Below are 72089 nucleotides of genomic sequence, written 5' to 3'. Positions count from 1 at the left end.
CACGCGCGCGCCCGGTCGGTGGGTGTCGCACCATTAAAATTTATGAGCCGGTGAATTTTTTATCCTATGCTCCCGCCATGCACTTGGTCTCAAGGAAAAAACGGTTCCATCTAACACACATTGTTCCAAAAGCAAAGCCAAAAGCAGCCAAAACACGCGCGCACTCGCTTACTCTGCTGCTCTCCCGCACTTTCTGGCTCCGAATTCCAGCGCCATTTCGCCATCCCCAGAGCCGAACTTGTAGTTTCTCGCCACATGTCGTCGTCTGATTGAAACCACCGTCGTCGGAAAACTGGAAAATTATTCAGCCGCCCGAGCACATGCTGCTCTCAAAAAAACCACCACCATCACCATCACCAACGCATCTTTCCGGTTAGCTGACGTGAGTGTTGGTGTGTGTGGATAAAGAAAATCATTCTCTCATCACCCTCACTGCTGCCTCACTGCTGCTTCCGACGAGGGACCGGGAGAAAGTGCATAAGCAAAAGTTATGACGTCACTCAGGAAATGTGACCTACTGAACACGCTCCCGCTCCGTTGCAATGATGCCGCCGGTGGAGGCCAAGCATGGAGGAAACATGTGATGACGATGCTCCGAACTCTGCTCTCACGGAGAAAAAGGGAAATTCTCTTTCTCTGATTTTCTTTCCCCGTGTAACGTCAGGTCGGGAAGCTTTCGGCTTACAACCGGAGTAACGACAGGGGTTTTTGTCTGGGATGAAAGTAACGCTGTGTGGGCCTTGTTGGAAAAGCTTGGAAAACCGGTGGTGGTTAAATGAAATTGAAGCTTGCTTCAGATAGAATTGGAACAAAGACAATCGCCTGTATTTCAGTTATTAACTATTAAATTCAAGATCTTTTTTTTATACAAATGTAGCGTTTTCTTCATACTTTTAGGAAAAAATACGGATAAAATTATTCGTCACGGTTTCGAAGATATTCTCGAATATTTCATTCCTGTAACACGGCTCATTAGGCGGCGCACACCTTCTTCGTCTATCGTTTTAGCTACCTTATTCCACCAGGTCGTCATCTGATTGATGTCTTTGACAACCTTTCCCTTTGCCTTGAGTCTCCTCTTCATGATTGCCCAGAATTTCTCAATAGGGCGGAACTGGGGGCAGTTGGGTGGGTTAAGGTTTTTCGGAACAAACTTGACCCCTTTCTCTGCATACCATTCTTGAACGACTTTGCTGTAATGACAGCTTGCCAAATCTTGCCAAAACATTACAGGATGGTCGTGGGATCGAATGAACGACAAAATTCGTTTTTGGGGACACTCTTTTTGGTATAGCTCCGATGTCATTGTCTTATTTGTTTTTTTTTTTTTTTTTTTGTAAAATATCGTTTATTTCGCTTAGGATAACTATTTACAACTCATCTTTGATCAAACTCATAATTTTCATTCTTCTAGATTCAAAACGAACTCTAGCTCTGTTAGGTCGATATCATTCATTTGGTTTAGAATGAAGTTGACGTATTTTGTAACTAATTTGAATATTTCGTATTTCATTGTGGTTTGCTTGTTATTTAGTGTAGGCCGCAGCAGATCAGTGAAAGTTAACCTTCGCCAGCCGCCCAGGATTGTAGTTATTCTTCGCTGCAGATATGACCAAGCTGCAGTCACCCGCGAACACTCACAGAATTTGTGTGTAAGCGTTTCGATGCTTCCTGTACAGTGCAAACAGTTTGGGTTATCCGCTCTTCCGATCACATGCAAGAGTTTGCGATGTGCTGTTTTCTCATTAACCAAGAGATACAGATCGCTGCGTTGGTTCGACGATAGTTGTCTCGTAGAAATGTTTTTCCAAATACGTTCTACCCTTGGAAGTTCCGTTTGTTCCAAGTAAAAACAATGAATTTCACCGCTGGTGGAGTTTTGAACGATTTGACGGGGAAGCACAGGAATTTTCTGATGCAATATTTTGAGACAAGGAAAGTCGGCGGAAATCGGGATGTTTTGGTTTAGAAGGAAGCGATAAAAAGGAAGGAAATCCATTTCCTTCAGATGGCGATTTATAAGAAGCGCGTTGCTCTTGAAGGACGGCAGCTGTAGCTTTAGTCCACCTTGCGTTTTGTCTCGGACTAACTGGTGCATTGGAATACGTCCTGGTGTTCCACGAAATAGAAACGACCCCATTGCTGATGTTATTCGTGCGGAGTGCATGTTTTGTGGTGGGATAATTGACGATAGATACCATACCCTCGTCGTGATGAAGGTATTCAATAGTATCACTTTCTGTTGAAGATTTAGAGTGCGTGTGTTGTGCATCCACATCATTTGTATCACTTTGATAACTAAAGGATCCCAGTTTCGCTTCACCATCTCCCGCACCGAGTTAGCGAAAATAACACCGAGTACCTTTACCGTCTCGGCAGTTTGCAGTCCCGGAACCGACATCGCGTTTCCATTAATGAAACCGACATCCATACCAACTGTTTTTTGACGATTCAATTTTGCTCCAGATACCGTTTCGAAGCAGTTGAACAGTTGAAAACATCGTTCGATCGTTTCTGTTGTTGTGACCAACACGGTGATATCGTCTGCATATCCCACACATACATCTTCTCCACAGACGCGTTCCAGTCGTTCTACGAGGGGGTTGAGGTAGATAACGAAGAGAAGCATCGACATCGGGTCTCCTTGTCGCACAGATCGTTCGATTTGGAATGGTTGTGATAGACGTCCATTCACGAGAAGTCGGGACGTAGCCCAAGTAGCACGTTATGTTGTTTTACTGTATTGTTAAACTGATCGTGCGACTTATCCAGTGAGTTTATGTCACTCTTCTAGAAACTATTGTGTTATGGAAAAAGCGCAATTTTTTTTGTTGTGCAACATATCTATAAATTCTTCAATTGTTATAAGTAACAGCTGTGTAACTTGTCCAATCTTTTATTTTATTTTTCTATGTTCTACATAGAGTGATATTCACTTGAAACAAAATTAAATATGCAACTCATTGAGTTGTATATGTTTAACAAACGTTAATTTAAAGTAAAAAAATAACTTCAGTATCTTCTTAAATACTAACCAAACTAAAGTAACACTAAAAGTTATATGAGCGTATAAAGAATCGATAGTAAAACTAACTGGAAATTATTTTCTTACAGTGTGCTGGAATCGTTAATTTAAACTTGTGGTAAACCATAAGAAAACTAATGAAAAATAAAACCTATTACATGTTGCTATAGTAATTATATTCACTTCTTGATCATGAGTGTGTAACTCTACAGAAAATATTGTTGTCGAACGTGTTTTGTAAGTGCATTTACGAACAGAAGAATACCCTTTGATAAACTTCCCCTTGTTCACATGTTGTTAACGAGATGTCTTTCGCATCTGAAATTATAATTGTGAAACTTTTAAATTATATTTCTCTTTCATACATGTAGTAAACACAGTAAATACTTCATTCAAAAATCAATTGTAAAACTTCTCCAAACATATGTATGGTAATGTATCACATGTAGTGCTTTGGATTTCAGAAATAACCGTGGTAAAACTTATACTTATACTATACATTAAACATTATTCAAACAATAGCTTCTACTTTAAAAAACCAATTGAACAACTTCAACAAAAAATCTTGATTCAACCATGAAACAAATACAATCATAAAACCCGAAAAAAAACTATAGTAGAACTTGTAGCAATTACTACATCGATGTATTTTGTTCACAACAACAAAACGAACCTAATTGCTAATAAATAGGTTTCTCATTTGTATTCAGTAAACTGTCTGCGTGATAAAAATGAATCATTGAAACATTCTACATATAAAAATAAATGGTAATTGGAAAATTTGTGCGACTAATCATTTTGTATATATGGGAATGGAAAGTTTGCTGCGAATAGCGTTTTTACTGTAAAACATGTATTTTTGCGCGTGAATGTAACAAAAGAATGTAGTGTAAAGTGTACATAATTTAATTTCTATTTAATTTTCTCAAGCTTTCTGACTCAGTTTCTTCCAAATTCATATTGAAACAAATTTTAAAAATCTGAAAAAAATTGTCCTAAAAATTTTCCAACATGGCTTTGGGAGCAACAGTGCGTTCAATAAAAAAGGCTGCGATTCTATGTAATCATTTTTGATTTCTAAATGTTTATCCCTAGAACATTCTCGCATTCGTTCAACGTTTACATCTAATTTTATTCAGTAAATATACCGGGAAAATGAATATTACTTCAAAAAAATATCTACCATTTTATTGAGAAAAATATAAAAAGAATACAAAATATGCACTCATTATAGCTCCCCATTATTGTGATACGCACTGTATGGATGAACGTTACTCTATTGGTGTATTGGAGTGTGTTGAGTTGCATAAATAAGTTGCTCTAGCGGTTACATATGTCAACGAAATCAGCTAAGATGAACTTTCCTCTACTGTTGATATTTATCAACTGTGATGCCATGTCTCCTCATAATTTTAGCAAGATTCAAAACGTACAAAAGTTTTCTGTTTTGTTCGTTGTTCGATGCTTATTACATTTGGTTTGTATCAGAATTTTTTTCTGCATTATATGTGCACAATTCATATAAGTCCATGGAAGATTTACCTTAAATTGCTTATTTTTAATTTTTTGCGACATTTCGTGAAAATCTCTAAAACTGCACACACTGTCTAGTGCTTGCTTTAGCTTCATTTACAACTAAACGCAAATTATTCGTTTTTTTTCCTTTTTTGTATGTGTCGCGTCTCTGTACACAAATGAAAAATGTTTTCCGTAGTTCAAACGCGTAAGGGAAGAAAATTTAAACCGCAATTAACTGTTGTGCCAACTACGTGGGTAGGCAATAACTGTGTTTTCTGGCCACCAAATTCGCTTGTCTCTTTATCGAGAGATGCTTCATCCAGGCCAGGCCAGACATGGAATGCTGGCAAAGCAAAAATTTTGGCAAGTGAAGAAACGTATGAGGCGGCCGAATCGATGATGACTGAATTAGAAAAACTCACTGATTCGGAGGAAGCGGAAGTAATGGAAACCCGCTATGCTTTACCCAAAAAGAAAGATAAATTTTCAACAAAATGTTATCAACTAATTGATGAGGTATATTCATATATAATTACAAATTTATTTAATGCAAGTGACATTGTTTTCTAGATATCTGAGTGTGATATTAAAAACTGTACTGTGTCGTCGGAAATTCCAAAGTTAGACCCCACATATACTCTAGTCGCCAACACATTAGATTCAATGCAATCGATATCATCTGCTCCAATGGTTACTTCTTCGAGCACTGTTGTTGCCAATCTCACTGGAACGATCCCGGTAACGGAAGCTAATATTGAAGGTGGAGTACTGAGTAATGGCCATCAAATGCCTTGCAAAACTGACGATGAAATGTGCACGTATATACAGCTGGATGATGGAAGATCCCATGAACGAATTGGCAAAAATTCATACCCGGCTTAATGCTATACACGAAGAACTGAGTGCCGTTAAAGGCCTCATCGGAAAAATGTTTGAATTTACGGCTAATATCGAAAAATTTCTAAACAAAATCAATCCATCCGCAGCAATAGAAAACATTCAGCCGGAAGATTCAGAACAATGTCGGAAATGGCTTATAATTGCATCGGTACAAGATTTGTTATTACTCGAAAACATACTTCAAGATGTCAATATTGAAACTTGTTTGCTTCGACATTGTAAAAGTGTATTTGAGCTAACTGGAAAACGAGAAGGGGTTGCTTTCTTTAAAACTTTTGTACGTAAAGTGATTTCTCCAGAAGTTCTGCAACCTTACTCGTGGCAAGGAAAGTCACGGAAGAAGAAGAAAACTGACATAACTATTGAATACCAAAACGAGAGCTTCCGTGATCAATTTCCGAATTTCATACGATTTGTGTACAATGTTGTTCACTTAGCTGACTTTCAGTTTACTCAGGAAAGAAATGAAAAATCGTTTGCTTCTTTTTTGCGCATGAAGAATGTCGAGTTACAAAGATTTGGATTTAATAACAAAGAGCGCAGAACTTCATATGTTAGAAAGCGTAAAAGCGCTGCACAAAAAATTTCAGAACAAATTCCATATATAAGAAATACAACACACGAGATATCGCACGAAGACGAACAATATGATAGCTCCGAAAATGAATCTGACTCATGTTAAGTACGCGATTTGAATTTTGAGTAGTTATTTTGTATCTTAGTGGAAAGTTTGAACTCTCATGTATTATTACATCATCTCACGTTCAATGAATAATGAACTTGTTATGTCGACAGTGAATAATAAATAGTTTTTATTACATGAAACCATCATCTTGATAGCTTTTTTTTGTGTCACTCCCTTTCGGTATACGAGGCGCTTTTGAAATAATATAAAGGTTGTACAATTTTTGGGCAAATGCTGCAAATACCTTTGTACCTAAGAGAACTTCTTGATCGGATTTCAAATATAAAGGTTTCTTATTGAGCACTGGATCTAGCAAACTATTCACAGTCGATTCACACGATTCTGACAAGCAAAAACTGTAGTGAAGGATTGAAGTGGTATGTGGCTTCTCGTCTCTTTAGAGCTAAAAATATTTAAATAAATGGCGATGAAACAGTGTATATTCTACATTTGTTTATTCAGCGATTTTTGTTAACAAAAGAATGACATAAAATACAACGAGTGCAACTTCACTGGTTACACAGTCAATAAACTTTTATCTTATTGTATGAATTAATGGGAGAAATACACATTTAGGAAGCTTTACATCTCTTATCTCTACTATTACCATTTTTCAATATAGTTCCTGTACAGCATATAATTCTGCATCATTCAATATCAAATCAGAAGCGTAAATTTGAAGAGCAGATGACTTGATAGGTTTTGCAAAATAATCGAATTGATTTTTAAAGAGTTTCCGTATGAAGAAATTTTCTCAGTTACTACGTTGCACAAAACATACTTCAATTTAACTACTTCATGTTTTCTTGATAAAATCCAACAATCGGCTTTGGAGGTAACATCGATACTGAAATTTTTGAATTTCAAAGCTGCATATGCATGAAATTTTGTTCCATTGAAATCTACCTCTTCCATTTTTTTTTTTCAATAAAGGAACTCTATTTTCTTTCGTTAGATTTTCAAATATTTCGTTATGTATATTTTGTTGTTTTTCAACGATTCTTTTAGCAATTTGATTAAGTGGCAGGTTACCGCTTCTAATCATTCTTTTGATACTATAAAGTTTAGATTCGAAAGGGTACGCATCAAATCCTCGCAACCGAGTGGTCCAAATCTTTCTACATCGTCTATCAAATGTACTAAGCTGTGCATGTTGCTACAAAACATTTGCTGACCATATAATATCTTTACTCCTTCGAGAAAATCGGTAAATAAACTTCTAGCTATTTTATAGTTTTGTTCACTTTGATTCCGACGAACGCAGATTTGAATAGCACAAAAGAAATGTAAGAAATGTTCGTATATCTGCTTAGATGAAAAATACTTATTCACGACTACAATGCTGACATACAACAAGAACGTTCTATATTCTGTGCCTTTCCAGCGTGCAACATGTTCCAACCCACGTATGGGACGACAAATTTCCATAGGCATTTTGCATGATATCATGAAACGACTGTTGCGCTTGGAATGCGGACCATTTGGCCTTATTATTGTTAAGTGATCCCGTTTTCCACCCAGTTAAAAATCGTTTTGTAATACCAAGATCTATTAGGTGGAGAGCGTCACCAATCGGGAAATCTAGTATCATATCTATTCCTTTTATGTTTTCCAAAATACTTCTCATTTTATGATGATATTCATCTTTTTTTGCACGAAAATCTTCATCGGTTCTTAAAGGAGCGTCCAACTCAGGAAATATCATCTTTCCAAATTGATGTGAGTATTCTCCCTCAGTGGTGCATTTCAAGCATGATGCGTAGCCGTTATGCCCAATAACACCTAGATGGAGAATAGTTTAAGTAAATTAGAACTGTGGCATTGTGATTGGGATGGTATGTCATCTAAGTGACCAAGTGTAGGATGTGAGATATAGTGATAAAATATAATTCCTTACCTCTTAACATTGCGCGAGCTGGCGTATCGCAAATGAAGCATCTCAAGTGTACCTCTATTTTACGACTGTGTATGTGGATTCCTTGTTTAAGTACAACGTTCAATTCTTCAACAAATAGAAGTAGGAACGAATTAACATTTTTTGGTTTACCTGGAAATATTTATATTAGTTTTAAGCCATGCATTAATATGTATTTTTATACTTGAACCAGTGAATATTCCGATAATCTGTGGAGATACCGTTTCTAACTCATGAACATTCACTAGAATTGGCCATAAAGATGCCGTGGAACTTTTACTAATTGGAAGCCCGTCAATATTAACATTTAAAGAAATCTTGTTTATAGTTTGGTTTATTTTGGACGTTAACACATCTTTGAGTACCTTTCGTAGTCCGTAGTGCCAATAACTGCCACCCATCTCATCATCAACAGAAATAAATATTTGATAAGGTATTTTTTCACAAGGGCTCTAGCATCAGTCGGAAGTACATTATCCGGTACATTGGATTTGAGGATTTTCAGTAGAGAATTTAGAGCTGTGTGTTTAATCTGGTGGTCAATAGCCCATGATTTAAGTTCTTCTTTCAAATTATACATGTTGCTTTTACATCGTTTGAAAACGTTTTCATCCACGCATTTATTATTATTATGAAAATTTTCGTGTTGATCATTCGAAAACCAATTATGAAGTGTAAATAAATTATACTGTTCCTGTGTTCTTGTAATGGTAGGAATATTATTTTGAACAGCTGTTAACTCGATATTCGTCTGCGCTTGACTCTTCACACCAAGACTCATCGCCCGACTCATCAAATTTTTTTTCTTTTTACGGAAAGCACCATTCCGCTTAATTTGTTCCCACAACTGATTTTTTAATCCTTTAACCATTCCGAAATTCACCTTTTCTATGCATTCATTTAAAAATCGTTAAACTGCAGTTACAACATATCCAGGTTCCTGATAAGTTGTACAATCGTTACAATTGCTCTTATTTTATATTAATATGGGAATATTTTTTCAAAACCTAAATAAATGCTAGTGCAACATGGTACAGTTGTGGATTTGCTGCACAATCGTTTTAGAAGCTTCTGAAGTTGTTCTCCTATAATTTTTTCGGTACTATTGTGAAACTCAACAGTGATCTGTTGCACGACTGATTTTAATTCGTTTAAAAAATATTTTCTAATTTATGTAACATGAATAACAATTCGGTAACAATTGTACAACAATTTTAATTTTCAACAAGTTACATTTGCTACTTGGGAGACGTGGTTTGCACTCGAGAGAGCCAACTAGCGAATCATAAATTTTCTTGCAAATTTGTCGGCAAAAACAAATTTTAATTTAACTAGAACGAGCCGTTGCCAAGTAAAATATTTGACCTGAGATTTACCCGAAGTCAGCCTTGACATAGGTTTCATCGTTCATCAGAAGACACCCGTCGAACTTGATCAGCACCTGGTCATATAGTTTTCGAGCACGAATTTTGACCACACTATTCTGTTTTATGGTCCGATTTGGCTGTTTGCTAGCTCGATACGACTTAATTCCTTCCCGGAGTCAAGTTCTCCTCACGGTTCTATGGGCAGCACCGAATTTTCTGGCCAAATCACGGTCCGACAGATTAGGATTCCTCTTAATCGTCTTCAAAATATTACCACGCAGTTTCCGGTCGACAGTTTCACTCCGACGATTAGCTTGAGGCTTCCGAATCATCGTCAATGTTTCCTTATAGCGTTTGATAACGCGCCATAATACGGTATTTCTGGGCAATTTCAGCTGTTTAGCTAACCTAGATGCAGACCACAATGGATTTACCAAATAACTGTGCACAATTTTTTTCCCTTCTTTCGGCTTCCATGTTGATTGTTTACAAAGTACAGTCGATTTGCGAAATGTCAAAAATCATACGTGAAGCTGACAATATTCCCGACACGTGGGCGCCAAGCACTTTCAAATCCGTCCACCAGCAGCGCCACAATATGAGCAAAAGATTGTTCCAATTCTAAATGAAGCAAGCTTTATGTGATTGCAGATTGATACAACCGAGAAAAATTTGGCAGATTTTCTCTTGTTTTTTTGAGAAAACTGATTGACACTAACCAATATCGAAAAATTCTCGTAGCAAAAACGAAAATTTCCGTGTGGTCGTTTTTATTGTCTTCCAACTGGAACCAATTTTTCGTTTTGTTTGTTATCTAGATCGTCTTGAAAGACATGATGCAGTGAAGTCGACAATAAGATGTTGAAATACTAATAAATAATATATTTCTGTATCAATATTTCACAAAACAACTTCATGGTTCACATTGCTTCCGATATGAGATCTGTATCCTAGCCGATTAGTTCTAAGGTGGTGGAATATATAACTAATTGAATTATTCATTGCTTAATTTTAAATCCTTAATGTTGCTGGTAGATAATCTGAATCAAAGTCAGTTTGAGTAATCAGTTCACTACAGATGTGACATTGATTTTCTAGAACTAGACCAATTGTGGAAGGGTTTCTCATAGGAGATAAATTAGTTGGACTATTTAGAAATAAAACTGGCTAAAAAGCAGCCGAAAGTTAATCTTGTAGAACTCGTACTTTCTGGAAATTATTTCACGAGACATGCTTAGCATTTGGAATCCAAATAAAAGAGGCGGGTGTGTAAAGTAAGAGACATAAGCGGATAACGAGAATAATAAACTTTTTTAAGCATTTTTTTTTCGCGTATGACAAAGGCTTCAAAAAAGTATTATACTAATGATTTTCACAAAATCAGTCAAAAAAAAATAATACTGACAATTATCAAATCGATTTCAAAAATTTGAAATCCATTTACAAAAACTATCAGTGCTAGATAAGAGAAAGTTTTTGTTCGAAAAACTTTTTTCCCTTCAAAAACGCTCATCTTACAATATATGGATGGTTGACAGGGGAAACAAACAAACGATGTTCGGACAAAATTTCATTCAAATTAAGAACGGCATTTTTTGTAATTTGACTTCAGATTTTTAAGATCGATTTTTTTTCGGTGTAAAATTCGATTAGTATTTTTTTGCAGTATTTGAAGGGATGGATGTTTTGAAGGGAAAAAAGTTTTTCTATCAAAAGCGTTGGATATTTTTCGTCGAACAAAACTGGCGTTGCAATGGATTTTTTGTCGAACAAAATTTTGTACTTCGAAAAATCCATTGCATTCCAATTAAATTTTTCATCGTACATTGGTTTAAATCAGATTTTCGGTTCAAATGATGCCTATTTCATAATACTGTTGATGTACATGTCCTGTATACTTCAATATTTTTTTCTGTGCTTATCCCCGTTTCAGACTTCGGTTCCAATATCCGAAGAAATTCGGTTCCCTTCTATAAAACGTGGTAGTAACCCGATCAGATGGTAATAACAAAATTATAACAACTGAAGTAATTTATTTCAGGAATATTTTGTAACAAATTTTGAAACATTTTTGGCTGGTAAGCTGTTAAAATAACAAAAAAGACTCTAGCGGGAACAAAATCGTAGCAGATTTTGAAATGTTTGTATCACACTTATTATTGAATTTGATATAACTACAGAGGTCTGAAAGCAGAAATTTATTACAATAGTTGTAATAAATTAACAGATCGGCTGAAAAGTTCGTATCGTTTCTATGAGAGGGCGCCACCAAAATTAAATCCATACCATTTTCAGTTAGTACCAACCTTCAAAAGATACGTGTATAAATTTGACAGCTGTCTGATTATTCATTTGTGAGATATTGCATTTTGAGTGAAGCTACTTTTGTTATTGTGAAAAAAATGGAAAAAAAGGAATTTCGTGTGTTGATAAAACACTACTTTTTGATGAAAAAAAGTGCCGCCGATACCAAAAAATGGCTTGATGAGTGTTATCCACCAGTGTTATTCACCGAAGACGATGAACGCAGTGGACGTCCAAAAGAGGCTGTTACCGATGAAAACGTGAAAAAAATCCACAAAATGATTTTCAATGACCGTAAAGTGAAGTTGATCGAGATAGCTCACACTTTAAAGATATCAAAGGAACGTGTTGGACATATTATTCACGAATATTTGGATATGAGAAAGCTTTGTGCAAAATGGGTGCCGCGTGAGCTCACAATCGATCAAAAACAACAACGAAAAACCATGCTGAAATTGAACGAATTGGGCTTCGAATTGCTCCCTCATCCACCGTATTCTCCAGATTTGGCCCCCAGTGACTTTTTCCTGTTCTCAGACCTCAAGAGAATGCTCGCTGGTAAAAATTTATAAGCAATGAAGAGGTAATCGCTGAAACTGAGGCCTATTTTGAGGCAAATGACAAATCGTACTACAAAAATGGTATCGAAAAGTTGGAAGATCGCTATAATCGCTGTATCGCCTCTGATGGCAATTATGTTGAATAATAAAAACGAATTTTGGCAAAAAAATGTGTGTTTCTATTAAACGATACGAACTTTTCAGCCGAACTGTTATAGTCTGGGTTTGTCCCGTAGCGAGTCCGGTTTTAGCTCCACGCTTCCAGAAATATTGAACTTTGGGTTGATCTTTTCTGTGCGACCTCCTGTGAAAAGTAATGCATATTATTCCAAATCACAAACTAGGAACTGTAGCTGAAGGTTGAATCTACACAAAACATAGTTAAAGGTTAAAGCATAGTTATAACGGATGTATTTTTTTTTTAATTCCTAAAGTGCCCGGTTTATCCCCGGTCTTCCCTGTTTTATGAAATCTCTGTTCTTAAGATATTTAAGTCAATTATAAAATGAATAATTTCCAACAAACGGCTTATGACCAAAATTTGATGCGGTTCCTAAGTGTTCCCCTCTCAAAAATTTTCAAATTTCAATGTGTATCACACAACTTATAGTAAAGTAGTTGGTCAAAACAGTTATTTCGAGTGATAGTGCAGCTTTGGCAATTGTGTGTTGATTGACGAAAAGTGTTATTTATTAAAATATGATAAATCGACCGTAGAGGTATTTAGCAATAATTATGCTTTCGGCTCTTGCGGTCTGTGGAATAAGAATAAGAACGGCTGTCATATTCGTTTCGACCACTGGATATGGTCTTTTTCAAGGGAAATATCTTATCGTTCCTCGTTCCTTCCTTGAAAAAGACCATAACCAGTGGTCGAAACGTCGGGCAGTATATAACAGCCGTTCTTATTCCCACAGACCGCAAAAGCCGAAGATATAATTATTGTTATTTAATGAACAATGCTTAAAAACCAGAACACAATTAATTGAATGTATGAATTGATGCGAACCTCCCGAGAGCCGGCTATCCGGAGTTTGACGTTTTTCGGAAGGAATTTCGTATTCTATTAGGAAGCACATATTAATACAAAACGTAATAAAATTACAACGTATTCTCGGTAGCCGGCTACCCAGAGCAACTAACATATAATAATATTATTCGAAAATTGTATACATGTTTCCATACGTATGAAAATTTATAAAAATGTTCTGATTTGTACTATGCTGTATTTGTAACCGAAATCCGTACCTGACAAATCTTAGTCGGGTTCGGGTACAGAAAAAGATATGTTTGTTGGGTTTGGGTTCGGCACGGGTGCCGTTTTTTCATTTTTATCGGGTTCGGGTTGAAAAAAATTGGTCGGGCTTGAAAAATATGCTCTAATATACATGTACATCTAATATTATTTAATGCATTAAGTATATCAATATTACAATAAATTTCTCGAGACACTTCCATTCAGTTTGCTATTTCTGAGCAATCTGGATTATTTTCTACCCATTCTTGATTCGTACCCTTATATTTTCCCAGGTTCGTTGAAAATGGGCCAAATAAGCCACTTTATTTTTACCGCAAAACATGCATTAGATCAAACAGTCGTCAGTTTACGCATATGTCGGTCTCAGAAGACGTAAATTGACACGATTTTTTTTTTCGTGAATACGACTTACTATGCCTTTTCTAAATTTATCTTGCACTAAAATAGGTTAATAATCGGAATTTTGAGGCACAACATAATTTAAATTATGGTAAAAGTCAGCACCAAAATTTTTCGATCGCATGAATTTTAGAACGAATCACCGCACATAGCGTATCGTGTAAAACCGACACGTAGAAGTACGGAATATTTATATTCCAATTATGCATCATTTTATATGAGAACTGAAGAATTTTCAAACAACATCTTTTTTTATATGGAATTACAACTGTTTGTAAGATGTTCACTAGAAATATCTGGTTTGTGTAGTATATTAGTGAATAATATGTTACCATTTCTCAATAGCTTTTGAAGGAATCATGGATACATTTTGTCCACACTTGGCGAGTAAATATCGATAATTTATAGTTCTCGAATTCGTAAAATCCAAGATGAAGCCTTTCGATTTGTGGATATTTGTGGTTCGCTATACAATTTGTATTTCCGAGACGCGTTTGGCAAGTAACCCAAGTAGCAATTGAAACTTGTTATAATTGGCATGTTTCACAATTGCTTCAGATCGGTTATTTTTGTTAGATATGTTAGACAATTGATTCAACACGTTTTTGTAAGAAATGTAAAATTCATTCATATTACTGCTTGTGAAACCAATTCAAAAATCTGAATGGATTAAGTTCCACATCCGGATTTTCAACTGACTGTACGACAAGATCATTTGAGCAGTTTCAATTCCGGTTTCCACTTAGCAAATAGTACTGTTGTGAAACATATTAAACAAAAAACTTGTTGCCCATCTTACAAGAAAAGTGCGCTTTTCCAATCGCATTATCGTTGCGAGAAGAGTTAATAAAGACTGTCCCAGAAAGTATGGACGCAACCAAAAACCGCTGCCATTTTGCAATGGTTCAGAATCTGTCAATTTTTATGGCTGCGTCCTGTTTACACTCTTCTCTAACCACTTGTGCAGTTGTTTATTCGTTTTCATTAGATTGTTTCGAAATGCGTGGACTTTCAGCAGAACAACGTCGAAAAATTGTGTACAAATGGTGCACAGAACGCGAACTGTCACTGAGAAAGATAGCAAAAATGGAAGGAGTAAGTGAACAAGCCGTGCGAAATGCAATCTGAAAGTTCGGTGAGGATAACACATTTGAGAATAAACCGAAAATGGGTCGAAAAAATGGTCCTGCTAACCCTCCGTTGGATAAATGTCAAATGTTCTTCGTGCTAAAGAGCGTTTGAATCTTCGAACCGATAAGATTCAGAAACAACCAAAACGTAGTCCTAAACAAGAAGCATCGATCAGGCCGAGGGCTCGAAAGCTGTACAATACGATTCTTCCTGGAAATTTGAACTGCATAATCATGGACGACGAAACCTACGTGAAACTCGATTACAAATCCTTGCCGGGACCACAATATTATACGGTGCGAGAAGGGCAAGTGTTGAACCCGTCCGAGACATCGATTGAAGTCGTAAAATTTCGTAAGAAAGCCATGGTCTGGCAAGCAATTTGTAGCTGCGGTAAGATTTCGAAACCTTTCATCACCACTGGTTCAATGAACAGCGGAATGTTTACAAAAACGACTTCTACCCATGATTTGAAGCCACAAGGTTCCTGTTGTCTTCTGGACAGATCTTGCTTCTCGCCACTACTCTAAATCAACGGTAGAATGGTATATTGTCAAAAATGTCACTTTCGTCCCAAAAGACAGGAATCCACCAAATTGCCCACAACATCGTCTAATATTATCAGTATATCGAATAAAATTTGAATATCTAACACTTGTGAATTCTTTACAGCGAAATCAAAGTGCGTCCATACTTTCTGAGACAGTCTTTATACATGTTTGTAAATTCTTAAAAAATATGCTAGTTTCCATAGACGATTCGAGTAGTAAAATTTGGCTATTATTAATTAGGAAATTCATAAGCTGCTCTTTTTAAATTTTATTTTGAATTTCGAGTTTCCAAATTAAAACAGCCAAACCGGATCAGATTCTACAAAATTTAGTTTATTGTGTCCTCTTATTTATAACTAGCTGAAATACCCGGCGTTGCTCGGAAATGTTTCGTGATAGCGGAAGCGTCGTGATAGCAATACTATCTACTACGACCTTGAAATTCTTGCCACTCTCTTGTTTTACAAAAAATGGGAGATGAGCATTTATTTTCAAAACCCCTTGCTTCTAGTCAAAATGTCGATTCTCTTCAAATTATATAAATTTCGTCATTGACCCTGTCCGCCCATGTTAAGGGCACTTGCTACACACTCTCCCCCCTGAAAATTTTCTAATGATCATCTCTGAAGAGCAAGAAGTATCTGTGGCAAATTTGATAGCAATCCGTTCAGTAGTTTCGGAGTTATGTCGTCCCCCATAAAATCATATCTAAGGTATAGAAAATGTTTGCATGGTCTTCAAAAATTATCGATTCTTGTCAAATTTTATGAATTGTTTCTTGAAATCACCCTACCCCCCCTCCTCATTCTGTCAATGACACTTGCTACGCTTCCTCCCCTATAAAAAAATACCTTTATGTCTATTTCTGAAGAGCAAGAAATACCTGTGCCAAGTTTTATAGCAATTCGTTCAGTAGTTCCGGAGTTATGCCGTTACAAACATTACACTCCCCTTTTTGCAGGCACTTACTACACCCTCCCCCACGAATATCCTAAGTTGTGCAAAAAGTATCTATGGTCTTCAAAAAGTACCGATTCTCGTCAAATTAGATAATTATTTAAATTAATTGTTAAGGACACTTGCTACGCTGCCTCCCCCCATAAAACACGCTTATGACCATCTCTGAAAAGCAAGAAGTACATATGCCAAGTTTGATAGCAATCCATTCAGTGATTGCGGAGTTTTGCATTACAAACATTGCACCCCCCTTTTTAAAGGCACTTGCTACATCCACCCCCATATAATCATATTTAATATATGCAAAATGTTTCTACGGTCTTAAAAAAGTATCGATTCTCGTAAAATTAGATAAATTTTTTCATTTCCCCCCGTTAAGACCACTTACTACGCCCCCTCCCCTATTAAAATACCCTTATGACCTTTTCAGAAGAGCAAGAAGTATCTGTGCCAAGTTTGGTGATCCTTCCAGTAGTTTCGGAGTTATGCCGTTTTAAACATTACACCCCCGTTTTTAAAGGCACTTGCTACATCCACCCCCCGTATAGTCATATCTTAGATATGCAAAATGTTTCTATGGTCTCTAAAACGTATCGATTCTTGGCAAGTTATATGAATTTTTACATAACCCCCCCCCCCCTTTGTTTATGACACTTGCTACGCTCCCTTCCCTATAAAAATACTCCTTAAATCATCTCTGAAATATAAGAAGTACCTGTGCCAAGTTTGGTGGCAAACCGTTCAGTAGTTCCGAAGTTATGGTGTTACAAACGTACAAACTTACATCAATTTTTATATACACTGAAGTCTTTTTTTATGCGAATTTACGTACCGCATAACTCTGAAAATTCGCATAAAAAAACCGCATAACTCTGAAAATTCGCATGAAAAAACCGCATAACTATGAAACTTCGCATAAAAAAAACCGCATAACTCTGAAAAATCGCATAAAAAAAAGTCGCATAAAAAACCGCATAAAAAGACCTCAATCGATATAGATTTATAACATACATTGATATATGTTCCATATACAGCAATTTATCAAATATGTTTTGACACCTTCCAAAAAGTACCCCTGAAAACACAAAAATAAGAATATTTTGCGTTATAAATGTAACATATTTGACTTCATATCGTTTTTTTTTTTCATGTTATAAGTAGGTAGTCGCTATCATTTTACTTACAGAATCTTGGAAAATGCAATTATTCCACATTATTGGTAATAGAAATCGCTGAAATTGAAGAAAAAATTTCCGAGCTGTGGAAAAGTTTGTCTGTTTTATACGTTTTCACGTCATCCAATTATGTCCCTGACATTAGCCATCCATCTTTTCGGTCTAGCTCGACAGTAGTTCTACGTCAATCTCGCAGTTATGTTTCTGAGACTACTTACTTCAGGTTTTTTAAATCAAAGATTTTTTAAATTGATCGCTCCGAAAAAAAAAATTGTTTCTCTCTCTTTTGTGATGGCAAAAAACGAAAGAAACCTAATTTATTATTGAAAAAAAAATTGAAACCATAGTCAACATTATTGAATTTATAATTATAAATTACTACTATTGAACTGTCAAATAGGCAATTACTGGGTCAGAAATTTATCAATTTTGCGGCATTGCGACTGCCAGCGTCATGATCTAGTATTGTATATCTATTATACACCCAAACCTCCGTTTACGAACACTTTTTATACGTAACCTCTTTTTACGTACCTCTTTTTACGAACCAAATCCCAAATAACGTAAACTTTTTTTACGAACCAAATCCCAAATAACGTAAACTTTTTTTACGAACCTACTTCGTAAAAAGAGGTTTTGTCATTCATCGAAAGTGATTTCCGACTCCATGGAAACTACTACAATATTGGTATTTTTGGAACGGGTTTAAAGAGTAGATTCCGGAAAATGATGTTTGAGGTATTTTGGAAATCCAAGATGGCGACTTCCGGTTGATTGATATTCCTTGAAAACCCATACAATATGGGTATTTTCGGAACGGAATTGATGAGTAGATGTCAGAAAACGATGTTTGAGGTAGTTTTGAAATTCAAGATGGCGACTTCCGGTTTGTTGATATTCCTTGAAAACCCATACAATATGGGTATTTTCGGAACGGTATAGTATTTGAAAGGAATAAAGAGTTAAAGGAAAATGGCAAAAACTTTCAAAAGATAATAATCAACCGGAAGTCACTGTTTTGTATTTCAAGACCACCTCAAATATAATTTTCCGAAGTCTACTTGTAAATCTCTTTCCGAAAGTACCCATATTGTAAGGGGTTTCAAGGAATATCAACAAATCGGAAGTTACCATCTTGGATTCAAGAACCACCTCAAACATCGTGTTCTGACAACTAATCATCAATCCCGTTCCGAAAATACCCATATTGTAAGGGTTTTCAAGGAATATCAAGAAACCGGAAGACACCATATTGGATGTCAGAACCACCTCAAACATCGTTTTCTGATATCTACTCATCAATCCCGTTCCGAAAATATCCATATTGCAAGAGTTTTCAAGGAATATCAACAAACCGGAAGTCGCCATCTTGAATTTCAAAACTACCTCAAACATCGTTTTCTGATACCTACTCATTAACCCCGTTCCGAAAATACCCATATTGCAAGGGTTTTCAAGAAATATCAACAAACCGGAAGTCGCCATCTTGAATTTCAAAACTACCTCAAACATCGTTTTCTGATATCTACTCATCAATTCCGTTCCGAAAATACCCATATTGCAAGGGTTTTCAAGGAATATCAACAAACCGGAAGTCGCCATCTTGAATTTCAAAACTACCTCAAACATCGTTTTCTGACATCTACTCATCAATCCCGTTCCGAAAATATCCATATTGCAAGAGTTTTCAAGGAATATCAACAAACCGGAAGTCGCCATCTTGAATTTCAAAACTACCTCAAACATCGTTTTCTGATACCTACTCATTAACCCCGTTCCGAAAATACCCATATTGCAAGGGTTTTCAAGAAATATCAACAAACCGGAAGTCGCCATCTTGAATTTCAAAACTACCTCAAACATCGTTTTCTGATACCTACTCATTAACCCCGTTCCGAAAATACCCATATTGCAAGGGTTTTCAAGGAATATCAACAAACCGGAAGTCGCCATCTTGAATTTCAAAACTACCTCAAACATCGTTTTCTGATACCTACTCATTAACCCCGTTCCGAAAATACCCATATTGCAAGGGTTTTCAAGAAATATCAACAAACCGGAAGTCGCCATCTTGAATTTCAAAACTACCTCAAACATCGTTTTCTGATATCTACTCATCAATTCCGTTCCGAAAATACCCATATTGCAATGGTTTTCAAGGAATATCAACAAACCGGAAGTCGCCATCTTGAATTTCAAAACTACCTCAAACATCGTTTTCTGATACCTACTCATCAATTCCGTTCCGAAAATATCCATATTGCAAGGGTTTTCAAGGAATATCAACAAACCGGAAGTCGCCATCTTGGATTTCAGAACCACTTCAAACATCGTTTTCTGATACCTACTCATTAACCCCGTTCCGAAAATACCCATATTGCAAGGGTTTTCAAGAAATATCAACAAACCGGAAGTCGCCATCTTGAATTTCAAAACTACCTCAAACATCGTTTTCTGATATCTACTCATCAATTCCGTTCCGAAAATACCCATATTGCAAGGGTTTTCAAGGAATATCAACAAACCGGAAGTCGCCATCTTGAATTTCAAAACTACCTCAAACATCGTTTTCTGATACCTACTCATTAACCCCGTTCCGAAAATACCCATATTGCAAGGGTTTTCAAGAAATATCAACAAACCGGAAGTCGCCATCTTGAATTTCAAAACTACCTCAAACATCGTTTTCTGATATCTACTCATCAATTCCGTTCCGAAAATACCCATATTGCAAGGGTTTTCAAGGAATATCAACAAACCGGAAGTCGCCATCTTGAATTTCAAAACTACCTCAAACATCGTTTTCTGATACCTACTCATTAACCCCGTTCCGAAAATACCCATATTGCAAGGGTTCTCAAGAAATATCAACAAACCGGAAGTCGCCATCTTGAATTTCAAAACTACCTCAAACATCGTTTTCTGACATCTACTCATCAATTCCGTTCCGAAAATATCCATATTGCAAGGGTTTTCAAGGAATATCAACAAACCGGAAGTCGCCATCTTGGATTTCAGAACCACTTCAAACATCGTTTTCCGACATCTACTCATCAATTCCGTTCCGAAGATACCCATATTGTTAGGGGTTTTAGGCAATCTCAATAAACCGGAAGTCGCCATCTTGAATTTCAAAACTACCTCAAACATCGTTTTCTGACATCTACTCATCAATTCCGTTCCGAAAATATCCATATTGCAAGGGTTTTCAAGGAATATCAACAAACCGGAAGTCGCCATCTTGGATTTCAGAACCACTTCAAACATCGTTTTCCGACATCTACTCATCAATTCCGTTCCGAAGATACCCATATTGTTAGGGGTTTTAGGCAATCTCAATAAACCGGAAGCCGCCATCTTGGACTTTGAAACGAACCCAAACATCATTTTCTTGCACTTACTCTTCACATCCGTTCCGAAAATAAACATATGATGCGCGGTTTCCACAATAATCACACAAAACTTTTTTTACGAAGTACATTCCAAATAACGTAAACTTTTTTTACGAACCAAATCCCAAATAAAGTAAACTTTTTTTACGAACCAAATCCCAAATAACGTAAACTTTTTTTACGAACTACCTCTTTTTACGAACCCCCGTTTAGTTCGTAAATGGAGGTTTCGGTGTATTCAACTGCACAATGCGCATGTCCCTCTTGTGTTCTTGGGAAAACAGTGTTCACCGTGAGATGTCGTTCCGTATAATAGAAGCTTCCGTATGTGAAAAGTGTCGAGAAGTGTTACGTCCTCTGAACTGGTATAAAATGTTAAAGCTCGATAGTCACGGCTTTTGTCGAATTAACGGTTGAATCCATTTGACATTTATACAGGAAAACCCGCTTAAATATTGTTCAGTGAAAATACCGGAAAGAAACCGGAAGTACAAAAATTTTGATTTACTTATTCATTTCGAAAATCTGTCTTTAGCTTTTTGATCATTCCCCTTCAAAAATCGATGAAAATCTTAGTAAATTCTTTTCCCTGGATTTTCTATGCTGAAGATAAGAAACTAAGCGGAAAATTCATTCAGGGAAGTATTAAATTTATCAAATAAAACAAGTCTTCTATAATGTTTTGCTACGATTTCTATATTTTTCTTCAGTTTTCCGGAGAAATAATGTCGCAAAATGTACAGAAATAGTGTCGGGTAGTATGCAATCGATACTATGTGAAAGTGTAAACTTATTAGCTGACCCTATTCAATTACGAAAATCGAAAGATAAAAATAGTCCTCTACTGATATGTGAGAGTGGGTGTTTTCTTTTTTTTTGTTTGTTTTTTTTTCTTGGTTTGTTAGACTCATCAAATAAGTATAATAATCATTAGGAAGCAGAGATTGTAAAAGTCCCATCCAGCTGGGACCGGTAGCTCGTTATACATGAATGTGTGTGTGTGTTCAAATGGGTGCCGTAGCCAAAGCAGCCGGCCCGTACTCGTAATAGCGCGAGGAACGATCGACGGCGCCCGGATCCTGCGGACCGAGACCGTAGTGGTGCGGTAGGACGTCGTGGTAAGTGTGCTGCTCCGTGGAACCGTAATACTGCTGCTGCACCGACGGTTCCAGTTTGGAATAGTACTGACCACTGTTTTGGTTTTCACAAATGTCATTGTTGTTGTTGTTATTGTTTGTATTTTGAATGTGCATTTTCATGCTACGTGAATCATTAATCACTTTCGCTGACGATTCCGGTTCTGGTTGTCGCGGAGTGTTGCACAGGTTTGCTTCGGAAGTTTCTTTCATCATCGGAACGGCGTCGTTGCGAAGATTGCTGTATGCGTATCCGCCGTTGGCGTCGCTGTTGCTGCAGCCTGTTGGTGTCGAAGTTTTCTATGGAAAAAAATTAATAGGGGGGCTGTAATATCCACTAAAACTGTGCATGGTGAAATATAATCCAATCGAACAATCTAAACTGTTAATTGGAAAAAAATAATCGGCAATTTTTCGCCGGAAGGAAGAAAGTTACAAGTGCTGCTGGTTTGTGTTTGCTGCAATGATTTCGATGGCACCCCTTCCGGCTTACTTCTGCCACGAATGATTTGATGAATTGCCAAATTGCATGACGCAATTGCCTTGACGATGAACGTAAATATAAACAACAATAACAACGACTGAGTGGAAATGTAAGGGTTAAAAAAAACAGAACGATCGAAGGAAGCCAATACACCTGGCCTTTTTTTTCGGTTGCATACGACCAGGAGCTAATCTAATTTAAAACTTTCGGTGAGTTCTCACAGTTCGCGAGGTTGAGTTGAGTTCATTGGAACTTACAGTAAGAGTTTAGAGGGCTAGAGAAAAACCATTTTATTTTCTTAGGATGTTTTTATCTGAATGTTACAACGTGGTCAAATCATAAAATGTTCTGTCAACCGACACTTTCTCAATCACAAGAAAGTAGCAAACATTATCATAATCGTTTTATTGCTGAAATTCCTTTCCGCCTGTGTTTATCGATACCAGCGAAGAAGGAAGGAGGGAGAGGGAGAGAACATAAACAATAGCCGGACCGGGGGAACGCAAAAGGGTCAGTGTCATAGAGTCACCGAAAATATTATAATTCTGGACGATTCGTGCGTCCCTTCTTGACTAACAAAAAAAAAATTCCCATCCCCATCCAAACAAAACACTAACCAGGCCGAGCTCAGCGAATAGAGAAAGAAAAAAAAGGGGGAAACCTGCCCGGTCACACACACAGACAATTTACGAGCGATCATATCTCGATGAGTTTTGTTATTTTATGCTTTTTATGACTTTATTGAATTTGATTTGCCGTTACGCCGTTGGAATAAGGATTTTTTTTAGTCGCTTCGTTTCAGCTGGACTACTGGCAACCAAGTGGCGACGGAAGGGGAGGGGGGCCCTTTTCCTAGACCGAGTAGTTTTGGGTCGACCAAAACAAGATTAGAAGCGATTACCGTTTTTGTTGTCGGACCAAATTTTTATCCCGTCAAATTGAGCCAACAAAACAATAAACATAAACCGATACCAGGAAGATATTTCCGTCAATCAACCGAAGCTTACGTACCCGATCGACGTGACCCAGCTGCGTTTCGATGGCGTTGATGTCGGTTTTGAGTCGTAGCATTTGAGATTCGACACGAGCATTTTCTCGTTGAAGTTCAGAAATTTCCGCTTCCAGTGAAAGCAAATCCTCACCGGATGGTTCTGCAGATCCTGAAGAGGGTACCGTTTGATCTCCGCCGACTGCCGCTTTGCGATCGTTTTGAAACGTATCACGATGGCCGTAGTTGTCGGGATCCGTCGCGGAATTATTACTGGCTTCACTGCCCCTGGACTCGTTGGTAGAAACGATCTCATCGATTCCTGAATAAAAAAAAACGACGATCAAATATTTTTTATAATAACCCAACCAAACACTGCACTTACCGTCGTAATTCTTTCCAATTCTGTCCGCACCATCATCGGAAAATCGAATCTTTTTCGATGCTGTCAACGAGAAACGAGAGTTTCAGTGAAGCAGGGGTCTTTCAAACTCATTTACCCAATTACCTTCACAACCATCGGTTGAGTATCCTGAATCGCTACTGAACTTTATTCCTCCCATGTTGGGTCCTCCGCTGTCGATAATCCTCATTCGATTTCGGCTGGCGATGGGACAACCGGATGCACTGAAAAATTAATGAAACAATTAATGATATACAGCAACCAAAATACCGTCAACCTAGTTAGAAACTATACCTGCGATGCGAAAGGAATTTTCCCGTGGAATGACCGGATCCATCGCAACCTGGAATTGGACACCTGAAAATAAAAAGAAAACAAAAATCGTACATTGTTAGTCGAAAATGCGTAGAATCGTGAAACCGTCAAATTGTCAATCATCAATCGGAAATCAAATTTACGAAACTAAAAATCAAATTTTAGAATTTGGAAATGAACCAGCGTAAAATTGTGATCTTAAGATCCAAAATACTTTAATTTTAATATATGAAAATCCTGAAAATTCCAAATTCTTAAAATTCTTCCATCATAAAACTATCAATCCACAAATCAAAAAACCCTGGAATTTAAAAATCCTAAAAACCCTAAGACTCTAAAATATTAAAACCCTGGTATCCAGATATCCTATAATCTTAAAGTTCCAAAATCCGGAAATCGTAAGAAATTAAGTCCTGAAATTGTAAAATCCTAGAACCCAGAAATCCTCAAATCTTACAATCCTAGAATCCCAATATTCTAAAATTCTAAAATCTCAAAATCATAAAATCCTATGGTCTCAAAAACCTCGAATATAAAAAGTCCTAAATTCCTGAGTTATTAAATTCCTGGAATCGTATAATTCTATAATCCCAATATCCTAGTGTCGTAAAATTTCAAGATCTTAAAATTCCAAAATCATAAAATCCCAAAATCTTAAAATCTCAAAATCCTACAATTCTTATATCTCAAAATCCAGAAGTCGTAAAACAGTAAAATTTTTGAGATCCCAAAATCACTAAAGTCTAAAATTCAAGGTTCCAAAATCCGAAAATTTCAAAATCATGGAAAGCGAAAATCCTAATATCCACGAATCTAGAAATTCCAAATCCGAAGATCTTGAAATACTAGAATCCTTAAATCGTTAAATACTAGAATCATAGAATCCCAAAATTCTAAAATTCCAAAACCTTCATGTCCTAAAACTTTAGAATCTTAAAATATGAAAATCCAAAATCTTTAAATCCTCAGATCTTAAAATCTTACAATCCAAAAATTCTGAAATCCTAAAATCGTATGAACCCAAAATCCTAAAATATTACAATACTAAGATCCTAGAATCGTAATACCATAGAATCCTCAAATCCTTAAGTCATGATATCATGAAATCGTAGAATTCTATATTTCTTACGTCCTAAAATCCAAAACTATAATTTCCGAAGATCACAAAAACCTTGAATTTAAAAATCCTACAGCCTAAAGATCTTGAAATTTTGAAATCCTAAAGAATTCCAAAATCTTAAAACCCTTGATTCCCAAAATCGTAAAATCCGTGAAGCCTAAAAATCCTAGATCTTAAAATTTTAGAATAATAAAATCCTGAAATCTTAAATTCCTAATAATCTAAAATCATAAGATCTTAAAATGCTGAAATTATGAAATCTTTTTATTTTTGAATTCTAAAGTCTTTAAATCCTATGACCCCAAAATTCTAAAATTCTGAAATGCAAAAAAAACGACAAAAATCTCTGAACCCTAAAACGATGAAGTTCTAAAATCATAAAATCTAAAAATTCTTCAAACCCAAAATCTGGAAATCCTAGAACCTTGAAATCCTAAAATATAAAAATCCTAAAATTGTATGATACATAAATCCCTAAATCCTAGAATATTAAAATACTAAGATCATAGAATCCTAATATCCTAAAATCCTAAGATAAAAAATCATAAAATCCTAAGATCTCAAATAACTTGATTATTAGAATCCTTAAGGCCAAGATCTTGAAATCCTATAATCCCAAAATCCCGGAATCATAAAATTTCAAAATTCTTAAATTTCAAAATCTTAAAATCCTAAAACCTTGATATCCTAAAATCTAATATATCAAAAGTCCTCAAAACCTTAAAATCGTAAAATTATTAAATCCTAAGATCTTAAAATTCTAGATAACTAAAATCTTAAGGTCCTAAAATCTTAGAATCATAAAATCCTGAAATCTTAAATTCCTAATAACCTAAAATCATGAGATCTTAAAATCCTGAAATTATGAAATCTTTTAATTCTTGAATTCTGAAGTCTTTTAATCCTAAGACCCCAAAATCTTGAAATCATAGAACCTTGAGATCCCAAAATATCAAAATCCTAATATTGTATGATACTTAAATCCCTAAATCCTAGAATATTTAAATACTAAGATCATAGAATCATAGTATCTTAAAATCCTAAGATCAAAAGTCATAAAATCCTAAGATCATAAAATCCTAAGATTCTATAATCCCGAAATCATAAAATTCCAAAATTCTTAAATTTCAAAATCTCGAAATCCTTAAACCTTGATATCCTAAAATCTAATAATTCAAAAGTCCTCAAAACCCTAAAATCCTGAGATCTTAAAACCTGGAATTCAAAAATCGTCTAATCTTAAAATCTTAAAATTATTAAATCCTAAGATCTTAAAATTCTAGATAACTAAAATCTTAAGGTCTTAAAATCGTAGAATTTTAGAATCCTGAAATCCTAAATCATGAAATGCTAAAACCGTATAATCCTGAATTTCTAAAGTCTTAAAATCCTAAAATCCAGCATCCTAAGAATTTACAAACCTTGAATATTGAGAGCCTAAAGTCCCAAGATCCCAGAATACTGAAATTCTAAAATCTTAAAATCCTAAAATTTCGACAACCCGTTATCTTCAAATTTTAAAACTTTGAAATTCATTATATTCTAAGATCTTAAAATAGTAGAATATTTTAATCCTAAAATCTTAAAATCCTGAAAACATAAAATCATTGAATCCTAAAATCGTATAATTCCAAAGTCCTGTAAAGTCTTAAAATGTTGACATCCAAAATCCTAAAATCCCAATGTACTAAAATTTTTAAATAAAAAAATCCTGAAATTGTATAATAGTAAAATTCCAAAGTCCTAAAATCCCAAGGTATTTAAATTATAAAATCCTAAAGTCATAAAATCTTTATATATCTTAAAATTCTAAAATCTTAAAAGACTGAAAACTTTACATCCTGAAAGCATGAAAACTTAAAGTTGCTAGTTTTTAGAAAATTAACATCATAAATCAGACAACAGTAATAAATCAGAAACACATTAGAAAAGTTGAACAAGCCAAATAAAACAATCAGAATACTATAAAACACCTGTAAATAGAAGTTCTTAAAACCCAAGAAAACAATACATCAAAAGCTTAAAAAATACAAAAATTCATTATATAAAAAACTTTTTATGTTACCCTGAGAATTTTAGAACACTCAGAAAATTTTAAAATTATTAAAAATTGTCGAAATTCCGAAAATCAAAATTAAATAAAATTAGAAACATTAGAAAAAAACAAGAGGTATAAAAAGAATAAGGAAAATTAAAATAAAAAAATCAGAAATCTCAAAAATTTAAGACAATATCGAAAAATTCAGATATCAGGAACTCGGAAAATAAATTAAGAAAATTGATTAAGGAACTTAATAAATATAAGACATAGGAAATTGAAATAAGCGATAATAAGTAGGCAGAAGGAAGTATGAAATAGGAATGAATTCTATAAATAGATGATCTTTAAAACTATGGAAACCAAATATCCAAAAATTTTGGAAAAATAATAATCCCAAATATAAAAAATTACGAAGCTCAAAAAATTATGGAAAATAAGAAATCCAAAAAGCTCAGAGAACTCGATAAATCCGCAAAATTTTAACTATTGAAAAAAATTTCGAAAGGAGAAAGAAGAAGGATGCGTAATGTTGGAACTAGGAAGATGAAAGGTAAGTTAGGATCAAGAAGTAGGAAGTATGAAACTTGAAGCATAAATAGAAAGTAGGAAATAGTAGAAAAATTTTAATAACAGAACTATAAAACTAGACTAACAAAGTATCAAAATCGTTGAAAAAAGTTAAACCTACATAAAACTCGGCAACTCACAAAAATTCTGAAAAATAAAAAATCGGTAAAATTTTGAGACAAGATTGTATGAGAAATTTCGAAAATCAGATATTATGTAAAAATAAAAGAGAAATTACGATTATAAAAGAATTAATATTTAGAGGACTGAGAAAATTCAGCAAACTCAAAAACTTCGGACGAAAATCGAAAAATTGCGGTCTCTAAGAAAATCGAAAAAGAAGAAATTTAATAAAATTGGGTTAATAATTTACTAAATATGAAACACGAACCAGGACATTGGGAAATGTGAATAGGTAATGTGAGGTAAGGAGAAGGAAGTAGATAGAAAGAAGAAATACTAAAAGTTCTACTTATTGAAATTCGGAAACTCAGAGAAATTTGTTAATCTTAGATGAAAGTTTCGAAAGAATTAGAAAATTAAAAAAAATAAGATTATTAAGAGCATTATGAAAATTAACATTATGGAAAATAAGTAAACTCAAATTTTAGAAAAAATCGAAAAATTCAGATACCAATCAGGGAATCAGGGAATCGGAAATGAAAAGTTAAGAAAATTAGTAATGGAATTTAATAAATATGAAACAGGAACTAGGACATAGGACATTGTAAATAGAGGATGGAAATGGCAAGTAGAAGGTAAGAAAAATGAATAAAAAAAACTAACAAAACAAAATATCAAAAACTTTACAAAATTTATTTAGTTCTAGATATAAAAAGTTCAAATTTTTTTTTATTTTCTGGAAAATAAAAGTTACGAAAAATTTGGATATTCTAATAAAAGTTTCAAACATCGAGAATCAGAATTGTCAAGAATTAGAAAAAAATAAGAATATCAAGAATATTAGGAAAATGAATACTAAGAGAATTACAAAAAACAGAAATAATAAATTAGAGAAAATGGTTAAAGAATTTAATAAATATGAAACAGTAATTAGGACATAGGAAATTGAAATAGGCAATAGGAAAAAGGAAGTATGATGTTGGTAGTAGCATGTAGGAAGTAAAAAGCGGAAAGTAGAGAGCAAGAAGTAGGAGGTAGAAAGTGGGTAGTAGCAAGTAGAGAGTAAAAAATAGAAAGTAGGAAATAAGAGGCAGGAAGTATAAAATAAAAAATAAGAAATTGAAAGTAAAAAGTAGAATGTGGGAAGTAAAAAAGAGAAAGTAGAAAGTAGAATTTAGAAAGTAGGATGTAGCAAGTACAAAGTAGATAATGGACAGTAAAAAGTAGAATGTAGAAAGTGGGAGGTGGAAAGCAGGAAGTGAAATATAAAAAGTAGGAATTAGGAAAAAATAGGAACTAGGAAATAAAGAAACAGGAAATGAAAAATCGGAAATAGAAGAAATGAAACACGCAATTCAAATTAGGAAATCAATAGATAGCAAAAATGTAAAAGAACGAAAGAAAAAAAGCGAATTGAAAAATTCAGCAAGTTCAGAAAACTAAGGAAATACATGCAGTTCAGACAATTTCGAAAATTCAGTGAATTCATCGAGTTCTGAATATTCAGAAAATTTAGATTATTCAGAAGATTTAAAACTATAAAAATCTGACAATTAAGAAAATTTAGAAAATTCAGATAATTGAAAATAGGTGGAAAATTGTACATAGGAAACCGCACCCCGATGAACAACCACAGTTAGGTTAAAACCGATAAGGTCAGAAAAACAGTACACAACAAAAGAGTTAATGAGCAAAAAAGTGCAACCGCAATCCGCATGATACAATCCTGGAACCGACGAATATTTGACAAAGAAAAACAGCGTGCTAAAGCGATAAAAAAAATTACTCATAAACTCATAGGGAAAGTAATATATAAAAATTGAAGAGACAAGAAAACGATGGAAAAACAAAAATATTATTGAATGGTGAAAGAGTAGTAAAAAGAAACACGATATAGAAAAAATCAACACAAAATAGTGCAATAGTGGTTCGCAAAGTAAATGTCTGTAAATATATGAAGGAATATAAGATGAAGTCGCTGCGACGTAATAAAAGGTAGACACTCCTCTCAGTGCACAAAATTCCACAAAGTTGAAATCGCGGTCAAATAAACGATAAGTAATAATAACAATAATCCAAAAACTGTCCCTAGTGTATGAAATCAAAACGAGCCAAAATATTAAACCAAATATTACTCAAAAGTAGACAAATTAAAAATATAAACGAATGTAATCGAATGCTTCTAGTGTTATTAGTGTTAGTAGCTTCCGGTGATTGAACACTTAGTTTTTGTTCCAAATGAAAGAATTTCCTTCGGAAAACATGTGGTTCTGAAAGGACGGTGCCACATGTCAAACTGTACGCAGAACCGTGCATCGATTGAGAGGACAACCTGGTGAGCAATCAATTTCACATCTTGGAACAGTCAATCGGTTGCCAAAATTGTGTGATTTGACCACGAATAGCTCGAGGAAGCTATGTTAAGCTATCTAGACTCTAAGGAAAAACCAAATACGAATACCGTTGTCTGTTTAGTTGAACCAGAGTAAGGCTCAGTTTAAATAGAAAACAAAATTCAAATACTAATGGTAAATGAAAAAAAAAATTGAACTCAAAAATAATTGTAGTGAAAATTAATAACAAAATCTGTAAAATCGATCAAACTTCGTGGAATTGGAATATTAAGATAACCGAAGTAACAAGCAACCACAACTTACCGCAACGGTTCCGCCTCCGAACCGTCCCTCGGTTTATTCTTCGGCTTGGTCGCTCGTGGACACCCGGACAGACTGCGGTGGGACGAATAGTTTCCGGTGGCATGTCCCGATCCGTCACAACCGGCGGTGGGACATTTCAGTTCCTGTGAATTGACATGTTGGAATGCCCTACCGAAGCCCGTCAACCTACAAGTGCAATCATCAATCCTTAGAATGCGGGGAGACCGGTTCGGTTTCGTTCCGTTTTGACTTACCCATCGCTTAGCAGACGATCCTGGGACGGAATATGGCTCGGTGGTGGCATCGAGTAGTGCCCGGTGGTACCGTAGGCCCCACCCGACGAATAGAGATGGTGACTGGGAGGAGGCGGTGGTGCCGACGGTGCTCCGTAGGGAGTGCAACTCTGATACGGTCCCGGTGGACCGTATCCCGGGTAACCGGAATTGGCCGCATACTCCATGGATGTCATTCCATAGCCGGCCGCTGCTGGGTGGGGACTTGGATAGCCTGCCACAAAAAAAAGTGAAATGTGTTGCATAATTAGAAATCTTTCCGTTCAAGTAAGTTTCCCAAACACACACACACACCCCAGAGCATACGGAAAATTCCTAGGATGTTTGTGTCCCCGAAACCAGTGACTGGTGACATAAAAGGCTCGCACGGCACTTACTGATTAGCAACCCGAGCCGCCCGCCGAGGAGAGAAAAATTCTTTTGTCGACCCATTTTGTTGTCTCCCGGGGAGCGGAGAATGTTTTATAAACGAGCAAAAATATGCATTCTTTTTCATCTTGACCGGCTCGTTTTGGAAAACATTAGAATAATCAAAGGCGACGGGAAGGGACGGGTCGGGACGGGACTGGGGGTTTTCCACCTGGATAGTAATAATCACCCTTTGATGGACATTCTCTCTATTCAAATTATGATTTTTCGCTTTGATGCCTTTTGATGTGACGCCCACACCCAACCCCCCTGGCGAGGCAATCATTTTAATGTTACCGTCGACGCGTTGGAGGGGGGACGGGTGGAACAAGTTAAAGTTAAAAATGCTTACCACTATGATCTCGATATCCATCGGAGATGTAGTGGGACGAAGCACTGTCCGGGGTGGAATCCCGACTGTAGGCCATATTTACCGAGGGTGGTGCCATAAAACTGAAACCCAGTGCCTGCCGGGTTGGTCCACTGAAGTCCATCGGTTCGTTTTGGGGCGATTTCGGAACCGGAGATCCGTTCGTATTTCGCTGGTTGTTTTGAGGACTGACGGTGCTGGAAGAGGAAAACAATTGCGAGTTATTCGCTGTCATCAAACTCCAAACCGTATCGAACCTGTTCGGTAATCGACTAACGCTCAAATCCAGCGTCTGCCTCTGGGGACTGGCGATCTTCGATGCGATGGCGGATCGTTCTTCCTGGGAACGGGAAGTCTGTCGACTTCCGGTGGACGTTACGTTGCCATTAGATAAATCCATTACCGGAGCACGTTCGCCGGACTGCGGTGATCTACTGCCCGTGAAAATATCCTTCGTATCCGGAATGGTTTTGACACTCAAATTGATTGCTGAAAATCTCGAACCCACCGGTGGTCCCGGTGGTTGAGTTGGTTGCATTTTCAGTGCCGTACCACTGGTATTGTTGTTGTTGTTGTTGTTGTTGCTGTTCGGATGATACAGCGGTCTTGGACATATCGGCCCAGCCGAACTGTTGTTCTCGTCCGGTTCCAGTTTCAGTACCGGTGCCGTAACCGTAGGTTCCACCGCAAGGCCAATATTCGTCGATGGTTGACCTTGCGCCTGTGGAAACCCCACCGCCGGTGGTGAACCGTAGTCCGGCATCAGGGTTGACGGTTCGACCGGACCGCACGCCGTCGGTCCGTACCGTGGATCGTACCGTTCGAATGCACCCGCATCTCCGTACGGTCGGCTTGCGTAACCTCCGAAGTCATAGCCAACGGCGGAGCTACCGACGTGGCTGTTCGTATACTGTTGATGTTGCTGGTGACTGTAGCGGTAATCCGCCTGGCGGTCATAACCCATACTACTGTCAAGCATGTTATCGTTTGCCGATGGCTCACTGGGATCGGGATCAGGTTTTTCCGTTTTGATTACCACCAACTTCGGTGCTTCGGTGTGTTCCTTCGACGTTTTACCCGTCAACGGTGATGATGGGTCGTCGTCGGCGGTTCGCTCGTGGAAAGATTTTTCCCGGCGTTTTTCTGCGGTTTTCAAGTTCTGTGGTTCGTCAGTCGTGTTCTGCTCCACAGGTGAGTACGTTTCCGGTCGTCGATTGTTGTCCGGAGGCGACAAACTGCGGCTCTGCCGGGTTTGACCGATAAACGATGATCTGTATTCGTTCAGCTGTTGATAGTTTAGCACTGGAGAAGAAAGGATAGAGAGATTCTTACTGTTAGAATATTTCAAAGTTATTAGACAACGTTTAAGTAGGCTATCAGTGCTCTAGCGAATGATCTTTTGAATAAATTCGTTGAAAAAAGTTTAGTGGAACAAATTGTTGGAAACAGTAAAAAAATCTCGGTGGGACTGTTTTGAGTAAGATTAGAAATGTTCTAATAGTAATTAATACCAATCGATTTCTTTATTTACCCAATTAAAATGGAAACGATAGAAAGAGAATCCAGCAAAAATAATAAAATTGAAGGTCCTGAAAAGAACCACTTATTATAAACCCCGACCATGCAAGGTGAACGAAGTGAACGGCACACATATCCCAAATAAGTCGCAGTTTTTCACCAACTGAAGAATGTAATAACTAACAAACAGCATGGCTTTTTCAAAGGCTGCTCAACTACAACAAATCTCCTAAAATATGTGACATTCACATCGACTTTAGTAAATCTTTCGACCGTGCGCACACACCATTACTTCTATACAAACTACAAAACTACGGCATAGAACATAGCCTTCTGGAATGGCTCAAATCATACTTAACGAATCGTTCGTTTCCTAAACATAAACTCAGAACCAATTAATGTAACATCTGGTGTACCTCAGGGCTCTCACCTAGGGCCTCTTCTTCTCATTTTACATATAAACGACGTTTCCTTCATACTCAATAATCTAAAAATAACGCTGTAATATTCCAGAACGAAATTAATCTATTCCACATTTGGTGCTGCAAAAGTCTACTCCAACTCAATGTAAAAAAGCAATTCAATAACTTTCGGTAGGAAAACACGAAACTCATTCTGTAGACATATTTTTAGGAAATCAAATAGTAGAAAATTGTACGAGATCTTGGACTCAAGCTAACATTTGTGGAACACTACAATACAATAATTAATTAAGCAAATAGTATGCTGAGCTCTATCAAGCGCTTCAGTCATAACTTTCGAAGCCCATATACTATAAAATTGTTATATAGTACATAAAGACTGTCCCAAAAGGTATGGACGCAACCAAAAACCGCTGCCATTTCGCAATGGTTCAGAATTTGTCAATTTTTATGGCTGCGTCCTATTGTTTACACTCTTGTCTAACCACTTGTGCAGTTGTTTATTCGTTTTCATTAGTTTGTTTCGAAATGCGTGGACTTTCAGCAGAACAACGTAGAAAAATTGTGTACAAATGGTGCACAGAACGCGGACTGTCACTGAGAAAGATAGCAAAAATGGAAGAAGTGAGTGAAAAAGCCGTGCGAAATGCAATCAAGAAGTTCGGTGAGGGTTATCCTTTGAGGATAAACCGAAAACGAGTCGAAAAACAGGTCCTGCTAACCCTCAGTTGGATAAACGTATACTGAAGGCATTCGAGCAAAAGAATGAGGTTTCAGTTCGGGATGTGGCCAAAAAAGTGGACACTTCGAAGTCAAATGTTCTTCGTGCTAAAGAACGTTTGAATCTTCGAACCTAAAAGAAGCAGAAACAACCAAAACGTAGTCCGAAACAAGAAGAAGCATCGATCAGGCCGAGGATTCGAAAGCTGTACAATACGATTCTTGCTGGAAATTTGAACTGCATAATCATGGACGACGAAACCTACGTGAAACTCGATTACAAATCCTTGCCGGGACCACAATATTATACGGTGCTAGAAGGGCAAGTGTTATACCAGTTCCAGACATCGATTGAAGTCGAAAAATTTGGTAAGAAAGCTATGGTCTGGCAAGCAATTTGTATCTGCGATAAGATTTCGAAACCCTTCATCACCACTGCTTCAATGAACAGCGAAATATACATCTAAGAATGTTTACAAAAACGACTTCTACCCATGATTCGAAGCCACAAGGATCCTGTTGTTTTCTGGTTAGATCTTGCTTCTTGCCACTACTCGAAATCAACGGTAGAATGGTATACTACCAAAAATGTCACTTTCGTCCCAAAAGACACGAATCTACCAAATTGCCCACAACTCCGACCAATTGAGGAATTTTGGGCATTAACTAAGCCACATCTTAGGAAACATGTCTCGGCAGCCGAAACCATTCAACAGTTCGAAAAAGATTGGAAAAAAGTGTCAAAACTTGTCGCCAAGAAGTCTGTACGGAATTTAATGAGGAACGTTCGCAGGAAGGTGCGCCAGCAAGTCTACCATGGTTAAGTAGCAAATGTTGAGAATAATATTCTGTTGTTGTAGTCTAATATTATCAGTATATCGAATAAAATTTGAATATCTAACACTTGTGAATTATTTACAGCGAAATCAAAGTGCGTCCATACTTTCTGGGACAGTCTTTATGTCAGACACAATTTGGAACTTTGCAGCCTAGTATGGAATCCATATAATATTATTGACGAACAACACATTGGATCGATCAAAAAACAATTTCTTTTATATCCACTTTGTGAAATAAACTGGACCGCATTTCCTCTGCCATCATATGAAGCGCGCTCATCAATACACAAACACTTAAAGAACGCCGCGGTTTTGTAATGCTTTATTTTATCAGCGGCCTTTTTCATTGGACGCATTCAATCAGCTCCATTATTATCGCGATTGAGTTTGTATATAGCTAGCCGTCAATTACGAATCAGGAAATTATTTTTAGAAAGACATACAAAAACAAATTATGGCAAATACAGTCCAGTCAATCAATAATGCGAACATCTTGACCTTACTATCTCAAAAAATCAAATAAAATCTCAGCTTTGTCGTAGAAATCAAGCGTAGTATGTAAGTGAACATTGTAAACCATTTATGTGTAGTTTAACAGATCGGCTGAAAAGTTCGTATCATTTCTATGAGAGGGCGCCACTAGAATTAAATCCATACCATTTTCAGTTAGTACCAACCTTCAAAAGATACGTGTATAAATTTGACAGTTGTCTGATTATTAGTTTGTGAGATATTGCATTTTGAGTGAAGCTACTTTTGTTATTGTGAAAAAAAAAAATGGAAAAAAGGGAATTTCGTGTGTTGATGAAACACTACTTTTTGATGAAAAAAAGTGCCACCGATACCAAAAAATGGCTTGATGAGTGTTATCCAGACTCTGCACCGGGCGAAGCAACAATTCGTAAGTGGTTTGCAAAATTTCGTACTGGTCATATGAGCACCGAAGACGATGAACGCAGTGGACGTCCAAAAGAGGCTGTTACCGATGAAAACGTGAAGAAAATCCACAAAATGATTTTCAATGACCGTAAAGTGAAATTGATCGAGATAGCTGACACCCTAAAGATATCAAAGGAACGTGTTGGACATATTATTCACGAATATTTGGATATGAGAAAGCTTTGTGCAAAATGGGTGCCGCGTGAGCTCACAATCGATCAAAAACAACAACGAATTGATGATTCTGAGCAGTGTTTGGAGCTGTTATATCGAAATAAAACCGATTTTTTTCGTCGATATATAACAATGGACGAAACATGGCTCCATCACTTCACTCCGGAGTCCAATCGATAGTCAGCTGAGTGGACTGCACGCGATGAACTGAGCCCAAAGCGTGGAAAGACTCAACAATCGGCCGGTAAGGTTATGGCGTCTGTATTTTGGGATTCGCATGGTATAATTTTCATCGACTACCTTGAAAAGGGAAAAAAGCCATCAACAGTGACTATTATATAGCGTTATTAGAGCGTTTGAAGGACGAAATTTAGAAAAAAACGGCCTCATTTGAAGAAGAAAAAAGTTTTGCTTCATCAAGACAATGCACCGTGTCACAAGTCGATGAAAACCATGCTGAAATTGAACGAATTGGGCTTCGAATTGCTCCCTCATCCACCGTATTCTCCAGATTTGGCCCCCAGTGACTTTTTCCTGTTCTCAGACCTCAAGAGAATGCTCGCTGGTAAAAAATTTAGAAGCAATGAAGAGGTAATCGCTGAAACTGAGGCCTATTTTGAGGCAAAGGACAAATCGTACTACAAAAATGGTATCGAAAAGTTGGAAGATCGCTATAATCGCTGTATCGCCTCTGGTGGCAAATGTGTTGAATAATAAAAACGAATTTTGGCAAAAAATGTGTGTTTCTATTAAACGATACGAACTTTTCAGCCGAAATGTTAGTGGAGAAGCCAAGTGAATGAAAAACTTAACAGAAAAGATGATTTTTTTTGGAAAAAAGACGCTCTGAGACAGGACTCGAACCTGCGTTCTTATGCATTCCGTGCATACGCGCTAACATTTCGCCACCCTGAACCTTGTGATAGACACAGTTCTAAAGCACGGTTCGATATGATAGAACGTACATTTAAGCTGAAAAAAATGACTTAACTTTACATGCTTTTGTGAATATAAGTGAATCGTGACGCTCCTTCTATGTGCATCTATATAAAGATGTAAATTTTTCTAAGTGTGTAGTTCAAGTGAATATTATAACAATAGGGAAAATGAATGACCCCAAGCAGAACAATTGAATCGATGTGTGTTCGAAAAGTATCATAAAAGCTTCCTTTCTTCTTCCGAGTTGATAAGACAATCCATGGCAATAGATGTTGGTATATTTTGAGGTATGAGAAATGGGAAAAAAGCAAGGAAAATTTCTGATTGTAACTAGATGGCGCCAAATGCCTCAAAGTAAAAGCAAGAAATGATAATAAGAAAGAGAGACTATTTTCCAGCCGAAAAGATAACTATATGGTCTTTAAATTGCGACGCCATTGTGGGGGGTGCAATGCACTTTTTGCCCCACTTTCCCCTAAAGTTTAAATAGAACCTTATTCTGCTACTCAACTGCTGTGCGGACCGGACCACCTACCTGCCGAGTGCAGCTTCTGTCGGAATAGCAATCCATTCTGGTACTTGATTTCACGACCAGCGGCCTTACTGGCGGCTGCTTTCGGGCAGCCGGATAAACTACGATGTGAGTTGCGACCGGCGCTGACGTGACCCCGACCGTTACACCCGGGCGTTGGGCATTTAAGGATGGTCTCGTGGAGGGCAAGTACTGGAAATTAAGAAAGAGAGAGAAAAAGCATCGAATATCAACACTGGAACAGACAACGGGACGACGTAAGGCAAAACAACTTACACTCAGAGGAAACTTTGTCTCTTCTTGGGCATCCAGATAGACTGTGAAGTAGAATGTAAATTTTATTGATTAAATTCGGTTCCAATAATTGTAATTATTATACGACATTTTTTCAAATTTCAAATTAGCACAAGTTCAAAATTACCTTCTGTGGTGAGAGTAAAGTCCGGTAACGTGTCCTAAGCCCACACAGCCTGGAGTGGGACACTTGCTGGATTCTACAAGCGAAATGAAATAAATGGAAGGTTCTATAATACTGTTGTAAACCTCTCGGAATGAAGAATGTTCGTTTTTAAATAATTTTGATTGTGCATCAAATAGACAACTAAAATATTAAACAGCTCACGATTGATGTCCTCTATTCAAAAGTGTCAATCTGTTGTTCTAAAAATTCAATTGCAATACTCAATTACGAAACCACAGTATCTGATCATAAATTCCATCGATCGATCATTATTTATATTGTTCCCAATATTGCTTTTACTAAATTCTGAACCAAAAACTTCAACTCATTTCACTTAATTTTGCCTTTGGCTTGTATACAGAACAGCAAGAAAATACCTTAGCTTAACGTAAAAACTGGAAACTCAAAACTAGTACCCGTCTATTCGAACTCATTTGCGCACGAAAGCCCAGGTTATTCCATTTTTTTTTCAATAGACAGCGAAATGCCGATGCCAGGAATCAACTAATTAAAATCCTTTTTTCGAAATCACGTGTCTGGGCAAACAACGCTCGGCTGGCGACGATGACATCAGCGGGGCCGAATGTAGTTTGCATTTTCCACGGTTCGGTTACACTGTTAGGTACAGTGTAGGAAAAGTTGCACCGGTTTTTAGTCGCACACACACACACACACACAAGCGCAACCCCCGCGGAAACCCAAACGATGAGACATTGAAGTGGGCTTTCTACGGTTCTACGAGTACCAATAGAAAATTCTCGTTTCAGGCTGCCGACTATCATCCCGGTTGGATCTGACTGAAAAGTTTCATTGGAAAGTTGTTTTCTGGATTGCAATATATTGTAATTAATTACCACCAACAGGTTGAGACAGTTTTGCACTGTTGACACTCCACACTCGGTAAACTGATGTAGGATTATGTATTATCTCACAGGTTTACTTTTTGTGCTTTCATAGTTTTGTAACGGTTATTATTGAATGTTTAATGCACAAGTTAATTCTTGCTACAACACCCGAAAAAGATCAGCTAGGATTTAAGTAACTGGAACAAAACTTATAGAAACAGTATTGCTTTGTTGTAAAATTTATGAGTTATTAGAAAAATTGTTTGACCCACCAGTTTTCTTCAATCAGTACTTTTTTAGTTATTCCAAGTTATATTTTTTAAACTAATTAGGCTGCATGCATACCAAGTAAAGGGTGATTTTTGCTGGTATCTTTTTGGCAATACTGTTTTTGACAGATCACGCATGAATCGTGTCTTGTGTCATTGTCAAACTTGTTCAATCATGAACGCACGCTGGCAAAGTTGACATACGATCCACATTTAATCGAAAAATTGTATTCCGCGGCGAAGCTCATTTCTAGTTGAATTGATAAGTCAACAAGTAAAATCAAATCCTATACCTCTTAAAAAATCACCCTTTCTATAAGATTATATCTCCCGATCCGGGAATGTATCACATTAAATAAACCTAAGGTTATTCGAAATTCGTTGATTATCTTCGAACAGTTTGAGTCACTGAGAAAAGTGCAGTTAGTCGAATACGTCACTTTGGCCATTATATCTCCGGAACCGAAAGTAACAGTCATTTGATCTTCAAATTGATCGTTGGCCGAATAATAGTTTACAAACAAGCCAAAGATTGTTGAAATCGGTTCAGCCATCTTAAAGAAAATTGAGCGTAAAAAACAACTCGATTAACAAAAATTTAAATTTTACAGGTGACCTAATCATTATACGATGCAATGCATAAAGACTTAATTTGCCACACTACGAAAAATTTCATTTGCAATACGTTCATGTTAGATTAGCATGAATTTTAGGCTAGCAAGTGCGATAGTATCTACTTTAAAGAACCTTTTACTAGCCTAGCAGATGTGTGCTTCTGTGGCTCAGTTGATTAACGGCCGTACCTTGTGATCCAATGAATCTCGGTTCAAGTCGCGGCGGCCGTTAGTATTTTTTTCTTTATTTCAATGAATTTCATGTCTTGGGATTTTCCAATCCCACGCAATATTACATGTTCTTGAACGTAAATTTGCGCGAACTACGACACTTCATTTATGTGATCTATTAAGATGTAAAATTACAGGGTTTTTTTTCTCGAAGAGTGTATGTTAACCGATGTTATCAGTCAGTGTGTTGCTAAAGAATTAGCCAAGATAGTCTTCGAAGACACTTGTGATTTTTATACCCATTTCGATCCGATCGATGTGAACATTGTCATACAAGGCCCAAATTGTAACTCCGTATTCCACAATACTGCGTACCTGTACAATGTAGACATTTTAGAGAAATACACATCTTTAATGTCTTGAGTGTTGTATTTGACAAGTACCAAAACTCCCCAAGCTTTCGCAGCAACGCAAACAATCTGGATGCCGTTTTCGTTCTATTTCAGGTTACGGAAGTAGCGGTCCAAAATTGCTAAATGAAACTCACATCGATTCATTGATATTTTGGAGCAAAGTGTACCAGAAGTTCGACACCATGGCCTGTCCTACCCATTGAGCCTTCCTAAGCCACTTTGGAACACTAGTTCCGGCTTCAGTACATTGTCGGATAATCATTTTGTTCTATGGCGTGTAATAATGGGTCGAGGTCTCGTTTACAGTTACCAACCTACACCATATCTGTATGAGCACAGACAAACATGCTTCCGAAGTGCGCTCGCATTCGACTTGTTAGTCCGGAGTATGCATCCGCGGCATTCAGTGGATATATTTTTCGGGGTAAGTGCGCTCAGTACTAATCCTTTCGGCATCTGTTAGCTCACGTATTTTCTCTTCCAAGACACCATTTTATGGTGTTTTTGACATGTGAAACTAGACTCATAATATATCGTCGTTTAGCCTTCCAAAAATGTTTTTGTTGTCGTTTGCTTAGTTAGAACGAAACTATCAAAAACTGTTTCTTCCAAACGAACAGCTGTCAATGTTTGTGTATTTGTTATTCCTTATTAGAGACTTCTATAGTGTAAATTTCATGTAAAACTATAACGCTGTTCCTGAGATATGATTGCTCAGAATGGAACAAACTGTCAAACTGGGGTGCACGATAGCTAAAGAATAGATGGTCATTCAAAAAAAACCTGTTTTAATCTACCTAGTGGTGTAATGATGCCTTTCTCATATTAGTCATACTATAATAAGTGGCATTGTATGGTAAGCAACAAATATGACCTACAAGTTGGAAGTTCGTCGCTTTAGATTGCAATATAAAATTTTGAACGCATAAACCGGTAGCTCTGGAACCGCAAGTCGGATGCAGAGCAAGGTCAGGAATTTCATGTGGGACCATAGGACCTTCTACTTGAACCTAAGTTCGTGGTAATCGGTCAAACATACAAATATGAGTTCCATTTTCGCAAATTCGAACACTATTTTCGGTGCTTTCGAAATCGAAAATCGGGAACCAGGATAACCGGAGTTAATTTGAAAGGTCGTCTACTAACAATGATTAGCGATTGGAATCGTTTCGAACCCAGTTTTGAAACCTGTTTTTTTTTTGCTTCGCCGCATTAAGTCTTCACCCTGTAATTCCGAAAGTTGAATGAATTCAAAATTCAGAAATTGTTTGTGGAATCTTAAGATCTTTTATTTGTTTCTAAAGTTGAGAAAATCGGTTCAGCCATCTCCGAGAAAAGATATTCTGCATACTCAACGAATTTATTCGAATTCAAATTTGTGCTAATCGTAAAATCGCTAAGATTTTTCTCAACCGCTGTTTATCAATATCACACACCAGTAGCAGATATTCGTAGCCGCACCGTAATTCTGGTTTATTCAACGCGGTTGAAAACTTTTGGTCATGTGTTTACGGTGCTGGTGGACTCGGTTGTGTTTTCAGGCACAAGCTTCGGTTTTCGTTTTCTTTATGGCGAGTATGGAATTGAACAAAGTACGCTGTGTGCATCGTTCGTAAAGGCGTTTTATGCGCACCGGTTTTGTATCGTAATCTTAGATGATGTTTTTAAAGGTTTGACACGCCCTGTAATTGCGGAACCGCTTTAGCTTTAATTTAAATCAAGATTTGTGAAAATCGATTCAATCATCCCTAAGAAATCATAGTGAGTTCTACGTTTGGAGTTTTTGTTCACTACTTTCTTCCTGCGCTACCGGAACACGAAACGGAAGACCAGTAGTGTCGAATTTTGTTTATAAACAATTTTTGACAATCGTTTGTGGAAAAAGGCTCTTGAAATTGAAAACTTATCGTGCTTTAGTTCCGGAATCGGAAGTCGGATACTGATTAAATATTCTAGAAATTTCTAAAAAACTATAAGACCTTTCATTTGAATCGTAGTTTGTGGAAATCGCTTAAGCCGTTCTAGGAAAAATTGAGTGCACATTTTTTTTTCTACATTTTCACGTATTATCCTGTAACTCCGGAACCGGAAATCAGATCCAAATGAAATTCAATAGCAGGCTATGGGATCGTAAGACCTTTGATGGCTGTAGTTTTATACACACTGCCGTGTATTTTCGGAACCGGAAGCCGAATCTGGATAAGATTCTACACATAACACTTTTCATTTAAATTTGAGTTGGCGAAGATCGGTCTGGCCGTTTCGGAGAAATTGAAGTAATTTCCGGTGTGGAGCACACGAGGAATTTCCCGGTACTTCCGAAATTAGGAAAAATTTGTTTCATGTATTTTATAATTTTTATAATTAACTATCAGCCTGTAATTCCGAAACCGCAAGTCGGATCCAAATAAAATTCAATAGAAACGTGTGGGACTCTAAAACCTTTAATTTGAATCTGAACTGAAGAAAATCTGTTAAACATTTCCTGAGAAATTCGAGTGCAATTATTCTAAATTTTATTTGCACATTTTACACCGTTTTTTTCGAACCGGGAATTCGATCCGGGTACAATCTATGCGTTGTTACTGAATTTTATCCTTTCATTTGAATCTAAGTTTATGAATATGGACATTTTGCATACTTGACGAACTCGGTTCGAAAATCTCCGGGCCTCGGTTCAAAATTAGGTTTTTACAGTGCAAAATATGAGAAAGACATAAAGGTAAGTATTTTTCTAAATTTGATTCAAAATTGTTTCATTTTGTAGGTTATGTTAGTTACTGGCCAAACGAACCGATCTCAGCTATGCCCGGTTCTTGGCTGACGGTTCAAGAAGTACCGGAAATAGTCGAAAGCTCAAAAACGGAACTCTCTTCATTTTCTCAAAAACAGCTAAGTTGATCATCATCGGCGAGAGGTGTTTCGCTAAGTTCATGTAGAATAATATTTTTGTTCCAGAATTAGCACCTAAGGGTCTGCAATGCACACCGTTTAGCTCTGCGAAAATAACATGTCCCACTTTAAGTAACAAATGATCAATTTGAACAACGCATTAATCGAAAACCGGCTAGATTTGGCTCAAAGATATTTGACAGAGTTAGAATTGGGAAAACCGTTCATCTCAAAGAACCACTCATAGTTATATCAAAAGAACTAGCTCTTTTGAACCGTGTCGTCAAATAGTGAGATAACTAAGTTCCTATCTCATGCCTCCCCGAGCGTCTATGACATTTGGTCAATAGAACGGCGTCGACTGGGTGCTATCGCCTTCTGCGTTAGTAGCAGAATGAGAGGGTGCGAAATGGCTTGTAGTTTGAAGCCCATAATTAAATGCAATATTCATCATAGTATCTTGCAACATGTGGTTTTGTTGTTTGTTGCATTATTTGTTATACATTGAATTGAGTAATTTGTTGTAATTGTAATTATTATTATAACCATTATTATTATTGTATTATATTATATTCTATTATATTGTATTATGTTTATTGAATTATATCGTATTATATTTTTTTATATTGTATTATATTGTATTATGCTTAATTAAATCGTCAAAAGGGAGGGGGAGGGAGTGCATCAGGCTATCTTACAAGTGAATGACTGGATGATGGAGTGGATTGCCAACCTGAGTTACGTGGGAGAAGCTTTGTGTTTCTCCCTGAAGGTCTGAAATGAGTAAGACGCACCCTTCTAACAAACAAATAATCAGGCGGGTATAAGCTAGTACAGCGAAAGAACCATGAGAACCATCATGTTTATTTTGTTTATTGAATAATCGTGAATGCATTCTGGCATGTATTTTCACTAATAATGTAATTCTTTAAACATCCCAAATGCATGCAACTTTTACCATATTACTAAAACGCACGACTGTTCTAAAATACGCAGGTAATGTGTACACTGTCTTAACAATTTCGGTTTTTACCATCTTTATTGAAAAGAACAGAGAACTATCATTCTTCAAATGAGAACTCTATTTCACTCATTCTTCCCGAAGACCTAGTTCTTTTGAACCGTTCGCGAGCGAATTGCCCATCTCTAGTCAGAATCATTCTGCAGCATGGGGACGCTTTTTCACACTGAACAGAAGTGGTCCAAGAAACAATTTCGTCGCTTGTTTGGGAGCTTCAACCACACCCGCCATATTGATCAGATCTGGCACCCGCAGATTATCATTTTTTTAATTTTCATCGTTAGAACACGAACACTGGCTGAGCAACATTTCCAAACTTCCGAGAATGTACAAAAATGGCATGATGCAAAAATCAAATTGTATCCATGTAGACAATACTTTCAATAAAAAGTATATCGCCATCGTTCTCGAATAGTCGTTATAGTCTTTTTTTAAATAAAAAAAAACAGTTCAAAGTTGCACACATAGTATCAGTAGTACGAGTTGAAGTTAGTCGCAGAATTCTTGTTGCAAAAGATTATGAACGGGTTTGAAACCTGTCGTTTGTCGATTTAAGGGCAGGTGGATTCGCACTGTTTTTTTTTAATTGATGTAAAGTCAAGTAGCCTGAAATGAAATGCGTTGCATATATGATTTCTAATCAAGTTAATGTACTTCCATGCATTTTAATTACTTCTGACAAATAATGTCAGCTAGCTCAAACCAAATTACCTTGAACATAATTCTGTAAGCACTAAAATATTTTAAATAAAATGTGTTAAAAACACGGTTCAGTGCCGAACCATCCTCCATTTTTTTTCCCTAACCCATCAAAAGCCGGAGGGAGTCCAAATTAGCTCATCTTCATATAGTTAAAATACACACATAACAGAAATCCTAAACAAATATTTTTTCTGACAGAGCGAATCCTTTTCCCTCGCCAAAGGATAACAACGACGACGGAACCCCGGCACGCCGGGGTAACATTCCTGTTAACTTCCTATTTGATGGTCTTGTAAATGAATTTACCATCTATAGTCGTCGTCATCGTCGTCGTCATCCCCATCCCCGCCGTCACATGGCCGAGAGTGTTGAAAGGCGTCCATCAGCGTGCAACTATTTTAACCTGCCGGTTGTGATTTTACCTCTCCGCCGAAGAAGAAGAAGAAGGGTAGGCGAAGTAGGATGGAAGGGATGTAGTAAAATAAACCCTTCGCTATATGCATGCTGCTTTTTCAACTGCCCGGGATGAAACTTTGACCAGGTTCCTTACACTATATGTACTGGCTTACTGTAGCAGGGCAGGGGCCGGAACCCGAAGGAAGAATTCTAATCCGGAGCCGGCACATATCGTAACACATGTTGGTGAAGAACCTTCGGAAACATGTTTCTTTTTCGCTTCTCCCTTCTAAGTGGAATGGTTCCAACATGATAATTTTTGCTACAGTGACTGCTAACTAGAGATGAGAAGAGGATATTCTGGGCACGTCTTCGCAACTTTAGTTTCGAGTTTCCTAAAAATCCGAGGATTTTGGGGATTCCCTGTTCGGTGCTCCCGCGTGGGATCACTGGGAAAGGTCGACGGTTTAATTCGACTCGATATTGTTTTGAATGGTGCTACGTTACTATTGATTGAGAAGGATGCAAACCCAACAACTCACCTTTCAATCCGGCAGGAAAAGAGCTTGCCACTGAAGCACCGGAAGACGTCGACGATGGAGCGGTTCCGTGCCGTAGCAGAGTGGCCGCTCGGTTCAAATTGACTGCTGCTGCTGCTGGTTCAGTTCCCACTGTTGTCCTGTTGGTGGTCGTCGAAGAACTTACTGCTCCGTCACTTCCGCCGGGGCTCAGCTTTCTGCTGTGGCTTGTTTGACGGAACTGCGGCGTTTGATGGTGCTGCTGTTGATGATGTTGATGCTGCTGGTGGTGGTTTTGATTGTGATGCTGCTGCTGCTGCTGAGAATGATGTTGATGATGATGATGTTGACTGCTTCGTTGATGCTCGGAACTTCGGCTGCTGGTACTGCTGCTGACGGTCGAAACGGAGACTACGGCAGAGTCTCCTCGCATAACACTTCGGTCGGACTGTCTCAACTTGTACGACACCGGCGATGAATCCATGCGAGACCGCAGATCTACGGGCCCGGCCGGATGTGGTTCGTCGTCTCGGATGTGCACCGCTGACCGGTGGTGCATATCAGACGATTGCGTAGGCGAAGGGAACTACCGGTACTACATTTCAGAAGTCTGAAAAGAAAAACCGAATTTTTGGTCATATCTTAAACAATCTTTTGCTAGCTTCCCAAGTCCAGAAATCTCTTTTATCCAAAAATTGATCCCATTTCAACCACATCAAACCCGGCGGCCGACCCTTGTATCAGCACCCCATTAAACCTCTACCGAATTATAATGACATCCATACGCCGACTGGTTAACGAAAGATTGAACGCACTCTGATTCCATTAGAAGGCTAGCTACCGAGCAAAAGTCCTGCCATTTTTTGTGGTCTTGGGCCAACCGACCCAACCCCTAGCTAGCTAGATCCTCCGATGCGGGCTGATTCCTGACCATACCCAAAACCGTGTGTTGTATCAGTCCCATCCCATCCCATCCCACTCCCCCCTTTCTACCTGTTACCATATGAACACAAAACACACGCACCCGCATCCGCAGAGAAGCTGCCAGGGGGGTGTCTTTTTACGCATAAAACAGTAAAACACCCAAAACACGGACACATCCACACACTCGGGAGATTCTCATCCCTGTTTTGATTTGCCATCTCGAAAGGGTCTTGTTTCGAATCAGAGCCCTTTTCTACTTTTCGGTAAATTTTCGCTACCAACACAACACAAGTGTGCAGTGGCCGAAGAGGGATCCGAAGAAATTATACGCATTATTATGATAATAATCAAATTTGAAAGGGTTGAACAAAAGAAACCGATGCCGTTCGTCGGTTGTGTGTGTGAGAGAGGGAGAGTGTGTATGTGTTCTACGCTGGATACCAGTTTATTTCATCGTAATTAAAAGAATGATAGCCGCATTCGATTTAAAATCAACACAACATAAATGCATTTTTGTTTTGTTGTAAAATTCTACGAAATTCCATGAAGAATCCAGACGAATCCAACTTGTCATAGTTCTTAAATTATTCAAAAGGAAATCGTTTGGGAAAGAATTTTCAGAATTTTAAATTCAGTTTTGCAATGACTGACTGGAAACATATTTTGAAGAAGCCAAATGAATGAAAAACTCACAGAAAATTTGTCTTTTTTTGAAAAAAAAAAATCTCTCAGCGGCAGGGCTTGAACCTGCGTTCTTATGCAATCCGTGCATACGCGTTTACCATTTCCGCCATCCTGAGCTGTGGTAGACACAGCTCTACAACAGCACCGAGTTGGTAGACGTACATCTAAGGACGCAGGTTTTCCGTAAGTTTCTCATTCATTTGGCTTCTTCAATATACTACATGGAATGATAAGTCCCGGGCCTCTTACAAAAAAAAACGTGCATAGTTTCCAGTCGTGTATAGTTTCGCTAAGAACAAGCCTCTAAATGACTAAATACCAAATTTCTCGACAATATATCCACTAGTGTTTAAATAACAGCTGATCGTGTCAGACGAATTCTAGTTTTCATCAAGCTTTGGAAAAAGACGAGTTTCGTGTCCTGATAAAATAGCAACAGATTGGTCCACCATATCCCCCGTATTCTCCAGATCTGGCCCCCAGCGACTATTATCTATTTCCAAGCCAGAAAAGGTTTCTCCAGGGAAAGAAATTTTCGTCGAATGCTGAGGTCATTGCGAAAACGGAAGCCTATTTTGAAGGCATTGATAATTTTTTTGTTCAAGGCCATCCTCCAAGTACCAGGAAATTTTCGATGGAAACTTTGAAAAATTTGCCAAAACCAAAAACATACAGACCTTTGAAAATCTTTTATCTATCTGCAGGGTGGAAATGGCTGGTAAATTCGGAGGTTTTTCCGAGTGTCACCTAAAATAGCTCTGAAAAATGAGTGTTTTAGTGATCTTTCACAATTCTTTGGGAAAATAATGCGATGATATGATGATTTTTTTTTGTGGAATAAACCTTTTTCTGGCTGCAAGGATTACATTCAGACACATTTTTGGAAAAGCTTTCCATGCTTTTCATGGAAAATCAACGAATTTTATAAAACCGATTCCGTTGTATTTTGACGATTTGGAAGTACTAAAGAAAATTCAAATTATTTCGCAAAGCAAAGTCTTGGCATTACATTCCTTTTGTGGAATTTGGCCTTTCTGTTTCAACAGACTTCGCAGCCGATTCATATAGCGTACAGAATCATTGCATGGCTAGTACTATGGATCCTACTGACGCTAAGAATCCTCCTAAGGCGGGGTTCGAACATACGACAATTGGCTTGTAAGATCAGCGTCCAATGCATTGAACCGTCAACCCGGGCATGCTAGCGATCAGTTTATAAACGGAATAATGTTAGTTTTGTAACGTTTTCTAAGTTTCCCACACAATAGAATCAATTTTGCAATGAGCTGAAGAAAATCCGCTTCAGTTTGAGTGTGTGTAATAATTGTGAAAGATCACAAAACACTCATTTTTCCGAGCTATTTTTGATAACACTCGGTAAATCCTTCGATTTTTTCAGCCATTTCTGCCCTGTAGATAAAGAAAAGTTTTTGTTTTTGGTTTTGGCAAATTTTTCAAAATTTCCATCGAAAATTTCGCAAACCACCCACGCGCATGGTACTTGGACGATGGTCCTCAAGGCCATCAAAATGTTGGAGGACCGATGATGGGTCAAGTGTATCGCTCTTCATTTAGAGCGTATACTGAAAAATAAAATAAAGTATTCACGGTAAAAAAATGACTTTTTTTGTGTTTGGCCCGGAACATGATTCAAGCACATTCGGATTCCATGAACCAATGAAAACAGCTGGTAATAGTTTAATACATGCTGGGATTAATAACAATTATTATGACAGTAATAGTAAAAAATCATTCACAAAGCATATTTCGAGATACTGTTCTGAAAATATTACTCCATTTACTTGAATTTCATACACAGAAGTAACAGGACACAGGATTTCGCTAGTCTGGCGAACCAAACATGTGCAGAGTTCACAAATAAGTGTTAAGATTCAGGGTGCTCGTGACTAGCAAAATTTTATGCACCTGTTGGGTTTAATCAAAACAGTTCGTGGAATTGATTTCTTCAAACAATTTCCAAACAATTTTTTTAAGTAAATTGCTAGAAAATACTTTTAGAAATGATATTTAATTAATCCCGAGTGTACACGCGACCTAGAAGTTGGTAATAAAAAGGGAGAGACGGTGAACGCCGAGACACGATTAGACGGAAATAAAAATTTTATTCGGGTTTTTCTCGAAACCTCGTTTTTTTAACTGAGTGTCACTCGTATTCCAGTAAAATGCCGTTTGGCATTCTACTCGTTAAATGTCTCCCTTTGGTCGGAACTACAACCAAAACTATTCATTGTTATTCCAAAAAAGTTATGAACAATTAAAAGTGCAAATGAAGAGTCTAAAATCGCAAAAAGGTCGCTATTTTGTTTTTTTTTTCTCAGCAGAAATTGTTCATTCTAGTACCGACCATAGCCAATTCGATAAAGAATATGCCACTGTTTTACTTGTTACTATTCGATAACAGGTTTCCACGAAATGATCGATTTGAGTACATACAGAATAATATAGTTTAGTTATTTACGGGTTATTTAGGATTGGTACCGCATGGGTACCGGTTTTGTGCTAAGTGCACATAACTATTTTGAATTTTTACGTTTCGCCTTCGACTGATCAGTGCGTCAGCATTTTATGTTGAACTGCTAATGCTACCTAACGGTCAAACAAAAACCTCTGAGCAAACGTAATACTACCAATTTTTTTCAGTACGTAACTCTAGAGCTGTGATTCCCAAAGTGAACTCTACAGTCACGTACCCAGAGGGAAGGCCCGAGGGGCCCGGGCCACTCCCGAAATCAAAAACAGATGTATAACATAATTATTTAGAAGGTCTCAGACATATGTTACAGAAATTACAAGACAGTAAACGTAAAGAAATGTAATACAATAACAGTTCCAGTGGAAAAGTTTAAAGTGTCTGTTAAAAACACCCGTAAAGGGCACTCCGAGAATTAGGTACATCAGCAATCTTCAGTAACATTATTTTTTTATTTTTGAGCCCCTGCCGAAACGAAATCCTGGGTACGAACCTGTCTACAGCCCACCAGTGGGCACTAGCTCAATTTATTGTTGTTATACTAATTAATTTATTGTAAACTCTAAATTGTCAACAGGTGAGCAATGAGAAAGGTTCAGAGCAAATGTATAGAATTATTGAAAATATTTTAAATGTTATATCAAAAATTTAATTTCACATTGCAAGTTCAGTTCATACAAAAGCAAAACTATTCACTCATGCTACTTTTCCAGTAAATGTGAATATCCTGGCCTTTCGTTCGAGTCCTTCTGTCATGTTTCGTAAAACTTGCTCGTCAGAGATCGCCAGTTTGCCTTGAAATACATCTCACTGACAACAGTTTGTTGCGTATTCTCGAACTGGCGACAGTCTTGCTAGATTTTCAGCTCGATTCACGGTTATAGACGACATTTCTTGGATGGCCAAGTTAGGAGTCCGCTAGTAACAGATTCCGACGTTTTTGGGACATCCCGCTATCGATTCCCTTCCCATCTGCACTTACTGGTTGTTAATACTACAAATTATGAAATTTCGACAACTTTACGAGTAGTGTGGATTTTCGCGATGCACAAGCAAAATTTTGTCGGTTCTCGCTTCGAATCCGTTTTCACTACCGAGATGCAAATATCAAAATCAAACAGTAGGCACGATGCTTTGTTGAAGTCGAGTGCGACCTAGCATACTCAAACAATTTGTACTCTAATTTCAATAAAGTCAGCTTGCAACTGCAACGCGATCAATTAAATTAGAACAAAAACTTTGAAGATTCGCATACAAACTTTGGAAGTTTAAATGCAATATGAGATGCCGAAAGTTTACACATTCTGCATACCTCACTCAACGACAAATTAAAGACGGTGATCTTCAGGAATCGGCGCTCATTTGAATTTCGTCATAGAACCAAATACTAACCAAATTCATAAACACAATTTCACTTTTCAGTATAGTTTTGCAAGCGACTTATGGAAACGCAATGGAATCACTTTAACTAGAATTAAGCTACTACACGGAACTCCTAAGTTAAGTGGAAAGTACTCAAAATTTTGTAGATTTGCGGCTCCGTGTAAAAAACAACATTTCTTTGTACACCAAAACATTGACAAGCGCATTAATTTAAAACCAGCTAATACGTAGTGTTTGCATCCCAAGGTTGAATACGTGACAGCCAGTGGCGTAGCTTGAAAAATGGGCACCCGGAACAAAATTGCACTAGTCGCCCGTTTAGAGGTTTAGTGAGTCAAAAAATCAACCCAATGTCTGGATGGATCGATTTGATGAGCAAAAAAAAAATCATCCTTAGCGGTTCAAGGAAGGTCTTGTACACACGTTTCGGTAGCATAATATCCTTACAAACTGGTATGTTATCATACTTCTCATTGTATGCATAGTCTCTAACGAAAATGGTAAGTATACATAACGATTGCTTTTGTTCAGTTGAATCGAATGCACTTGCTATAGAACGAATTTTGAATTTTGAAAGTTTCAAACTACTTAAAATTGTATTTCTTTACTCGATATCGATATTGCCCAATTGTTCATAACTCTTTCTGATATCGCTGCCATAAGATGAATAAGATGTGAACGTGAATTGATATTAATTGATTCTCTGGCATTCTTGATTGAGATGACGCTCATTAGGAATAATTGTTGACTAAAAATTGGTCACAAACAGGCAAAAGAAATAACTTGTCTGGTGAGTGAGCCCACCAGACAAGATATTTCTTTTGCCTGTTTGTGACCAATTTAGCATACACCTTTTATCGGTAGCCACAAAGTTACTTCCCTCTTCGTTACAGGTCAGGAGTCGCATTTTTCCTATTTCCAAGAAATAAAAGTGATAAACTGTTAATGATGATTGTTAAATAGAACTTTAATTTTCGCCTGGACACTTGACGATGAGTTTTATTTTTCTATTTAAAGAAACCGACCCTCCACTGTAGACTTAATATATCTACTCGACACTTCACTAAGACTGTTGGCTTCCAACTTCTTATTGTTGAATCTCGTTTCTCGATTTTCGTCTCTTGATTTTTGAATGTTGATTCCTGACTTTCGACGCTCATAAATTATCCCTTAACTCTCGAATTCTTACACTTGACGCACAAATATAATGACTCAATGATGTTGGTAGATGCTGAAGCTTTAAATATGACTCCGCAGATCTGACAGATTACAGTTCGAAATCTATTGGTTACATCTTCATTTTTAAACTACCGGATATTTGCTTCCAGAACCAAAAACCTATTTTCATTACATGTTGCAATAGTATCCATGTTTGTTTGGTTCACTCTCTAATATTATCTTTTCGACTTTTTGTTTAAGGATTGTTTCTAGAAATTAAACGGTTGCTGTCAAGACGACAGAAACAGAACGCAGCATAGCAGAGTGAACAAAAACACGATTTGCAAAGAGCAAACTTAACAAACCAAAACCAGTGGTGAGTTCGCAACCAAGGTCAATCGTTGTTCACTTCAAATGGTGCCGCATTCAGCCTTTGTTACTAGAAATAGAGACTGTCCCAGAAAGTATGGACGCAACCAAAAACCTCTGCCATTTCGCAATGGCTCAGAATCTGTCGATTTTTATGGCTGCGTCCTGTTGTTTACACTCTTCTCTAACCACTTGTGCAGTTGTTTATTCGTTTTCATTAGTTTGTTTCGAAATGCGTGGACTTTCAGCAGAACAACGTCGAAAAATTGGGTACAAATGGTGCACAGAACGCGGACTGTCACTGGTAAAGATAGCAAAAATGGAAGGAGTAAGTGAAAAAGCCGTGCGAAATGCAATCAGGATGTTCGGTGAAGATAACACCTTTGAGGATAAACCGAAAACGGGTCGAAAAAAAGGTCCTGCTAACCCTCAGTTGGATAAACGTATACTGAAGGCGTTCGAGCAAAAGAAGGAGGTTTCAGCTCGGGATGTGGCAAAAAAGTCGGCACTTCGAAGTCAAATGTTCTTTGTTTGAATCTTCGAACCTATAAGAAGCAGAAACAACCAAAACGTAGTCCGACACAAGAAGCATCGATCAGGCCAAGGGTTCGAAAGCTGTACAATACGATTCTTGCTGGAAATTTGAACTGCATAATCATGGACGACGAAACCTACGTGAAACTCAATTACAAATCCTTGCCGGGACCACAATATTATACGGTGCAAGCAGGGCAAGTGTTAAACCAGTCGATTGAAGTCGAAAAATTTGGTAAGAAAGCTATGGTCTGGCAAGCAATTTGTAGCTGCGGTAAGATTTCGAAACCCTTCATTACCACTGCTTCAATGAACAGCGAAATATTCATCAAGGAATGTTTACAAAAACGACTTCTACCCATGATTCGAAGCCACAAGGATCCTGTTGTCTTCTGGCCAGATCTTGCTTCTTGCCACTACTCGAAATCAACGGTAGAATGGTATACTACCAAAAATGTCACTTTCGTCCCAAAAGACATGAAACCACCAAATTGCTCACAACTTCGACCAATTGAGGAATTTTGGGCATTAACGAAGGCACATCTTAGGAAACATGTCTCGGCAGTCGAGACCATTCAACAATTCGAAAATGATTGGAAAATAGTGTCAAAACTTGTCGCCAAGAAGTCTGTACGGAATTTAATGAGGAACGTTCGCAAGAAGGTGCGCCAGCTAGTCTACGATGGCTAAGTAGCAAATGTTGAGAATAATATTCTGTTGTTGTAGTCTAATATTATCAGTAGGTACGACGAATAAAATTTGAATATCTAACACTTGTGAATTATTTACAGCGAAATCAAAGTACGTCCATACTTTCTGGGACAGTCTTTAAAATATTTGCTCAATAGGTGAATGAGCATCGTCAAGAGAAAAAGACGGGTGGGTAATGTCAGAGACATAACTGGATGTCGTGAATACGAAAACAACTGACATGTTCGTTAACACTTCCGAATATCAATTAGTTGATCAATTGTATGAATCATGCAAGCTTTCCCCTTTTTCACATTTTTCGCAAAAACAAAGAAGGCTTCACTTGATCTCGATTACTGTGAATTTCACACAGCGAAAAGTGCACAAATCTAACCAAACTGTTCTTGATTTGCACTAAACTGAGGATAATTACCTTCGATTTGCGAACAACAAATCCTAATAGTTCTTTAGAAAACTTTTAGAGCCATTAGAACGGCTGATTTTGTGTGATGCTGGCCACCGTTGTCATCTTTTCGTTGTTTTTTCACCAATGCAAACGACTAGCAGCTGTGACGTAATAGCTCTTGTCGGAAGCGAAACTAGCTTTCCAAACGACACAAAATACATCGGCTCGCAGTGGCGATAGAATCCAAACTGCTTCAATTTTTGTTAGGAGGTTTCTTTTTATGTGATTTCGTTTGTAGCTTTTTCACTAATGGGCGGTCCTAACGGCTATAAAAATAGCCGCATATAGATTTTAAATTTGGATTATTCCATTCGGATTTCCATTTCATTGAAAGAAACTATCCGGGTGCTGTACGGGATTCATTACTGCCTTTCAGAAGAACCAAATTGTGGACCTCACTACGATATTAAGCACTATTTGGAACATTTTTCTCGAACGATTTGTTGTACAGCAGCAGATATTTTGTTCTCTTCCTCAGAACACGTTCTGATTGGCTGGTGTTGACATGGGTCAAATGAGACAGGTTTTTCACTAGTGTACTATTGAAATACTTCAATGCTTTTGCTATACACGTTTAAATTGAACAATTTCGATTCTATTGGTAGTTAGATTATATAAATCCTTATTATGCATGTAGCAAAAATTATGTTGATTTGTTAGATACAACAAGAGATAGTCACGATCAAAAACTTATCACTCTCTCAGAGGGTAAATTTTGAAAAGGCACCCCATAGTAAAGTAAGTCGTATTCACTACAAAAAAAAATACAGAGATTCAGTTGAACAAAGTTGATAGTGCAATATACATTCAACTCACCTCTGACAACGAGGCGAATGTCTCAATGTTAAGCATGAAAACGTAAAGTGTAATATACCAGTACATGTGGAAGAAGTACGTCAACTGAAGAGAATTTTTTTTATAAACGATTTGTTGCAATACGAAGAAATTCTTTCCATCAAGAGGGAACAATGAGGGTGCATTTTTTATTTTTGGTTTCAACTAACCAAGTCACAAGTAACTTCGGTATTTCGAAGAAATTGACAACTGCGTAATACTCTCGTAAAATAAAACATTAACTGCTTCCAATGTACAACAAAATGAAAACAAGACAGGAAAGCCTTACAGCGATGCTTACATCAACAACAGAAACCATCACATCCCGGTGAACGACCGCAACTAGGTTAAAACCGGGTATAAAGAAACGATATAATAATAATAATAAACCATCACATCAACAACAACCACTGCATCGACGACCCATTGTTTGATGGGGCCGGTGAACGATGGGGCGAATTGTGAACCAACAGCTTCTTAAACATCACTGCATGATAATCAGATTGCTTCTCTTCCCTAAAAATAATAACGACGCGGTCCCGCAGAAAAATTATATAAAAAGTAACCAGATAAGCCGATTGTGTTTTACTTTATAGATTGGATCGAATTGCATTGAATTGAATCGACGAATGATGACCATTAAGGTCAAAACCGTGGGGAAATAAACTAATAATAATCACCATATTAAGAATCTGAAAAATAAAGCCTGAAAACCACGATTCTGCTCTGTCGGTATGTGATGAAATTCCCGTTTTTAAACGTTTTCAATACTAGGCTTATGCAATGCAAAATTACCAGACGATGTTTTGCCTTGAAGGTTAAAGTGATATTCCTTCGAAACGGTGGTCATTAATGACGCAATATACCTTTTTTTGTGGAACAGCCTGTCTGTTTCAAGTTGTTCGTTTTCCTTTTTGATCACAAGAAAATCTAAGTTCGTCTTTTGGACTTGAAATTTTTATCCGGTTATTGGGCTGGGAAATACTGCGGATTCCGATTTTCTCATTAAACACTACTTAACTGCAACTATTATTTATTAGTGACTACCCGATTTTTTTTAACGTAGGTAGTAGCATGTGTTATCTTACTTTATGTTTGAATGCTGACTAAATTAATATTTGAACTTTCAGGTAAGCGTTGGAAAATATCTAAAGGTCAGAACTAAGGAAGAATTATGTTTTCGTTTTTGAACGTGGAACCATTGCGTAAAGGGTGCACATTTTTCATGTACAATCAAATTTTCAAGCATTTCAGTCGGTACTTGAAAACGTTAATCACGTTGTTGTGCAACACTCTAACTTGTATGAAGTGGTATTTTTGTTTGTAACTTCACATAAACCCATGGAATATCGCTTTGTCAGCTTATCCAGTTCCAGAAGTGTTATTTAAAAAAAAAACCTCGATACTCAACCCAGCAACCGACCGCAGCAGAATCCCCAGAACTCGCCAGCAAAGGGCAATAGCTATTTATTCTTTTATCATTTTATTCGTTTATGGTTTTATATTTTTCAGCATGGCGAAAAATTAAAATAGACACTTCCCCACCCCCTACCGGTCCATTCGGAGTCATCGAAACGAGTCAGGCATTTGCAAAACTGCAACGATCCCAACGAATCTCCGAAAGTCTGACCAAGATGGGAACATAAGCCATTCAGCCGGATTCAGCCAGCCTCGACCCTTCCGGAAAATTGACACCGACTGTTGATATCCCCGTTCTCCGTCGAAGTCCCCCAATCTACTCTGTAATCCAACCCGATTGCAACCGGTTAAAATGAGGGTATCTGTTTATTACCGTTATTATCTAGTTCCCCACTCGGCCGGCATCCTTCCCTCTTTTTCGTTCCGTTCCGTTCCGTTCGAAATCCCCGACAAACTAGCAACTCACCTCCCTCTTCACCACCGACGGCTTGCGGCTTCCACCAAGCAGTAGTAGTAGTAGCAGGAGCAGCAGCGTTTTCTTCTCGGGGAAAACACGACGAAATCCCCGTTTTTAAGCAGTCTTATTGTTGAACTAGTTTTCCTTTATTGTTGTTGACTTTCCCACTCTCCGTTCTGCCTCCAGGATGGATCCCTCTATCCGTGGGCTATCACTACCTGTCTATCTTTGCCTCACTCCTCCACACTGCACCGAAATCCGGTTCCCGGCGGCCGCACACAAAACGGGTATCGCGCGGTAAAAATTATAGCAAAAAAAAAGAAGGAAAATCAGCACACACTTAACTGCTGCTGCTGCTGCACGGATCTACGTCCTTTTTCCCGATATACCTGGCGCGCGCGATTTTCTCGTGGCGGTGGCGTTGGCAAAGTTTGCAACTAAACTGGGCTCGCACACAGCTTTCGTGCAGAGAGAGAGCGGTTCAAGTTTGCAGAAACCCCGAACACGTCAAGCCCAGCAGCGTCCGTAGCCCCCCTGTCCCCGTGCCTCACCCGATTCGGCGAGAGCTACACGGGGAACAACTGACTCCAAGACCAAGATTCAGTGGCTTCCGGCACGAGCGCACGAAGTGGATGAACTCCTCCGCTGCCCGCTGCTGTCGATTCGGCATCGGAAAAAAGGCGTTAATATCCATCACAAAGTGCAGCCGGGACCGTCGTTTTTTTGTTCTGCTGCCTTAGCTCTGCAATTCCTCCGCTGGTGCACAGCACAATCCGATGAGGGATGGAGCGGGACAACCGGATAGACGTCCCAGGGCTGTCGACTGCGCAGACTCCCCGCCACAGACACAGGTGAAGGAATGCACACCCGGTCAAAGTGTTCACCCAAGGGCTACACCCCCCGAAATGCACTGGCTCATCGACGTCGGTTTGCCAGTGTGCTGGCATGCTCGGATGAGTGAGGACCGGTCCTGTTGCCGTTTGTCCTTCGGCACGCGGTGCCAACGGCGGACGTAATTTTGGTTCCCACGCTTACAGGTTTGCTGGTGCGATAACGACGACGACGACCGACGACGACCGACGGGGCTCTGCGGCCGGAAAACATTCCGGCAGGCGTCATCGTCACCGGAAATGGTCGCAGGAAATCTGATATCGGGCTTATTTTTTCAAAGGGGGAATTTTTTTTCTGTTGCGGTCCTTCCCCACAGATGCTTTTGACGACGGTGGTGCAGATTTGGACCGATTGATAAGCGGAACCGGAACGAGTAAGTGAGCCTACCGAGGAATTGAATTGATGAGGACGTATTAAAATTTGACGACAGAATTATGTTAATGAATTGTGGTTCGCGTTTATCCGGGGCGGTTTTGGGTTGTGCGGCCGGGCAAATGAGTGGTCATTTTTCATTTCCGACGTAGGCTCGTTCCGGTGCGGTGAGAATTGCCATGAATGTTGAACATTAGAATGGAAGACGATGCGATAAGATTACTACGGGGCTGTGGTCATTAGTTTGGGGCAGATAAACAAGTGCCCTATCGTAAGCTAATCTGGTTGGCTAATGAAGACGTCTTTCAAGGTTATTATCGTTGTTGCTATTTTTCAGCTGCCGGAGTTAGGGTAGTAATCTTTGACATTAGACACAATCGGGGGCTTTGTGATAACAGAAGCATTCATTTGCAGACAGTTGGAATAATATTCTCGTGAAATAGCAGTGTTGATTAGTTGTCAGTCGTGTTTACTTTTGGATTGCTGGCAATAAAGAACTAGAAGTTATAATCCCGTCTAAAGCGGGATTAGTTTCGACGATGAAGCTTCTGCCGCACTCGAAATGGTGTTATTTGTTATCTAAGTTGTTAGAGTTTGAGTAGCATTTTCGCAAGCTAAACGAAAATTATCCGAATGATGAGTTTTCCTGAGATCTTTCAATCTTTTGTTAGAATATTACACTGCTAAAAACCCACACGTTTTTAAAAAAGTGCTTTCCTGAATAAATTTTAGGCACTGAAAAATTAAGTACGCCCCATTTGTACTATAAAAGTCTATAAATATAAAGTGTGTCATCATATGACACGTCCGAGTGTCATCACAATTAATTCTTAAGACTGAACATGTTCAAATCGAATGCTTGGAACTTAACACAACATTGTCACTCACTTTTCTCCGAGATGGCAAATCCAATTTTCACAAACTTAAATTCAAATGAAATGTCTTGTGGTCCTATAGCTTGCTGTCGAATTTTATGCTCATCCGATTTTCGGTTCCAGAACTACAAGGCAATATGTGCAAATCTATTAGAAAATGCGCACTCAATTTTCTCGGAAATTTCTTATCCGATTTTTACAAACTAAGATGCAACTAAAATTTTTTTAAAAGTCCCCGAAAAGCTGATCCAGATCCGACTTCCTGTTCCGGTATTACAGCACGATAAGTGAAAAAATTTCAATTTCATGAGTACTTTTTGCAAAAGTGATGGCGAAACGAGGTGAAAATTTTTGTTAAACTTACTGGTAAATTCATCTAATTGACAGACCTTGTCAGTTGGTGGATATATAAATCTACTTTGTGACTACTAGTGCCCGGTTTCCGTTTCCGAATGCACCGGTAATAGTGAAGGAAAGCTCCAAAACCGGAACGCACTTTGATTTTTTAGCAACGGTTAAACCATGATTCAAATTATTCAAATTAAAGTTCTCATAGTCTTAAAAGATACTGTGCTATTTCATCCAGATCCGACCTCCGGTTCCGAAATTGTAGGACGATGAGAGTCAAAACTTTCAAACTGTCATACAAAATGATGCAAAACCGATGATATGCTGGTACGGAAGAAGAAAACGCCACGGCCTTGCACACAACGTGCTTTGTTCGATTTTGTATAGCGTGCAGGGTTACCACATTTAAATCTATATTGAATTGACATAACTGTTATCAGCGTATAACAAATTGAAAAGAAAGCTGTTGATTTTATTCAAGTTGAAAAAGAAAACTTGTTAGAATCTTCTAGTGATGTTTTTATGAATATAGGTAATATGGAAAAAAGCATCATTACACCACTAGATGGATAAAAACGTGCTTAATCCACCTATCAGTGAGATGATACCTTTTTTTATCAATCCGCATGTGTTTTTTTCATGAATATTCTTCGGTTTTCATGACATTATTTTAATGACCGTCGTTTTAAGCTGCAATTTGACATTTTAATCACTCATTACTCTATCTAAAAAGGTTACAATCGATTAAACTTTTCATGATATGTCGAAGTGAGTTCCACTTTAGAATTTACGGTAATTTAAGGTGCTTCCAGAGCCGGTATTCAGGAACCAGCATAAACCAAACCGATTCGTATGGCCATATGACGAATAAATTGCAATAGTTTTGAGTCCAACTTTCAAGCTTTTCGGGATTATCATCTTCTATATCGGTTTGAATTTTAAAAATTCATCCTTCTGTAATTCCAGAATCGGAAGTCAGCATTGAATAAAATTAATTAATTTTGTGTGGGACTATAAGTTTATTTTAATTTGAATTTTTTTCTGAAATCCTATTTGGCTTTATTTGAGAAAACGATTGAGCTTTGAGAAACGATTCGATACGGGAGCCGGAATTCGAAAATCGGTGTAGCCGAAGTCAGACAAATTCACCTGATTAGTTTACATTTGTTTCAATATGTTTAAAAATCAGTATAGACATCTTTGAGAAATCGTAGTACGAGTTAAATTGTTGGGTGCCTTCCGAATCGAAAACTGAATACCACTAAAACTGAAATAAGTTTATTTGGTTGTCGACTATTCAAATCAGCAAATATTAGATGATTCTTAGATATCATTTGAATCTTAGATCGGTTCAGCCATCTACGAGGAAAATAAGTTACACAATTTTAATTTCGTTTCACATATCATCCTGTAGTTCCGGAACCAGAAGTCGAATCCAAACATAATTCAGGAACCTTGTTTAGGAGCATACGAATTTTCATATGAATCTGAGTTTGTAGAAAACGGTTGTGTCATCTTCGAAAATAAGGTAAAAATTTAGTGAAATTATTTGTCACATACGCATTTGCTGATCTCGACGAACTGATTCAAATGGTATATGGGTGTTTTATTCTTCCAGCATTTATTGCTGTAAGCAGTTTAAATCAATATAATTATGAAATTGTTCAGAATTCGGAAGTACTGCCATATTTCCAATATGTCATATTCGAACGATTATGTTGCCAAAAACGAACCGTGCTAAAATTGGTCCGAGGCAAAATGTCATGAAAAATAATGCTGTTCACAGTCTTTTTGGTACTTTGAAACTATTGTATGTAACAGTATAAAAAATCGTGTTTTACGTTGCTCCCAAGCCTTTCTTTGTCATACAGCGCTCAGAACTTCTACTGCTGGAATATGGAAGAAAAGTCGCTTACACAAAAAATTCGATATCTCCGTTAAAAATGGACGGATTTTAACAATCTATGGCTTGTTGGATAGCTATTAACGTGCGGAATCTAAGTTTGAAAACATATTCTGTTTTCAAGGTCAATTGTGACAGATACTGTCAAAAAACTGAAAATTTTGACATAAAACTTCGAATAACTCAAAAAGTAAACATCCGATCTCAAAACCATTCAATAGCGTTTTGGGTGACGGGGAGACCTTTCATTTGCGACTAGTTTGATCAAAATCGGTCCAGCCATCTCTGAGATCTCGACCTCTTAGTTGACAACACACATACAGACACACAGAGACATTTGCTCAGTTCGTCGAGCTGAATCGATTGGTATATGTCATTCGGCCCTCCGGGCCTCGGAAAATTTTTCGAAAGTTTGAGCGAATTCTATACCTATTTTTTATATATATAAAAAAAGGTAAAAAGGGTTTTTTTTTTGTATATTTCAGATGTGGTTGTGTTTTTTTAGGCAATGGAGTTGATTGCTTAACAAAATTATTCTGTTCATGTACGATAAGAATTCGGACGACGTAAACGAAATTAATGTTTATATTAAATGTACAAAGCAGGGGTGGAAATAAGCAAATTTTTTTGATTTACAGTAAATTAAAATAGTCAGTATTATCTTTTCATATCACATATTTATTGCAATCATAATCATATTGAATTTTGAAATGAATGATTTTTGATAAGATAAATTTTGATTTTACTTAGAATTTTAAAAGGTCTGCAATTGCATTTCCCACTATCTAAAACATAATCGCAATTTTAGTTTTGTTACCCAATTTTTTAATTCACGGTGTCCAGTTTTTTGATTCACAATCGGAAATCTTGATTCACATTTTCATGCGCAAAATGGTCTTATTTCCACCTCTGGTACAAAGTATAGGTCTTTTAAAATAAATCATATGTTTATCAAATTATTAGTGTCTTCCTACTTTATGACAACTTAATGACAAACTCTTACGTATATGCATGCAATATAAAAATGAAATTCGTATGAGAATTAAGTGTGAAATCTTTTACAATCGATCTTTCCTGATCTGAAAATTAAATTGTAAGTGTCTAGACAAATAAATATCGAGTGTAATGGATTTGGAACATTTGTTTCTTTATTGTCTTCGATTAGAGTTAACCTTTCGCACAGACTTTGGCTAAATAACTAAACACTAATGTTAACTTAATAATATTTTTGATTTGAACGTGTCTTTGCTAGTATTAAAATCAAATAGATGATATACGCTGTTGAGTCGATGGCAACAAACATTCATTGGATTGTTCTGACATTAGATTTGTAGAGCACAACAATCCAAAAGACTTGTGATGATGCGATACAGTTTGAGATCATTTGCATACATTACTTCAAATGACGACAATTCACTGCAAAGATCGTTTACGAATAGAACGAAGAGAAATGGGCCGAGATGGCTCCCTTGTGGAACACCCGATGTAACATTGAAGGATTCAGAGAATACAGTTCCGACTCCGTACGGTAGCACTACGATCAGTGAGATACGTCATAAACCAATTAGTTATCAAATCAGGGAATCCGCTTCGTCTCAATTTTTCCACTGCGAGCTGATGAGGAACACGATCGAAAGCTTTCAAGTTTTTCAAGTTTGTCGATCAATGTAGAAACGTAGCTCATTAGGTTTGCAGTAGTATACCGCTTTCGGACAAACCCGTGCTGATATCCAGTGATCATGTTTTACTGAGGGATAAAGAAAATCTAACAGCATGCGCTCGTATACTTTAGATAAGCAGCTCAGAATTGAGATGCCTCTGTAGTTAGTGACGTCGTGTACGTTGCCGGTATTGTGAGTTTTTTTTCACTTCGCTGGAAAATATTGTTCAGCAAGAGAGCGGCTGAAAAGCAGAAATACAGGCAAATCCAAAGCAGAAGAACACTCCATCACGAAAGACGGTGATTTAATCTTTTTCGTTGATAAAATTCAAGTGTTATATTTATAGGTTCTAATATGATCTCATTTCAATGAGATTTGAAGAGATCGAGCCCTATGCGGCGAAATTCAGTGTAGAATACTTCTTTACAACGTATCCATTTTTATCAGTGTACACACTAAAAATCAATTTCCGGAAGACACGAGAATCTACGACCAATCCAGTAAGTATAATAACTACAAAGTATTATTGTTTATAATCGAAAGCTTCTTCCAGATCCTGCTTTCACTGTCGGAAATTCATTATAACACGTGGGCTGAAAAGTCCCGTGCCTCACACATAGATGGCGCTAGTTTTATTGCAATCACCTTTTTAACCTATTTTATAAATATAAAAAATAGGTATAGAATTCGATCAAACTTTAGAAAAATTGTCCGAGACCCGGAGGCCCGATTGTCATATACTGATCGATCCAACTCGACGAATTGAGCAAATGTCAACAAAGAGGTCTCGATCTGGATCGATTTTGATCAAACTAATCGCAAATGAAAGGTCTTTCCATCACCCTGAACGCTATTGACTGGTTTTGAGATCGGATGTTTACTTTTTGAGTTATACGACGTTTTATGTCACATATCGATCGAAATTTTTGGTAAGCGACTTTTCACCTTATTCCAGCAGTAGGAGTTTTACGCACTTGATGATAAAGCGATGCTTCGGAGCAAAGTGAAACACGATTTTCAACACAGCTTTATGCGATTGTTTCTTAGCACCTAAAAGACTATGCACAGCACCCTTTTTCATGACGTTTCAATTGTAAAGACTGTCCCAGAAAGTATGGACGCAACCAAAAACCGCTGCCATTTCGCAATGGTTCCGAATCTGTCAATTTTCATGGCTGCGTCCTGTTGTTTACACTCTTCTCTAACCACTTGTGCAGTTGTTTATTCGTTTTCATTAGTTTGTTTCGAAATGCGTGGACTTTCAGCAGAACAACGTCGAAAAATTGTGTACAAATGAAGCACAGAACGAGGATTGTCACTGAGAAAGATAGCAAAAATGGAAGGAGTAAGTGAAAAAGCCGTGCGAAATGCAATCAGGTAGTTCGGTGAGGATAACACCTTTGAGGATAAATCGAAAAGGGGTCGAAAAAAAGGTCCTTCTAACCCTAAGTTGGATAAACGTATACTGAAGTCGTTCGAGTAAAAGAAGGAGGTTTCAGTTCGGGATGTGGCCGAAAAAGTAGGCACTTTGAAGTCAAATGTTCTCCGTGCTAAAGAACGTTTGAATTTTCGAACCTATAAGAAGCAGAAAAAACCAACACGTAGTCCGAAACAAGAACCATCGATCAGGCCGAGGGGTCGAAAGCTGTACAATACGATTCTTGCTGGAAATTTGAGCTGCATAATCATGGACGACGAAACCTACGTGAAACTCGATTACAAATCCTTGCCGGGACCACAATATTATACGGTGCGAGAAGGGCAAGTGTTAAACCAGTCCGAGACATCAATTGAAGTCGAAAAATTTGGTAAGAAAGCTATGGTCTGGCAAGCAATTTGTAGCTGCGGTAAGATTTCGAAACCCTTCATCACGCCTGCTTCAATGAACACCGAAATATACATCAAGGAATGTTTACATAAACGACTTCTACCCATGATTCGAAGCCACAAGGATCCTGTTGTCTTCTGGTGAGATCTTGCTTCTTGCCACTACTCGAAACGGTAGAATGGTATACTACCGAAAACGTGACTTTCGTCCAAAAAGACCAAATTGCCCATAACTTCGACCAATTGAGGAATTTTGGGCATTAACGAAGGCACATCTTAGGAGACATGTCTCGGCAGCCGAAACCATTCAACATTTCGAAAAAGATTGGAAAAAGATCGTTGATGGCTGAACCGATTTCGTCAAATAAAAGCTCTTAATGTCCCATAAAAGCTGCTTTTTTTATATCAGATTCGACTTTCGGTTCAGGAGATACAGGGTGATTAGTGTAAAGAACTCTCAAAAATTTATCGGGTTTGTCGGGTTTTCAGATTTTGAGAGTCGAAGACCAAATAAACTTATTTCAGTTTTACCGGTATTCGGATCTCGATCCCGCAAGGTACCCAACAATTTTATTTGAAACGCATTACGACTTCTCTAAGATGGCTACTCTGATTTTCAAAAATTCCGAATCTATTTAAATGGCTTACAATCCATTACGCAAATTTACCTGACTTCGGCTACACCGATTTCCGAATTTCGTGTCCGAAAGTATCGGGAAAAAAAAATCTTCAAAGTTGGGTTCAAAACTAATTAATTTATGGACATACGAACTATTTTGGATTATGCTGGTCTCTGGATATCGTTTCTGGAAGTACCACAAATAATTACAAAAAAGTTAAAGAGGAACTCCCTTCCACATCTCATGGAATGCCTAATCGATTGTCACACGTTTAGATTCTAAGGAACAATTTCAAGGTTCATACAATTTCTCTCTTCGATTCGTGTTGCAGTTCCAAAACTTTAATAACAATTTTAAAACGACGGTCATTAAATTAATGTCATGAAAACTAAACACAACGAAGAATATTCACGCGAAGAACACATGCTGATCGATAAAAAAACGTGCTTAATCCACCTAGCAGTGAGATGATACCTTTTTTATCAATCCGCATGTGTTTTTTTTGCATGAATATTCATCGGTGTTTTAGTACTCATTAGATTGTTTCAATGACCGTCGTTTTAAGCGGCAATTTGAGATTTCAATCGTAAATCGGATCGAAATTTATTCTAAGCGTGTGACAATCGATTAAACATTCCATGAGATGTTGAAGTAAGGTCCACTTTAGACTTTTTCGCCATTATTTACGGTACTTCCAGAGCCGGTATTCAGCAATCAGCATAACCCACAAAGATTCGTATGGCCATAAATGAATAAGACGAATAAATTGCGATAGTTTTGAGTCCAACTGTCATCTTCTTAATTGGTTTGAATTTTAAAAACTCATCACCTGTAATTCCAGAATCGGAATTCAGAATTAGATAAAATTAATTAATTTTGTATGGGATCGTTTAATTTGAATTTTTGTTTTTGAAATTAGGTTTCGCCTTTTTTGAGAAAACGATTCGATACTGGAACCGGAATTCGAAAATCGGTGTAGCCGAAGTCAGTTAAATTTACCTGAGGAGCTGTATTGTTTACATATGATTCAAAATGTTTGAAAATCAGTGTAGACATCTTTGAGAAATGGTAGTGCGAATAAAATATTTTTGGGATCGGAAAGTTGGATCTGACTAAAAAGCAAGATGTGTTATAGGATCTTAAGACCTTTCATTTGAATCTTAGATGGTTTATCTACGAGAAAAATGAGTAACACTATTTTGATTTCGTTTCACATATCATCCTGTAGTTCTGGACCCAGAAGTCGGATACAAATGTAATTCAGAAACCTTGTTTGGAAGCATACGACTTTTCGTATGAATCTGAGTTTGTGGAAAGCGGTTGAGTCATCTCCAAGAAAATTGAGTGAAATTATTTGTCACACACGCATTTGCTGATCTCGACGAACTGATTCGAATGGTATATGGGTGTTATGTTCTTCCAGTATCTATTGCTTTAAGTAATTTAAATAAATGTAATTATGGAATTACTTTCAACTTGAAAATGCTGCCATCATCTGGTTTACATATGGCATATTCGAACGATTATGTTGCCATAATCGAACCGTGCTAAAATCGGTCCGAGGCAAAATATCATGCTGTACACAGTCTTTTTGGTACTTAGAAACAATTGTATGTTACAGTATAAAAAATCGTGTTTTATGTTGCTCCCAAGCATTGCTTTTTCATTCAGCGGTCAAAACTCCTACTACTGGAATAAGGCTTACACAAAAATAACGATATCTCCGTTGAAAATGGACGGATTTCAACAATCTATGGCTTGTTGGATAGCTATTACCGTGCGAAATCCGGAATTTTTGCGTCGATATGTGACAATGGATGAAACATGGATTTATCACTTCACTCTAAAATCAAAACGATCGAAAAGGTTATTCCCTCGGTATTTTGGTATGCACGTGGTGTAATATTTATCGACTATCTCGAGAAAGGAAATACTATTAGCAGTGAACATTATATAGCGTTATTGGAGCGTTTGGAAAAAACTACATGAATTGAACATCGAATTGCTCCCACATCCACCATATTCGCCTGATTTGGCTCCCAGCGACTACTGGCTGATCGCAGAGCTGAGAAAAATGCTTGCCGGTAAGAAATTTTGCACGAATGAAGAGATTGCCGGACGGGTTCGGGTTTGGATAAAAAATTTATCTCTGGTAAGGGTGAGTTCGGGTTTGAAAAAATGCTTACCCGATCATCTTTATTGGGTTGGAAGCTTTTTTGACTAACTGTCTGTCTAAATAGAATAGATAGTCGGTAGAACAGTGGTGTAACCTAGAATTCGGTGTGATGGGAATTTTCTTCGAAAATTTAATTGTTCCTCTTCAGTCAGAGTAAACCACCCGTTCACAGATCTGTCTTAACCGTGTTACCAGTGCGGGTGTAGGTAAGTGTTCCTTAACGGGTAAAAAGGTAATAGAGCGAAACTCGGAAACTACACATACGTGACTAATCAGTAAAATGTCTTCCACCGGCACGACGGTATGATGAAGTCGGTTCGTCGAGTGGTGGGATGGAAGCTACTCAGGCTAGAGTATGTTAAAACGGGAGGAAATTGTCTGATGATGCGTACTTTGGCTGTTATTTTTCAGTTTTGTCTAATAGTTTACAACCCATTCACTAAACGACGCTCTAGTTGCCACTTTATCCGACGTGAGTTTTGGGTTAAACTTCGGTGGAAATGGAAGTGTGACGGCGCTGATTCCCTTTGATCGCGTTGATATGCCTCCTCTCCTCTCGGATGATAGTCGTACGAAGGATATGTTGTCGGAACTCTATTTTTGTGGAAGTCAAGTGATGCACACCGTTGGAATTTAATCGCGCAAAATCTTGAAAAGAATGTTTACTTCTTTGAATTTCTAATTTGCGCTACAATTTAGAGAACATTAAAAATGTCCACCAATTTGATCATTTGATTACTCACTCTCCAGGTCGGGTTTCTTCAGCTAGACAGAGCGACCCTTAAGTTAATCAGTTTTTCTATCGCGCCGCCACACACACACGGCAGCCCATAAATTTTCGCTCAAATCACATTCAATTTAGCAACACACTCATTTGTATAGCAACCCTTTCTGTTTCCCTGAAAAACACCGGCTTGCCAGAAGCGAAAATAACGAATCTCCTGGTTCATTCTTGGGTGCGAAAAAACGCAAAAAAGCGAGGTGCAATTTTCATTATTTCTTAAATCACACTGGAGAAAATAAATCAAACACCGGTCCCCACATTCTCCGGGCTGAAATCGAAAAGATCTTTGTTCACTCTGCAAGCATCCAATACCAACATCCAGCAGCAGCAGCAGCAGTAATTAAAACGATACGCGAAGACCGTCGTGCAAACAATTTTCATTTATGAACGCTCGAGTGGGCTGGAAAACGAGATCGCGCAACCCCAAACTTCGCTGGTTCGCACTCATTTAGCGACTGGAAATCGGTGGGAGGAAAATTCAAAAACCAAAAAAAAAAAAGAATAAAGTCACTAACAACAACTGACTAAGGAAGAACTGGAGGAGGGCCTCGAGTCAAGAAACCAGGTTTTTATTTACAAACCGGTCGTAAGACGCGGTCGTTTAAGATACGCGCCATCATCATCGTCAAGAGTGCAGGAGAGCGGCGGAGGAAACGAAATCACACTCGCGAAAAAAAATGGAACGCGCGAGGTTTGAGAAGTTGAACAAACAAACAAACAAATAAATAATAATGGAAATGAAAATTGCAGACGAAAATCGTTTGTAAACCCTTTTGCGTTGTCTTTGGGAAAACACACGGAGCGAGTGAACTGCTGTGTGGAACTCCGATTGTGGTGAAACATTTGTCCCGATGGAGTTCATTCCAAAAAAAAAACAATAATGCTTTAAAATCATTCTCCAGCAACACACCATTTTCTACGCTCGAACACCTTAATTTGTTCGCATCCGGTTAGTCGCACGATTTCCTCTTGCCTGATAATGACAGCAAATGCAATTACCACTTGTTCCGTCGCCCCTTCGCTCTCCAACCGGCAGCAAAACCTCTTCAAGTTCAAGTGTCACCATCGATTCGAGCAAGTGTGAAGAAACGTTGCAAAATAGCGCAGAATAGAACAATAATATTTCCCGAGCAATAATTCCATTCTTCCAAGCCCGAACCGTGGAAAAACTACCCCCCCAGTAAATATCCGTTCGCTGGTTGCATGGCTTCTCCTGGGTTAGAACCGCTACCGGTCGGGAAGATAAAACGAGAGCAAGCAATTATAATATCGGCGAAAGCAGCTTGTCTTCAGTGTCAAGAAACCTAATTATCAACCCAAGAATTCGCATGTTTTCCGCCCTTTTTCCAACGCAACCCGTTCCGGTTACGAGCGGGAGATTGTGCAAACGTACGTGGATTTTTGGCTTGGCTCGAGCAGACGCATTTATTACGCGAAGTGACGTGACGCCGTTCCGCCGTTTTTAGCCTCCTTGCAGGGCCGGAAAGATACAGAAGACTGGGGCCTTTTTCAGTCTGATTCGGTTGGGATGCACATTGAAAAGGGGAAATCGAGTAAAAGCTATAGCCACTAAAAATTAAGTTGGATTCATGGTAATTCATTTAATGGAACAGTGGTTTGAGCTTGTTTCGTAGTTCTATTTTGTTCAATCACCAATTTGATGCGATGGTTTACTATGGCTTTATCGAAAATTCAGTTTATCAGTGTTAAACAAAGCAAAAAGAGCAAAGCTGTGAGTGAGTAATGTCAGAGACATAACTGAATTGACGTGAGTATAAATAAAACTTACACGCTTAAAATTTGTTCATACCCAAACCGAAACTCTTACTCATAAGGTATATTTTGTGCTCGAAAGTTCGGCTCGCCAAAAACTGATCGTAATAACTGCTCAAAAAATTACTAGCTTTCGGAAAAATTAGTTCTAAAAGCTACTCAACTACAGTAACCGAAAATCGTATTAATAGGTACATGAAAAACTGCTTGAAAAATATCTGGAAATAAAAACTTCTCGAAAATCTGCTTGAGAAATTCATCGGATAGAAACGGTTGAATCGAAAAACTACACGAACAAACTTTTCACAAAACTGTACGATTAAACTGCTCCAAAAACTACTCAAAAACTGTTCGGAAAACTACTCGAATATACTTCTCGAAAATGGGCTCGACAAACTCATCGGATAAAAACTGTTGATAACCTTATCGGAAAACTTCTAGAATAAACTTCTCGAAAAACTGTTCGATTAAACTGTTCGAAAAGACTGCTAAAAAACGGCTCTATAAACAGTTGGGAAGAAACTCATTGAAAAACTGCCCGAAAAGCAGTTCGACAAAACTGATCGTGAAATCTAATCGAGAAATAACTCAAAAAGTTCTTCAACAAACATGTTGTAAAAGCTATTCTAAAACACTGCTCAAAAACCTGAATTAAAAACCTTTCGAGAAACTGGTTAAAAAAACTAAGAGTAAAACTGCTCGCATAGCTACTTCAAAGTTTTATTGCTAATCGATAATTTTCTTAAACTACTTGGGCTCCTTGAAAGGACTGCTAGAAAAACTACTCGAAAAGATTCTTAAAAAATGATTCGCTAAACTTCTAGAAAATTTACTTGAGAAACTTTTCGAAAAAAAAACAGTTGACAAACATATCGAAAAACCTGCTCTAAAAGTGGCTCGGTCGAACTGATAGTTAAATAACTCGCAAAGTTGTTCGAAAAATTTGTTTTTAAAACTTCTCAGAAAATTACTTGCAAAACTACTGCAATAAACTAGTTTAAAAATTGCTAGGATTTTTTTTCTC

The 72089-nt window shown here is 37.6% G+C and overlaps 3 protein-coding genes across 4 annotated transcripts in view; 1 reads left to right on the top strand and 2 right to left on the bottom strand.

Annotated features, from left to right (window-relative positions):
- LOC131426183 (disintegrin and metalloproteinase domain-containing protein 33) overlaps window positions 1-274 on the bottom strand; it is a 1149595-nt gene extending 1149321 nt beyond the window's left edge. Inside the window, exon 1 of the mRNA XM_058588702.1 lies at window positions 1-274. This exon is cut by the window's left edge and continues 2520 nt beyond it. The gene's annotated coding sequence lies outside the window, so the exon portion shown is untranslated.
- A 4343-nt stretch (window positions 275-4617) lies between these two features.
- Window positions 4618-6230, top strand: LOC131425456 (uncharacterized). Its single transcript, XM_058587403.1, has 2 exons — window positions 4618-5059; window positions 5114-6230. Exons 1-2 carry the CDS (start codon window positions 4727-4729, stop codon window positions 5423-5425), a joined length of 645 nt encoding a protein of 214 aa, XP_058443386.1. The 5' UTR covers window positions 4618-4726; the 3' UTR covers window positions 5426-6230.
- Window positions 6231-21822: 15592 nt separating this feature from the next.
- On the bottom strand, window positions 21823-58406 carry LOC131426182 (myelin transcription factor 1-like). 2 transcript variants are annotated; one of them, XM_058588700.1, is made up of 14 exons: window positions 57845-58406; window positions 46451-47036; window positions 38547-38619; window positions 38402-38442; window positions 38129-38317; window positions 32300-33344; window positions 32025-32239; window positions 31226-31478; window positions 30972-31139; window positions 24443-24505; window positions 24254-24372; window positions 24131-24190; window positions 23769-24067; window positions 21823-22573 (listed from the first exon to the last, which is right to left on the bottom strand). In XM_058588700.1, exons 2-14 carry the CDS (start codon window positions 46983-46985, stop codon window positions 22142-22144), a joined length of 3492 nt encoding a protein of 1163 aa, XP_058444683.1. In that variant the 5' UTR covers window positions 46986-47036; window positions 57845-58406; the 3' UTR covers window positions 21823-22141. The 2 variants fall into 2 exon arrangements, with proteins under 2 accessions (XP_058444683.1, XP_058444682.1); XM_058588699.1 differs by having other exon boundaries at window positions 30972-31157; window positions 57845-58402.
- Between the last annotated feature and the right edge of the window lie 13683 nt (window positions 58407-72089).

Source organism: Malaya genurostris, chromosome 1, assembly GCF_030247185.1.
Source record: "Malaya genurostris strain Urasoe2022 chromosome 1, Malgen_1.1, whole genome shotgun sequence".
Classification (NCBI taxonomy): domain Eukaryota; kingdom Metazoa; phylum Arthropoda; class Insecta; order Diptera; family Culicidae; genus Malaya; species Malaya genurostris.
This window is presented reverse-complemented; position numbering and strand designations above follow the sequence as displayed.

Coding starts and splice junctions, on each gene's coding strand:
- LOC131425456 (XM_058587403.1), top strand. CDS start 4,727: ATGTTTTCCGTAGTTCAAACGCGTAAGGGAAGAAAATTTAAACCGCAA. Junction 5,060..5,113: donor GTTATCAACTAATTGATGAG/GTATATTCATAT, acceptor ATTGTTTTCTAG/ATATCTGAGTGTGATATTAA.
- LOC131426182 (XM_058588699.1), bottom strand. CDS start 46,985: ATGCACCACCGGTCAGCGGTGCACATCCGAGACGACGAACCACATCCG. Junction 24,506..30,971: donor TCGGAGGCGGAACCGTTGCG/GTAAGTTGTGGT, acceptor TTTTATTTTCAG/GTGTCCAATTCCAGGTTGCG. Junction 24,373..24,442: donor AAATTCCTTTCGCATCGCAG/GTATAGTTTCTA, acceptor TTAATTTTTCAG/TGCATCCGGTTGTCCCATCG.